Source organism: Bos indicus, chromosome X (genome assembly GCF_029378745.1).
Source record: "Bos indicus isolate NIAB-ARS_2022 breed Sahiwal x Tharparkar chromosome X, NIAB-ARS_B.indTharparkar_mat_pri_1.0, whole genome shotgun sequence".
In the NCBI taxonomy this organism is placed as follows: Eukaryota; Metazoa; Chordata; class Mammalia; order Artiodactyla; family Bovidae; genus Bos; species Bos indicus.
Window position 1 is genome coordinate 79,323,701 of NC_091789.1, and position 72,089 is coordinate 79,395,789.

The window sequence follows — 72,089 nt, forward strand, 5'->3', positions numbered from 1 at the left end:
CAGGAATGCCAAGAACAGTACAACTTTCTGAAAACAAATCATAATTACTGTCTGACTTATGGGTTTTTATTTACATAAGACCTTTCTATACAGTACCAATCCTTCTTCCACTATTTGCTTTAGTTTCAGTGCCTATATTAGATAAAGGTTCATGTTGTAAAATAAGTCAAAAGCACTCTGTAGTTATCATAACCATTCTGTCAGATTATCTAGTGCCAATTGCTTTCTGACACTGCATTTTTTTACATCTTCTTCATCACGTGCCACTGGTTCAGTTGCGAATCATATCCATCACATCATCATCTGTTAATTCTTCTGTTGTGATGTCTGTTAGTTCTTGAATTTCTCCAAGATTCATATCTTGAAACCCTGTAGCCACACCTTCTTGGCCCTATTCACAATCTCTTATGATTTCCTTGATTGACTGTTGCAAATCCTGTGAAGTCATGCACAACATCTAAAGACAATTTTCTCCAGCATAAATTTATTGTTTATGGCTTAGTGGCTTTCATACGTTTTTTTTAGATAACAACTATTGCATCTTCCATGGAGTAATCCTTCCAGATATTCATGATGTTCTCTCTATCAGGGTTCTCTTTCATAGTGGTGACTATCTGTTCCATAATGTACTGTGTGTAATGAGCCTTAAAGTCTGTATGACCTTGTCATCTAGAGGCTAAATTAGAGAAGTTGTGTTTGGGCACAAACATACTACTTTGATTCCTTCAGTGTTGAACTCATAAGGTTCTGGGTGGCCAGGAGCACTGTCTAATATCAAAAGAATTTTAAAGTGTAATCCCTCACTGACAATGTATTTTCTGATTTTGGGGACAAAGAATCAATGTAGGCAATCCAGAAAAAAATGGATTCTCCTGGTCCAGGCCTTTTTATTTTACAACCAAAAGACTGGCAGCTGATGTTTACATTTTCCCCTCCAGGCTCAAGGGTTTAGCAGCTTTAAAGATTAGGGAAATCCTGATTATAAATCCAACTGCATTTGCCCTACTACTTAGAGTTAGCCTATCCCTTCCTGCCTTAAATCCTGGTGATTTCTTCTCTTCCTTACTAATACATGTCTTTTGTGGAATTTGTTTTCCAGATTATGACACTTTTGCCTGCACCCACATAGAAGCTGCACAATTGATGTGAGTAAAAAAAAAAAAAAAAAGTATTTCACAAAATTTCCAGGTTTTCATGACTGCTGATGTAGCCACAGTAACGATTTCACAAATTTCCTTTTATCTTTTTTACAGTGGTCCTTAAGATAAATTATATTGAAATGATAGGTTACTGCATACATCAATCTATGGTATATATTTATCAGTTCAACTTTTTCTCCTGAAGTCATGACCTTTCTCTGTTTCTTGTGAGCACTCCCATTTTCACAAATGGCATTTTGTATGAATTTTATGGTGTTACTCAAGGTTAAAGTATTATACTAAATACAGTGAAAAATACATGAGAAGAACAAGCCATCACTCTTCACTGCACAACAAAACTTACTGGAAGGACAGATTGCTTACACAGAGATGATTAATATCACATGCCATTTTAAGCAGATACATAAAACTTTTGAACTCACCACAACAGCAACAGGAGATAGCTACAAAACTTTTACTGTAGTATATTTTGTACCACAATTAATTTTGTGCAGTTATGATTTAATACTGCTTCTTTATGTTTGCTTACATTTTTCTAGACTGCAAATGGTACTATGTACAGTCAATAAGTATTTTGTGCATAAATTTGAATAATTTTTTTAAACTTTACAATATTATATTGGTTTTGCCATATATCGAAATGAATCTGCCACAGGCATACATGCGTTCCCCATCCCGATCCCTCCTCCCTCCCCCCTCCCCATACCATCCCTCTGGGTCTTCCCATTGCACCAGCCCCAAGCATCCAGTATCGTGCATCAAAACTGGACTGGCGGCTCGTTTCATATATGATATTATACATATTTCAATGCCATTCTCCCAAATCACCCCACCCTCTCCCTCTCCCACAGAGTCCAAAAGACTGTTCTATACATCAGTGTCTCTTTTGCTGTCTCGTATACAGGGTTTATTGTTACCATCTTTCTAAATTCCATATATATGCGTTAGTATACTGTATTGGTGTTTTTCTTTCTGGCTTGCTTCACTCTGTATAATAGGCTCCAGTTTCATCCACCTCATTAGAACTGATTCAAATGTATTCTTTTTAATGGCTGAGTAATACTCCATTGTGTATATGTACCAGAGTTTTCTTATCCATTCATCTGCTGATAGACATCTAGGTTGCTTCCATGTCCTGGCTATTATAAACAGTGCTGCGATGAACATTGGGGTACACATGTCTCTTTCAATTCTGGTTTCCTCAGTGTGTATGCCCAGCAGTGGGATTGCTGGATCATAAGGCAGTTCTATTTCCAGTTTTCTAAGGAATCTCCATACTGTTCTCCATAGAGGCTGTACTAGTTTGCATTCCCACCAACAGTGTAAGAGGGTTCCCTTTTCTCCACACCCTCTCCAGCATTTACTGCTTGTAGACTTTTGGATCCCAGCCACTCTGACCGGCGTGAAATGGAACCTCATAGTGGTTTTGATTTGCATTTCTCTGATAATGAGTGATGATGAGCATCTTTTCATGTGTTTGTTAGCCATCTGTATGTCTTCTTTGGAGAAATGTCTATTTAGTTCTTTGGCAAATTTTTTGATTGGGTCATTTATTTTTCTGAAGTTGAGCTGTAGGAGTTGCTTGTATATTTTTGAGATTAGTTGTTTGTCAGTTGCTTCATTTGCTATTATTTTCTCCCATTCTGAAGGCTGTCTTTTCATCTTGCTAATAGTTTCCTTTGATGTGCAGAAGCTTTTAAGGTTAGTTAGGTCCCATTTGTTTATTTTTGCTTTTATTTCCAATATTCTGGGAGGTGGGTCATAGAGGATCCTGCTGTGATGTATGTCAGAGAGTGTTTTCCCTATGTTCTCCTCTAGGAGTTTTATAGTTTCTGGTCGTACATTTAGATCTTTAATCCATTTTGAGTTTATTTTTGTGTAAGGTGTTAGAAAGTGCTCTAGTTTCATTCTTTTACAAGTGGTTGACCAGTTTTCCCAGCACCACTTGTTAAAGAGGTTGTCTTTTCTCCATTGTATATTCTTGCCTCCTTTGTCAAAGGTAAGGTGTCCATATGTGTGTGGATTTATCTCTGGGCTTTCTATTTTGTTCCATTGATTCATATTTCTGTCTTTGTGCCAGTACCATACTGTCTTGATGACTGTGGCTTTGTAGTAGAGCCTGAAGTCAGGCAGGTTGATTCCTCCAGTTCCATTCTTCTTTCTCAAGATAGCTTTGGCTATTTGAGGTTTTTTGTATTTCCATACAAATTGTGAAATTATTTGTTCTAGCTCTGTGAAGAATACTGTTGGTAGCTTGATAGGGATTGCATTGAATCTATAGGTTGCTTAGGATAGTATACTCATTTTCACTATATTGATTCTTCCAATCCATGAACATGATATATTTCTCCATCTATTCGTGTCCTCTTTGATTTCTTTCACCAGTGTTTTATAGTTTTCTATATATAGGTCTTTAGTTTCTTTAGGTAGATATATACCTTAGTGTTTTATTCTTTTCATTGCAATGGTGAATGGAATTGTTTCCTTAAATTCTCTTTCTGTTTTCTCATTATTAGTGTATAAGAATGCAAGGAATTTCTGTGTGTTGATTTTATATCCTGCAACTTTACTATAATCACTGATTAGTTCTAGTAATTTTCTGGTGGAGTTTTTAGGGTTTTCTATGTAGAGGATCATGTCGTCTACAAACAGTGAGAGTTTTACTTCTTTTCCAATTTGGATTCCTTTTATTTCTTTTTCTGCTCTGATTGCTGTGGCCAAAACTTCCAAAACTCTGTTGAATAGTAGTGGTGAAAGTGGGCACCCTTGTCTTGTTCCTGACTTTAGAGGAAATGCTTTCAATTTTTCACCATTGAGGATAATGGGTTTGTCATATATAGCCTTTACTATGTGAGGTACATTCCTTCTATTCCTGCTTTCTGGAGAGTTTTAATCATAAATGGATGTTGAATTTTGTCAAAGGCTTTCTTTGCATCTATTGAGATAATCATATGGTTTTTATTTTTCAATTTGTTAATGTGGTGTGTTACATTGATTGATTTGTGGATATTGAAGAATCCTTGCATCCCTGGGATAAAACCCACTTGGTCATGGTGTATAATCTTTTTAATGTGTTGTTGAGTTCTGATTGTTAGAATTTTATTAAGGATTTTTGCATCTATGTTCATCAGTGGTCCTGGCCTGTAGTTTTCCTTTTTTGTGGCATCTTTGTCAGGTTTTGGTATTAGAGTGATGGTGGCCTCATAGAATGAGTTTGGAGGTTTACCTTCCTCTGCAATTTTCTGGAACAGTTTGAGCAGGATAGGTGTTAGCTCTTCTCTAAATTTTTGGTAGAATTCAGCTGTGAAGCCGTCTGGACTTGGACTTTTGTTTGCTGGAAGATTTTTGATTACAGTTTCAATTTCCGTGCTTGTGATGGGTCTGTTAAGATTTTCTATTTCTTCCAGGTCCAGTTTTGTAAAGTTGTACTTTTCTAAGAATTTGTCCATTTCTTCCCCGTTGTCCATTTTATTGGCATATAATTGCTGATAGTAGTCTCTTATGATGCTTTGTATTTCTGTGTTGTCTGTTGTGATCTCTTCATTTTCATTTCTAATTTTACTGATTTGATTTATCTCCCTTTGTTTCTTGATGAGTCTGGCTAATGGTTTGTCGATTTTATTTATCCTTTCAAAGAATCAGCTTTTGGCTTTGTTGATTTTTGCTATGGTCTCTTTTGTTTCTTTTGCATTTATTTCTGCCCTAATTTTTAAGAGTTCTTTCCTTCTACTAACCCTGGGGTCCTTCATTTCTTCCTTTTCTAGTTGCTTTAGGTGTAGAGTTAGGTTATTTATTTGACTTTTTTCTTCTTTCTTGAGGTATGCCTGTATTGCTATGAACCTTCCCCTTTGCACTGCTTTTACAGTGTCCCACAGGTTTTGGGTTGTTGTATTTTCATTTTCATTCACTTCTATGCATATTTTGATTTCTTTTTTTATTTCTTCTGTCATTTTTTGGTTATTCAGCAGCGTGTTGTTCAGCCTCCGTATGTTGGAATTTTTAGTGTTTTTTTTTTTTTCTCTCCTGTAATTAAGATCTAATCTTACTGCATTGCGGTCAGAAAAGATGCTTGGAATGATTTCAATTTTTTTGAATTTACCATGGCTAGATTTATGGCCCAGGATGTGATCTATCCTGGAGAAGGTTCTGTGTGTGCTTGTGAAAAAGATGAAATTCATTGTTTTGGGATGAAATGTCCTATAGATATCAATTAGGTCTAACTGGTCTATTGTATCATTTAACGTTTGTGTTTCCTTGTTAATTTTCTGTTTAGTTGGTCTATCCATAGGTGTAAGTGGGGTATTAAAGTCTCCCACTATTATTGTGTTATTGTTAATTTTTCCTTTGATACTTGTTAGCCTTTGTCTTACATATTGTGGTGCTCCCGTGTTGTATGCATATATATTTATAACTGTTGTATCTTCTTCTTGGATTGATCCTTTGATCATCCTTATGGGAATTCCCTTGTGTGTTATTTGCTGTTTTTCCCCTTACTGCTTTTAATATTTGTTCTTTGTGTTTGATCTTTGTTAATTTGATTAATATGTGTCTTGAGGTGTTTCGCCTTGGGTTTATCCTGTTTGGGACTCTCTTGGTTTCTTTGACTTGAGTAATTATTTCCCTCCCCATTTTAGGGAATTTTTCAACTATTATCTCCTCAAGTATTTTCTCATGGTCTTTCTTTTTGTCTTCTTCTTCTGGGACCCCTATGATTCGAATGTTGCAGCATTTAATAATTGTCCTGGAGGTGTCTGAGATTGTCCTCATTTCTTTTAATTCGTTTTTCTTTTTTCCTCTCTGATTCATTTATTTCTACCTTCTAATTCACTAATCCTATCTTCTGCCTCTGTTATTCTACTATTTGTTGCCTCCAGAGTGTTTTTGATCTCATTTATTGCATTATTCATTATATATTGGCTCTATTTTATTTCTTCTAGGTCCTTGTTAAACCTTTCTTGCATCTTCTCAATCCTTGTCTCCAGGCTATTTATCTGTGATTCCATTTTGATTTCAAGATTTTGGATCAATTTCACTATCATTATTCAGAATTCTTTATCAGGTAGATACCCTATCTCTTCCTCTTTTGTTTGGTTTGGTGGGCATTTATCCTGTTCCTTTACTGGCTGTGTATTCCTCTGTCTCTTCATCTTGTTTAAATTTCTGAGTTTGGGGTGGCCTTTCTGTATTCTGGCAGTTTGTGGAGTTCTCTTTATTGTGGCGTTTCCTCACTGTGTGTGGGTTTGTACAGGTGGCTTGTCAAGGTTTCTTGGTTAAGGAAGCTTGTGTTGGTGTTCTGGTGGGTGGAGCTGGATTTCTTCTCTCTGGAGTGCAATGAAGTGTTCAGTAATGAGTTATGAGATCTCTATGGTTTTGGGGTGACTTTGGGCAGCCTGCATCTTGGAGCTCAGGGCTGTGTTCCTGTGTTGCTGGAGAATTTGCTTGGTATGTCTTGCCCTAGAACTTGTTGGCCCTTGTGTGGTGCTTGGTTTCAGTGTAGGTATGGAGGCGTTTGATGAGCTCCTGTCAATTAATGTTCCCTGGAGTCAGGAGTTCCCTGGAGTCAGGGTTTGGACTTTAGCCTCCTGCTTCCAGTTATCAGTCTTATTTTTACAGTAGTCTCAAAACTTCTCCTTCTATACAGCACCATTGATAAAACATCTAGGTTAAAGATGAAAAGTTTCTCCACCGTGAGGGTCACCCAGAGAGGTTCACAGCGTTACATGGAGAGGAGAAGAGGGAGGAGGGAGTTAGAGGTGACCAGAATGAGATGAGATGGAATCATTAGAGGAGAGAGTGGGCTAGCCAGTAATCACTTCCTTATGTGCACTCCACAACTGGACCGCTCAGAGATGTTCATGGAGTTATACAGAGAAGAGAAGAAGGAGGAAGGAGACAGAGGTGGCCAGGAGGATAAAAGGGGGGGATGAAAAGGAGGGAGACAGATCCAGCCAGTAATCAGTTCCCTAAGTGTTCTCCATCGTCTGGAACACACAGAAATTCCCAGAGTTGATTAGAGCAGAGAAGGTTTAGGGAGGAGACACAGGCGACCTGGTGGAGAAAAAGGGGAGTCCAAAGGGGGAGAGAGCAGGCAAGCCAGTAATCTCACTTTATAGTAAAAAATGGGTACTGAAGATTGGGTTCTTAAAGGTACAAAATTGGTAACAAATACTTAAAAGCAAAAATTAAAAATCTAGAGTAGAGTTTGGAATTTCAAAAATACAATGTTAAAGAAAAGAAGAAGAAAAAGAAAGAGAGAAAAAAGTCACAAAAATTATAAAGAAAATATAGTTACAAAATTGATAACAAATACCAAAAAGCATAAATTAAAATCTAGAGTTTGGAATTTCAGATATACAATGTTGAAGAAGAGAAAGAGAGAGAGAGAAGAAAAAAAAAGTCACAAAAATTATTTTTTTAAAAAAAGGTACAAAATTGATAACAAATACCAAAAAGCTAAAATTAAAAATCTAGAGTAGAGTTTGGAATTTCAAAAATACAATGTTAAAGGAAAAAAAGAAAAAACAAGGTCACAAAAATTATAAAATATATATATATATGAAGTTTGTTGGTCTCTGATTTCTGCCCTGTCACAAAGGGGACAGTGGTGGAAACTTTTTTTTGTTTGTTTTTTAGGCTCACTTGTTCACTCATGCTATGGGGAGGGAGGGATGCTTCAAACAAATAACACTGGCATGTGCTCACAGTGCCTCGGCCACACTGGGCCTGCCCCCGCTCACAGCGCGTTTAGCTTCCCTGCCCACACTGCTCAGGCTCTAGGTTGCTCCGCCAGGAACCCTGGGCTGCTTGCACCTCCCAGGTCTAAGCTGCTCAGGTTCAGGCACTTGGGTAGTCCTCAGAGGCGCAGACTCGGTTGGGCCTGCATTTTGTGCCCTTTCCAGGTCCGAGCAGCTCAGGTGATGAGGTGTTTGGCGAGCGTGGTTGCTGCAACTTATCGCCTCCCCACCGCTCGGTTATCTAGGTGTACAACCGACGCACCTTCTCAGGTGGATGTTGACCTTCCAGAACCCCAAGACGTTTTAGTTAGCAAAGAAGCCTGCTTACAGTTTTGTAGATAATGTCTCTGTGGGGCTGCAATTGCCCCCTTCTGGCTCTGGCTGCCTGTCACCGGAGGGGGATGGTCTGCAGCCAGCTATCTCTGTTCAGTCCTTTATTTTGTGCACAGGTCTGGCGGTGTCTTAGGTTAGGTCTGGCTTTTTGCGTGGTAGATATCCCACAGTCTGGTTTGCTAGCCCAAATTATTTCGCTCAGATGGCACTCGGGGTATTCAGGTCAGATCCTTACTCTAAGCGATGCAGCCCACGCTGCACCTCCCTGCCCAGGCCCCACTTGCTAGTGGCGTGTGCAGGTGTCTGCGCTGCTTCTCCGCTGAGGGAGTTACCATAGGGCTCGTAATCTGCAGGTTTTAATTGTTTATTTATTTTTCCTCCCTGTTATGTTGCCCTCTGTGCTTCCAAGGCTCGGCACAGATTCGGCAGTGAGAATGTTTCCTGGTGTTTGGAAACTTCTCTCTTTTTAAGACTCCCTTCCTGGGATGGAGCTCCGTCCCTCCCTCTTTTGTCTCCTTTTTGTCTTTTATATTTTTTCCTACCTCCTTTTGAAGACAATGGGTTGCTTTTCTGGGTGCCTGATGTCCTCTGCCAGCATTCAGAAGTTGTTTTGTGGAATTTACTCGGCATTTAAATGTTCTTTGATGAACTTGTGGGGGAGAAAGTGTTCTCCCCATCCTATTCCTCTGTCATCTTCTGTTTTTTATTGTATCTGTGTATATTTTATTAGTAGAAGACAAAATAGTATTTATATATGTTTTATGCATTCATGATGTACCTTAATTTTTTAATATTTCTAATCTTTGCACTTTGTTATTGATATTTCTGCTGGCAATCTTGATTCCAGCTTCCACTTCATCCAGCCCAGCATTTCACATGATGTACTCTGCATATAAGTTAAATAAGCTGGGTGACAGTATACGGCCTTGACATACTCTTTTCCCAACTTAGAACCAGTCTTCTTTTCCATGTCCAGTTCTAACTGTTGCTTTTTGACCTGCATATAGATTTCTCAGGAGGCAGGTAAGGTGACCTGGTATTCTCATCTCTTTTTTCCACAGCTTGTTGTTGTCCACACAGTCAAAGGCTTTGGCGTAGTTGATAAAACAGAAGTAGATGTTTTGTGGGAACTCTCTTGCTTTTTCTATGATCCAATGGATGTTGGCAATTTGATCTCTGGTTCCTCTGCCTTTTCTAAATCCAACTTGAACATAAGGAAGTGATGGAACTGATACCATGATCTTAGGTTTTTGTTTTTTTTTTTTTTAATATTGAGTTTTAAGCCGGCTTTTTCACTCCTCCTTCACCCTCACTAAGAGGCTTTTTATTTCCTCTTCACTTTCTGCCATTAGAGTGGTATCATCTGCATATCTGGGGCTGTAAACATTTCTCCCAGCAATCTCGATTCCAGCTTGTACTTCATCCAGCCCAGCATTTTGCATGATGTGCTCTGATACAAGTTAAATAAACAGATTGACAATAAACAGCATTGTCATGCTCCTTTCTCAATCCTAAACCAGTTAATTTTTCCATACAGGTTTATAACTGTTTCTTCTTGACCTGCATACAGGTTTCCCAGGAGACAGGTAAGATGGTCTAGTATTCCCATCTCTTTAAGAGTTTTCCACAGTTTGTTATGACCACACCACCAAAGGCTTTTGGTCAATGAAACAATAGCTGTTTTTTCTTGAATTCCCTTTGCTTTCTCTATGATCCAGTGAATGTGGCAATTTGGTCTCTGGTTCCTCTGCCTTTTCTAAACCCAGCTTTAATATCTGGAAGTTCTCAGTTCACATAATGCTGAAGCCTAGCTTAAAGGATTTTGAATATAACCTTACTAGCATGGGGGACCGGAGAAGGCAATGGCACCCCACTCCAGTACTCTTGACTGGAAAATTCCATGGATGGAGGAGCCTGGTAGGCTGCAGACCATGGGGTTGCTAAAAGTCGGACACAACTGAGCAACTTCATTTTCACTTTTCACTTTCATGCATTGGAGAAGGCAATGGCACCCCACTCCAGTACTCTTGCCTGGAAAATTCCATGGATGGAGGAGCCTGGTAGGCTGCAGACCATGGGGTTGCTAAAAGTTGGACACAACTGAGCAACTTCATTTTCACTTTTCACTTTCATGCATTGGAGAAGGAAATGGCAACCCACTCCAGTACTCTTGCCTTGAGAATCCCGAGACAGGGGAGCCTGGTGGGCTGCTGTCTATGGGGTTGCACAGAGTCGGACATGACTGAAGCGACTTGGCAGCAACAGCAGCAGCAGCATAAGCTTATAAGGTTTTGACATTTTGTCAAATGGACCAACCATATAATATTCAGTTCAGTTCAGTTCAGTTCAGTCACTCAGTCGTGTCTGACTCTTTGCGACCCCATGAATTGCAACACGCCAGGCCTCCCTGTCCATCACCAACTCCCGGAGTCTACTCAAACTCACTTCCATCAAGTCGGTGATGCCATCCAGCCATCTCATTCTCTGTCATCCCCTTCTCCTCCTTCCCCCAATCCCTCCCATCATCAGGGTCTTTTCCAATGAGTCAACTCTTTGCATGAGGTTGCCAAAGTATTGGAGTTTCAGCTTCAGCATCAGTCTTTCCAATGAACACCCAGGACTGATCTCCTTTAGGATAGACTGGTTGGATCTCCTTGCAGTCCAAGGGACTCTCAAGAGTCTTTTCCAACACCACAGTTTAAAAGCATCAATTCTTTGGCACTCAGCTTTCTTCACAGTCCAACTCTCACATCCATACATGACCACTGGAAAATATGTATTTTTATATGTAAAATACAAAGCATAGAGGGTAGAACCTGAGGTGACCATTGACACAGTAAGATGATTTTTGTTCCTTTCAGAGGTTCCTAATGGCAGATGACTCAGAAAGCCTCAGTAACTTTCATATCCAGCTCCAAGGATTCTCCCTCTGTAGCTTATCCCTGGGTCTTACCACAGTATGGCTTATGTCTGGCCATTCAACGTAAAGCAATTTTCCACTTGCCACACTGTATATACAGACATACTCATCAGGTAAGTACTCCCTAAAAGTTGAATGTTTTCAGTTGTCCATTTCCCTTAGGAAGTGCAAATAATCATGTATTATATTTCCCCAAAAGAGAAAAGAAATAGGTATAAGTGGTGGGAAATACATTAATGTATTTAATACAAATCTTGGAGTCAAAGTTTCTGAATCCTTGCCTTTGTTCTCTTACTGATTCAGATTTAGAAAAACAAACGTTTTCGAGAAGTTTCCAGAATAAACTTTTACCTTGGTTCAAATCAGGGCCAGACTCACCATAAAGGCTTATTTTTATTTGCAAAGGAGTGACTATATTGGCATTCATACAGAATGGACACCCTTTAAATGAATCCTTTCAATGGATTACCTCAGCAAAAACAATTGCTCTGGGAAAATTCTTTTCCAGAACTTACTACTGTCCTTCCCCTGAACTGAGTGACTGCATATTTGTGATCTAGGTTTCATGTGTGCTGCTGATTCCAACAGATCTGTGAAGGCTCAAGTAGAATCAAAGCAGTCTAAATGATAAAGTGCTAGACTGGACTCTGTTGAGGAACTTCTGCAATAGTGGCCATGGTTCCAGCATAGTAAATCTTTGCTTTGCCATAGTTATCAGGGAAAGGAGGAGAGAGACTGGGTTTTTTTCATTGATTTATCTAAAGCACTTTGGGGAAATCAAGTTGGTCATTGACTGACATGCTGAATCACATTATACCTCCTCTAACCATCACGGTTCATGCACACACATTTTCTCTCTACCACTTATTATTTTAGTATCCTTTAAAACTGAGATATAATAGACATTAATGTTACATTAGATTCAGGTGTACCACAAAATGATTACAAAAATAAGTCTAGTTATCCATCACCATACATAGTTACAAAAATTTGTTCATCTGATAAGAATTAAGACATACGTTTTTTAAATTTCAAATATTTTTTGAAATATGTATTTCAAGTATTATTAGCTGTACTAATCACGCTGTATATTTCATCTCCAGACTTATTTACTTTACTAGAAGTTTAGCTTTTGAACACTCTCACACATCTTACACACCTACAATCACTATCTCTGGCAACTACCAATCCATTCTCTGTATCTATAATTTTGGGTTTTGGTTTTCTTTTTGTTTTGTATTTCACATATAAATGAGATCATATGGTATTAATCTTTCTCAGTCTAACTTATCTCACTTAACATAATGCCTTCAAGACTCATTCCTGTTATTGAAAATGACAGGATAACCTTCTTTTCTATTTTATTATGAGTAATATTCCATATATATATATATATATATATATATATATATATATATATATAATGTATATGCAAAATTCCAACCAAGAACCCTACCTGGTAAGTATTTCCTTCCGAATTGAAGAAGAGATGGAGTTTCCAGAGAAGAAAAAGGTAAAAGAGCTAATCTCTCTTCTCCCTTTGGGCTTCCCTGGTAGCTCAGCTGGTAAAGGATCTGTCTGCAATGTAGGAGACCTGGGTTCAATCCCTAGGTTGGGAAGATCCCATGGAGAAAGGAAAGGCTACCCATTCCAGTATTCTGGCCTGTAGAATTCTATGTAGTCTATGGAATTGCAAAGAGTTTGACACGACTGACCAACTTTCACTTTCATTTCTCCCTTTAAAACTCATAATGCAAAAGATGATCTGCTTGATATTGTTCCACAATTCCTTTAAGCTATCTTCACATATTTTTAATTATTTTTTCTCTTTGATATCTCATTAGGTGATTTTTCACTACTTTGTCTTTGAGTTCACTGATCCTTCTACTTCATTTGATCTGTTGTTGAACCCACTCTATTGCATTTTTTAGTTCTTGTTTTTCTGCTGTGTGACTTCTACATGGCACTTCCTTATATTTGCTCTTTGTTGCAATTATCACTTTGTTGATTCATTCTTCTTTGAAATTTGGTAAACTTCCTCATATTGTTGTTTTTGACTCTTCATCAGCTATATCATTTGTATTTATTTTTAGTTTTTTTAGGTTTTATCTTGTCCTTTAAAAAATATTCCCCTCTTTCATCAATTTCTTTAATTCTGTTTTTGTTTCTGTGCATTAGAATAAATAGCCACCTTTCCTAGTCTTAAAAGAGTGGCCTAATATAGAAGACGAAACATCATTTAACCTTGCCCTAGCTGTGGTTGTCTTTCAAGCCTTTGTGATTGTCCGAGCAGTCTACTTTGTTCTTAGTGGTTCCCAGTAACTGAGAGTATGCCAAGATCTGTCCATGTTCCAACAAGGATGATTTCAGTCAGCACCTAGAATGAGGTTGATTGGCAACTAGAACCTTGGGCAACAGGTTTTAAGTCTGCAAATATACCTCTTACAGGGGAAGACTGGGAGATGGGCATTTCTGTCTGTTCCTCTGTACTGAGCCATCAAGTGATAGCCAGTTAAGAACTATTTCTTTGTGTGCTATCATTGTGACCTGGTGAACACGAGCTCTGCTGGTAACCAGAATAGACTATAGAGGGGTATGTTGTTTGTGTGGCAGTCTCAAAAGCCAGGATGAATTAGGATCAAGATGTCAGAGTAGGAGGACATGCAGCTCACCTCCCCCAACAAACACATCAAAAATACATCCACATGTGGAACAATTCTAAAGAAAAGTTAACTGGAAACTAGCAGAAGGACTCTTATTCAACCAAATCTGCTAGTAATATTTCCAAATAATCGAGTAGGACAGGAAAAAAATGCATTGGGTCAGGACCTTCACCACTGGAAAGGACCTATAAGAAGGAGAAGGTCTACACAGGAGGACCCTTATCCTGGGGAGTGAGAAGGTCAAACCACAATCCAGGCATTCCAGTCCTGGAGTCCTTTACATAAGAGATGGGTTCCCTTGCATGATGGAAAATCTGTTACAACAGATAGAAGAGCTGGACAAGCCTTGACTTTATTTGAAAGAAGTGTGTCCATGCTGGCTGTGGACAATCAGGGCAGAGAGAGCCTTACACTGATGTCTACCACCTCACTGTATTTCCCAATACAAAGGGGTCTACACCCTGGCCTCACTCACTCTATACCACAGCCTGGTGCAAAAATCTGTACAGAGACCCAGTCTAGCTGCAGAGACAGAGACAGACATCCTGAGATATGAACCTGGTGGAACCATAAATATCATCAGCATGCCCACACAGCAGTGGATATAATCACAATGGATATTGTCAGTGTGTGTGCAAAGAGGTGCCATAGGAATAAGCAGCAGTTAAGCACTGAATCTTGGCGGATGGGCCCGGGGAGAGCACTTGATCTAGCTATGCAGAGACAGCCTAGAGGGCTTTAAGTATGGTCTGGATGGGGTGAGAATAACCACTGATGGCACACTCAGAAGTACACGCAGGTTCACCTCCCAGTGACAGTGTCCTAGTTCCTCTCACTCTACACTTAAGGTTAGCACTAGATCTGAGACAAAGCAGCCCTGGGAGAAGTATGCCATAGAAGCAGCTCAGATCCAAGGCAGCAGCAGTACAGTCATTTCAATTACTGCAACCTCAAATCCCCAGTCTGATCCACACCACAGTCCTGCACTAGATCTAGTATGAACACAAAAGAGACAGAGATGCAATCATGGACTACTGACTGGAATCTTGGACAACTCCACAGGCAGTGCAAAAGTCCTCTGTGACTGCATAGGCCTAACTTACTTCAGCAATCACCTTCTTTAGGGAGGAACGTGTAATCAAGGGCAATGGAGCATGGGCAAATCTGACCCTCAGGGCTTCTACTCCAACAACTGGGGAGCAGACCTCTCTCCTGGCAGGGCAAGGACAGCCATGGAGCAGAGAGGAAGCTTTGCCTCATGTTCAGTACAGGTTCCAGATACTACAACACAAACTACAATGATCAAGGGAATAATGGACAGCACACTTTAAGGAAAGATGCAGCTGCTGTCTGTAATGAAACCAACCCTTCAACCAAAATTATTGGAAAAGCACAGTCTACACAGGAACACTACCACATAAAACATCCCTTAATAACCACAGTATATGACTATTTCTCCTAAATTCACAGAAGCAGAGAAAGTTCAGTTCAGTTCGGTTCAATCATTCAGTCGTGTCCGACTCTTTGCGACCCCATGAACTGCAGCATGCCAGGCCTCCATGTCCATCATCAACTCCTGCAATTCACTCAAACTCATGTGCATCGAGTCAGTGATGCCATCCAGCCATCTCATCCTCTGCCGTCCCCTTCTCCTCCTGCCCCCAATCCTTCCCAGCATCAGGGTCTTTTCCAATGAGTTAACTCTTTGCATGAGTTGGCCAAAGTATTGGAGTTTCAGCCTCAACATCAGTCCTTCTGATGAACAGAGAAAGTTAAGTAACATGAAAAGGCAGAGGGACTACTCTCAATTAAAATAACAAGGAAATTCACTGAAAGAACAAATAAGAAAACAGAGTTCACCAACCTACTAGACCTTGAGTTCAAAAAGTGGATTAAAAAGGCTAACTGAATTAAGAAAGAGTATCAATAGAAATGCAGATCATTGTAAAAAAGAACCAGAAACTATAATGATGAACCCCTCAAAAATGGAACCAGAAACTATAAAGATGAACCACTCAGAAATAGAAAATTCAATTGCTGAGATAAAAACCAATCTAGAAGCAATGAACAGCAGGCTAAATGACATGGAAGAATGAGTAAGTGAACTGGAAGATAGAATAATGAAAATCACCCAATCAGAACAGCAGAAAGAAAAAAGTTTTAAAAAAAATTAAAGCAACATACAAAGTCTGTGGGATAATATAAAATGTGCTATCCTAAATATAATGGGGTTCCAGAAGATGTAGATAGAGAAAAGGGTTGAAATGTATTTGAAGAAATTATGACTGAAAACTTCCCAAATAAAGAAGAAAACAGAAATCCAGATATAGGAAACAGAATCCAAAAAAAAGAGGCACTCAAACAGATCCATATCAAACATATCATAATTAACATAGCAAAAGAAAAGACAAAGAGAAAATTCTAAAGGCAGTAAAAGAAAAACAGTCATTAACAAGGACACCCATAAGGCTATTAGCTGATTTCTCTGCAGAAATTTTGCAAGCCAGAAAGAAGTCCTGACAGAGAAAACCTTACAACCTAGGATATTCTGTTCATCAAGATGATATTTTAGAATACAAAGATAAAGAATTTCTCAGACAAGTAAATGCTAAAAGAATTAAGCAATAATAAGCCTGCCCTAAAAGAAATATTAAAGGATATTCTATAAATAAAAAAGAAACGAAAAATGAAAATCACAATAGGAAAGGCAAATACATAGAAAGGATTTATGATCCCTTAAGTAAGCCAGTGCACAGATTTAAAAAACAATAAAAACTTAAAAGTCATTTTAATTACAGTTAAGAGCACAAAGATAAAGATGAAGATGCAAAATAGACGTCAAAATCACAATATGTGGGGAAATGGAGTATAAAAATGTAAATCTTTTTAGATGCATTTGAACTTGAATGAATAACAGATTAAAACAAGTAGATATAGTCATGTGTCAATATACTTGAACTTCATGTTAAGCAGAAATCAAAAATATACAAGAGATTCACAAAAACCAAAAATAAAAGAACTCAAACGCAATAAAAAAAGAAAATCATCAGACCACAAAAGGAATAGCAAAAAGAAGAAATGAACACAGAACTACAAAAACAACTGGAAACAAGAATTAAAATGGCAATAAGTACATGCTTATCGATAATTACTTGAAATATTAAAGGACTAAATGCTCTGATTAAAAGACATAGTGTGGCAGATTGGTAAAATAAATAAGAATCTACAATAAGCGCTCTACAACAGACTCACTTCAGGGCACACAGACTGAAAGTGAGAGGATGGAAAAAAGATATTCCTTAAAAATGGAAATGACAAGAAAATGGGGATAGCAATACACATATCAGACAAAATAGACTTTAAAATCAAGGTCTAAAGAAAGATAAAGAAATGCATTTTATAATGATAAAGGGATTGATACAAGAAGAGGGTATTACGCTCATTAACATATATACACCCAACACAGGAGCGCCTAAACATATTAATATAAAACAAATACTAACAGACATAAAGGGGAAATTGGCAATAATATAATAATAGTAGCAGAATTTAACACCCCAATGACTTCAGTGGAGAGATTGTCCAGACAGAAAATCAGTAAGACAACAAAGGTCCTCAATGACACAACAGTACATTTAAACTTAATTGATAAACACAGGTCACTACATCCAGAAAACAGGATACACATTCTTTTCAAGAATACATGGAACATTCTATAGGATAGATTACCTATTACGTCACAAAACAAGCCTCAAAAAATTTAGGATGATAGATTTTATTTTAAGCATAGTTTCTGGCCATAATGGTATCAAACTATGTACCAATCAAATAAAAAACAAATGGGGGATGAACAAACACAAGCAGACTACATAATATGCTACCTAAAGAAATCAATGGGTCAATGAGAAAATCAAATAGGAAATCAGAAAATACCTCAAGACAAAGAAAAATGTAAACACAACATTATAACACTTAGGGAATGCAGCAAAAGAAGTTCTAAGAGGGCAGTTCATAGTGATATGGGCCTTCCTTGAGCAATGAGAAAAACCTCAAATAAACCCTCTAACTCATTATTGAAAAGAATTAGAATCATAGCAAGCATCCCCCCCCTACAAAAAAAAAAAAAAAAAAAAAACCCCAGTCAGCAAAGGAAAGGAAATAATAAAGGTCAGAGGGGAAACAAATAAAATAGAGATAAAAAAAATAGAAAGATCCATAACATCAATAGCTTTTTTTTTTCTAAGATAAGTAAAATCAACAAACCTTTAACCAAGCTCACTAGGAAAAAAAAAACAGGACCCAAATAAAATTTAAAAATGAAAGAGGAGAAATAACCACTGATGCCAGATATACAGAAAACTTACAAGAGAATACTATGACAAGTTATAAGCCAACAAATAGACAACCTAGAAAAAATAGACAAATGGCTACAAACATAAAGCCTGCCAAAACAAATTCTAGAAGAAACAGATAATTTAAACAGACTAACCACTAGGAAATGAAGCATAATCTATTTAAAAAAAAAAAAGGAAAAAAGAAAAAACTCTTCATGAAAACAAAGTACAAGGAAAAACAGTTTCACTGAAGAATTCTAGAAAACAATTCTACCAAACAAATAAGAATTTATACCTATCTTTCTCAAACTATTTCAAAAACTTGAAGAGGAGGGAACACTCCCAAATTCATTCTATGAAGCCATCATCACCTAGATATCAAAACTAGACAAAGACACTACAAAATTAAGGAAAAGAAAAAAAAATGCAGGCCAATATCCTTGATGAACAACAATGCAAAATTTCCCATCAAAATATTAGTAAACTTAATTCAAGAATACATAAAAAGGATTAAACATACTGGGCAAGTTATATTCCTTCCAGGGTCACAAGAATAGCTCAACAAACACAAATCAATCAATATGATACACCACATTAACAAAAAGAAACAGAAAAACCAAATTAGCATCTCAATCAGTTCAGTTCAGTCACTCAGTCGTGTCTGACTCTTTGTGACCCCATGAATTGCGGCATGCCAGGCCTCCCTGTCCATCACCAACTCCCGGAGTTCACTCAAAATCACGTCCATCGAGTCAGTGATGCCATCCAGCCATCTCAGCCTCTGTCGGCCCCTTCTCCTCCTGCCCCCAATCCTTCCCAGCGTCAGAGTCATTTCCAGTGAGTCAACTCTTTGCATGAGGTGGCCAAAGTACTGCAGTTTCAGCTTTAGCATCATTCCTTCCAAAAAAATCCCAGGGCTGATCTCCTTTAGAATGGACTGGTTGGATCTCCTTGCAGTCCAAGGGACTCTCAAGAGTCTTCTCCAACACCACAGTTCAAAAGCATCAATTCTTTGGCACTCAGCTTTCTTCACAGTCCAACTCTCACATCCATACATGACCACAGGAAAAACCATAGCCTTGACTAGTCAGACCTTTGTTGGCAAAGTAATGTCTCTGGTTTTGAATATGCTATCTATGTTGGTCATAACTTTCCTTCCAAGGAGTAAGCATCTTTTAATTTCATGGCTACAATCACCATCTGCAGTGATTTTGGAGCCCCCCAAAAATAAAGTCTGATGCTATTTCCACTGTTTCCCCATCTATTTCCCATGAAGTGATGGGACCAGATGCCATAATCTTCATTTCTGAATGTTGAGCTTTAAGCAAACTTTTTCACTCTCGTCTTTCACTTTCATCAAGAGGCTTTTGAGTTCCTCTTCACTTTCTGCCATAAGGGTGGTGTCATCTGCATATCTGAGGTTATTGAGATTTCTCCCGGCAATCTTGATTCCAGCTTGTGCTTCTTCCAGCCCAGCATTTCTCATTATGTATTCTGCATAGAAGTTAAATAAGCAGGGTGACAATATACAGCCTTGACGTACTGCTTTTCCTATTTGGAACCAGTCTGTTGTTGCATGTCCAGTTCTAACTGTTGCTTCCTGACCTGCATATAGGTTTCTCAAGAAGCAGGTCAGGTGGTCTGGTATTCCCATCTCTTTCAGAATTTTCCACAGTTTATTGTGATCCACACAGTCAAAGGCTTTGGCATAGTCAATAAAGCAGAAATAGATGTTTTTCTGGAACTCTCTTGCTTTTTCCATGATCCAGCGGATGTTGGCAATTTGATCTCTGGTTCCTCTGCCTTTTCTAATACCAGCTTAAACATCTGGAAGTTCTCAATTTGATTTAAATGTGTCTATTGAGATCTGGAAGCATCTCAATAGACACAGAAAAAGCAAATTTTCACCAAAGTGAAAAATAAACACAATTAGACTTTAAAGTTTTTCCTCTTATAGTCTCACCTTGTCTCACTGAGTATATATCTCAGATTTTAACATGATTCTTTCAAAATCTGGAAGATTCCACACACTCAATTGGGTGGCAGAAATTCGTTTTCACAAAGAAAGGTGAATTATCTTACTCTCTGACATCTTTCATTTCAGTTCAGTCTCTCAGTCGTGTCTTTGAGACCCCATGAACCACAGCATGCCAGGCCTCCCTGTCCATCACCAACTCCCAGAGTCCACCCAAACCCATCTCCATCGAGTTGGTGATGCCATCCAACTATCTTATCCTTTGTCGTCCCCTTCTTCTCCTGCCCTCAATCTTTCCCAGCATCAGGGTCTTTTCAAGGGAGTCAGCTCTTCACATCAGGTGGTCAAAGTATTGGAGTTTCAGCTTCAACATCAGCCCTTCCAATGAACACCCAGGACTGATCTCCTTTAGGATGGACTGGTTGAATCTCCTTGCAGTCCAAGGGACTCTCAAGAGTCTTCTCCAACACCACAGTTCAACAGCATCAATTCTTTGGTGCTCAGCTTTCTTTATAGTCCAACTCTCACACCCATACATGACTACTGGAAAAACCATAGTCTTGACTAGACGGACCGTTGTTGCCAAAGTAGTGTCTCTGCTTTTTAATATGCTGCTTGAAAAGACTCATTTGAAAAGACCCTGATGCTGGGAAAGATTGAGGGCAAGAGGAGAAGGGGACAACAGAGGGTAAGATGGATGGATGGCATCACCAACTCAACGGGCATGGGTTTGGGTGTACTCCAGGAGTTGGTGATGGACAGGGAGGCCTGGTGTGCTGTGGTTCATGGGGTCGCAAAGATTCAGACATGACTAAGCGACTGAACTGAACTGAACTGTTCCTTGAAAGAAAAGCTGTGACAAACCTAGGCAGTATATTGAAAAGCAGAGACATCACTTTGCAGACAATGGTCCATCAAGTCAAAGATATGGTAGTAGGACCATAAAGAAGGCTGAACACTAAAGAATTGATGTCTTCAAGCTGTGGTGCTGGAGAAGACTCTTGAGAGTCCCTTGGACAGCAAAAAGATCAAAACAATCAATCCTGAAGGAAATCAACCCTGAATATTCATTGAAAGGACTGATGCTAAAACTGAAGTTCCAATACTTTGGCCACCTGATGCGAAGAGCTGACTCACTGGAAACTCTTTCCCTGTTGCTGGAAAAGATTGGGCATAGGAGGAGAAGGTGGTGACAGAGAATGAAAGGGTTGGATGGCATCATCAGCTCAATGGACATGAGTTTGGGCAAACTCCAGAAGATAGTGAAGGACAGGAAAGCCTGGAGTACTACAGTCCATGGGGTTGACTGAAAGATTGAACAACAACTAAGTAAATAAATATATATTCTCCAAAGAGGACATACAGATTGTCAAGACACCCATGAAAATATGTTCAACACCTCTATTAGAAAAATGCAAATCAAAACTACAATGAGATGTCACCTCATACCAGCCAGAGTGGCTCTCATCAAAAAATCCACAAACAATAAATACTGGAGAGAGTGTGGAGAGAGGGAACCCTCCTAAACTGTTAGTGGGAATGTAAATTGGTACAGTCACTGCAAAAACAATATGGAGGTTCCTTAAAAAAACTAAGCTTAAAGCCACAATAACACCCTGCAATCCCATCCTGTTCATATATCCAGATAAAAACATGACCCAAAAGGAAACATGCACCCCATTTTTCATCATAGCACTGTTTACAATAGACAAAACATGGAAGCAACCTAAATGTCCATCAACAGAGGAATGGATAAAGAAGATGTGGTACATATATAAATGGAATATTACTCAGCCATTAAACATAATGAAATTATCCCATTTTCAGCAACATGGATGGGCCTAAAGAGCGTCATACTGAGTGAAGTAACTCAGACAGAGAAGGAGAAATACCATATGTCATTCTTTATCTGTGGAATCTAGAAAGATATGATACAAATGATATGATACTTACAAAACGGAAAGAGACTCATAGACTTAGACAACACATTTACGGTTGCCAGAGGGATGGGATAGTCAGGGAGTTTGGGATGGACATGTACACACTGAAATATTTAAAATGGTTAACAAACAAAGACCTATTTGTACAGCACATGGAACTCTGCCCAATGTTATATGGCAGCCTGGACGGAAGTGGGGTTTGATAGAGAATGCAAGCTGTATATGTATGGCTGAGTCCCTTTGCTGTTCACCTGAAACTATCACAATGTTGTTAACCGGCTATGCCCCAATGCAAGATAAAAAGTTTAAAATAAAAAAAAAAAAAGATTAAAACAACAACAAAAAATAAGTGGTAGACCAGGAATGTAAGGCTGTATACTTAATTCTTATTTTACCCTGATTCACATTATAATCTTCCTTCTTTAGTTTAATCAGACTTTTAATGCAAAGTTGTAATTTAGAATTATTATGAAGATGGGCTTTGGATTTAGACCTGGATTTGAATCTCAGCTCTACCATTTACTAGCTGTCTGACCTTAAGCATTTTACTTAAATTTTCTGATCTTTCATTTCTTGCCTTCCATAAAATAAGCTTAAAAACAACAACTAGGGATTTATGTGAAAAATAAATTTGTATGCTGAATATTACAGGCTTTGTACACAGTATATACTCAGTTCATTATCCCCTTTCCTCAAAGGAATATACATATTGGCCATGACAATTAACCTCTAGATATTTAGCCTGTGTGTTTCACCACTCTTACTCTCACTATTACCACTGAAACTACTCAACTGGACCCATCCTTTGTTACCCAGGCTAATAACACCTCAAATTCATGTTTATACTTGTGTTCAAACTGAAGAACTTTTCTTGCCTCCTCCCAAACTTCACTTACACATCTCTGTGTTCTGTGAATGATAATGGCTATTAATATGTTACTCTTCTAAAGTTCAACATTTATTTGTGTTTTACTAGGATCACTTGAGAGTCCCTTGGACTGCAAGGAGATCCAACCAGTCCATTCTAAAGGAGATCAGTCTTGGGTGTTCTTTGGAAAGAATGATGCTAAAGTTGAAACTCCAGTAGTTTGGCCACCTCATACGAATAGTTGACTCATTGGAAAAGACTCTGATGCTGGGAGGGATTGGGGGCAGGAGGAAAAGGGGACGACGGAGGATGAGATGGCTGGATGGCATCACCGACTAGATGGATGTGAGTTTGAGTAAACTCCGGGAGTCAGTGATGGACAGGGAGGCCTGGCGTGCTGCAATTCATGGGGCCATAAAGAGTCGGACACGACTGAGTGACAGAATTGAACTGAACTGAGGATCACCTTGGAGAAGGAAATGGCAACCCACTCCAGTGTTCTTGCCTGGAGAATCCCAGGGACGGGGAAGCCTGGTGGGCTGCCATCTATGGGGTCGCACAGAGTTGGACATGACTGAAATGACTTAGAAGCAGCAGCAACAGGACCACCTAAATACTTATTATCTAATTCCAAGGATAGCATTTATTTTTGTCTGCCCAGGACCATGAAGTCACAGAACAAAACAGTTATAAGTTAAATGAAAAAAAGTATAAAAATTAGAACCTTGAATTCTAGTAAAATTAGCTTTCAAAAATTTCAGATGCCTCAGAGTGTTTGGGTTTCTTTCTTTTTGAGAACAAATAAAACACTCCTTTTACCCAAGTGTAAAGAAATAGAGAAAAAAAAAATCTAATCAACAAATAAAAAAAAAAAAAAAGAGGTCAGTCTCAAATCTCTGAGACAATTAGCAAACCCTGCATTAAGTGGTACTCTTGCAGCTTCATCAAATAGTGACTTTGGTTCTCCTATGATTTCCACATCTCCAGGGGTAGCATTAGTAGCCTCCTTTCTCTCGTTGTCATTGCCAGACCAAAAATCTCTCTTTATTATGTACCACAATTGTTGTCCTTTGAGATAAATGCCACATGGCTCTACCATCCTCTCCTTCCATTTTGATGCTATCTGTTGCTCACTGCTCTTTACCTTTCATGAAGGCCCTATATCTAAGCTACTTTTCCACTTTAAGTCTTCATGTCATCTAGAGAGATTTTCATGTCCATGTAAATAATCCAACTACTATCTTAGCCCCCTTTCATGGATCACAGCCTTGTTGCAGTGAAGGGGCTTGCATAATTCAATGAAGCCATGACTCATGCCAGGCAGGGAAACCAAGATGGACAGGTCATAATGAAGAGTTCTGACAAAACTTGGTCCACTGGAGGAGGTAATGGAAAAACACTCCAGTATTCTTGCCTGAAGAAACCTATAAACAGTATGAAAAGGCAAAAAGGTATGACACCATAAGATGAACACCCCAGGTTGAAAGATATCAAATATGCTACTGGGGGAGGAGCAGAAGGCAATTATTAATAACTCCAGAGAGAATGAAGTGTCTGGGCCAAAGCGGAAATGATACTCAGTTGTGGATGTGTTGGGTGGTGAAATTAAAGTTTGATGCTGTAAAGAACAATATTGCATAGGAACCTAGAATGTTAGGCCCGTGAATCAAGGTAAATTGGATGTGGCCAAGCAGGACATGACAAGAGTGAACACTGACATTTTAGGAATCAGTGAACTAAAATGGAAGGGCATGGTTGAATTTAATTCAGATGACCATTATATCTACTACTGTGGCCAAGAATCCCTGAGAAGAAATGCAGTAGCCCTCATAGTCAACAAAACAGTTTGAAATTCAGTACTTGGTTGCAGTCTCAAAAACAACAGAATGATCTGGACATGTTTCCAAGGCAAATCATTCAACAACACATTTATCCAAGTCTATGCTCCAACTACTAATGCTGAAGAAGCTGAAGTTGACCGGATCTATGAAGACCTACAATACCTTCTAGACTAAACACCAAAAACAGATGTCCCTTTTCATCATAAAGGATTGAAATGCAAGAGTAGGAAGTCAAGTGATACCTGGAATAACAGGCAAGTTTGGCCTAGGAGTACAAAATGAAACAGGGAAAAGGCTAACAGAGTTTTGTCAAGAGAACACATTAGTCATAGCAAACATCCTCTTCAAACAACACAAGAGACAACTGTATACATGGACATCACCAGATGGTCAACACCAAAATCAGATTGCATCTATTCTTTGCAGCTGAAGATGAAGAAGCTGTATACAGTCAGCAAAAACAAGACCTGGAGCTGACTGTGGCTTAGATCATGAGCCCCTTGTTGCAAAATTCAGCCTTAAATGGAATAAAATGGGGAAAACCACTAGGCTATTCAGGTATGCTATAGATCAAATCTCATATGATTGTGGAGGTGAGGAATAGATTCAAGGGATTAGATCTGGTAGACCAAGTGCCTGAAGAACTATGGATGGAGGTTTGTAACACTGTACAGGAAGCAGTGACCAAAACCATGCCAAAGAAAAAGAAATGCAAGAAGGCAAAGTGGTTGTCTGAGGGGGCCTTGCAAATAGCTCTGAGAAGAAAAGAAGCAAATGTCAAGGGATAAAGGGAAAGATATATCCAATTGAATGTATAGTTCTAGAGAAGAGCAAGGAGAGATAAGAAGGTCTTCTTAAATGAACAATACAAAGAAATAGAGGGATAAAGTAGAATGGGAAAGACTAAAGAGCTCTTCTAGAAATTCTACCAACCTTGAGGATGACAAAAAGTTAATACCAGGGCTGCTTGCTATCCGGGGCCATTTTTCTTAGAAACTGTCTTTGGATTGTTTGTCTACAGTTTATCTTTAAAATTCATGTGCTACTTAGCAGCTTCCCTAGGAGTTTCTCTGAGGAGCAGATAAAAGAAGAAAAAATGAAAAGGGGAAAAGGGGGAAAGGGACCTTCTCAAAGTACAAAATTATAGTGTTGGCTTATTTTCTTCACTGTCACTTCAGCTGCACCTTTGGGAATGGTTACAGGTGTCAAGCAAAGTTACCAAAGGGTTAAGCACTATGCTTCAAGAAGACTGAAGCACACCCAGCTTACCTAGCATCTCCAGGGAAACAGCTTCTAAGTTAGTCATGATCTCTGATCATTACAACAGCACTATGAGGTAGATGTTATTGTATATCTTCATTTTAAAAATAAAGAAGCTATAATCCAATTTGCCAAAACCCATGTAAGTACTAAGTGAAAAATTTGAGGTTTAAACTTTAGTCTAATTCTAAGGTGAATGTTCTTCCAACTGTGCTTTTTTGTCTTTCACTTAGTGGTTAATTAACCAATGCAACTGCTCAGCAAATAGCATTTTTTCAAGCTAAGTGATCTGCTCTGGCTGGTTATTCCTCTCAGAAGAAAAGTAATTGTTCCTTTCTGCAATACAGCAGAAATACCCTTTGTGCTAAATACTTCCTTCACCAGGTCAATAAAACCCCCTTTCCATAAGCTATTGCCTAAGCCTTGGGAATGCTTCTGCTACAGTGAATTTCTCACCACAGAGGCATTCCTTGCAAAGGGACTTGACGTATAGACAGTGCCTATAACTCATTTTGCAAGAAAATGCATACACTATTAACATTTTTTATGGCATAAATTCCACAGAATAAAACAACATTTTAAATTTCTTGGAAACACTTGGTAGTTCCGTTATTTGTGGAGACCTGAACAGTGAATGAGAGGGGAATTGAGAGAATATTTATGCTTTTTTACTTTCACAGTTCTCTGCTCTGTTGCTGTGCTTGTGTGTCACTATGCCTTGTCCTTTGACCACTAAATGGAGGAAGGAGCATGTTTCCACAATCAGAACTATTCAGACGCTTTCCTCTTGAAGCACAAACTTGCAGCTATTTTTGGTTCCTCTTTGAGGCAAATAGTGGACAAACATGAACTATTTACTCAAGGGGGAGGGATTCCAGGAACAAACTTTGGAGAGAGTGAAAACAAGTATACAGGCATTACACATTTATAAAGGCCTTCATACATGTCTCATAAAGTTGCCTCCTGGGAAAAGTATAACTAGCTGGTTTCTAGAAACCTAGCCTTCAGTATCTTCCTATCTTTCTTTCCCTACAGCCCCAGCTGCTCAGTGACATTTAGAAGCAACCTCCAACTCACTACTCACTTCAGAAGGTACATATTCAATGATAATTTGGATTACTTGCTGAGATAGCAGCCAGTATTTAGCTTCAAAAACCCAGGAGCACTCTGAGAGATACCCCTTCTGAGAGATGCTTCCCTATCAGCTCCAGGGCCAGAGGGGAGGAAAGTTTATATTTTATTGGTCTTACAACCTGAATGATAGTGAAAGTATGTTATTCACAGTCTCAAAGGTGGGCTTGCTCTTGGGCACTGTTGAGAAATGGCTGACTCCTGGAATAAAAGGGAGGGAGACTGTCACAGAAGAGGGAATCACACCCCCCTCCCCCCAGAATGAGAGCAAGGCAATCAACAAGTGCATGTTCAAAATATACCTCAAAGGTCTGGGATTTGGAAGTATTCACAGTGAGTGTCTAAGTGTTCAAGCTATCATGCACTAACTATGTGACTTAGGCAGGTTATTTAACTTTTCTGAACCTCAGTTTTTCTATCTGGAAAATAATATCTACCTTGCAGGGTTGTTTTAAGGAGTTGTTATAAGTTTAAGTATGATATATGGCAATCCTTATCATTCTGTTTAATACATGGTAATTATTTCCCCTTGTATATATGGGCATATTAATTTAACTTGTTTAGGAGCCACTAAGGTACAGTTGCTAGATTATGAAGTTTAAAGTAATATATGTCTGTCTTTGAAATCCACCCCACCCTTTTGGGATCATTCAGACTCCCAAAATCAAATCTCAGTTGCACCCCTCTCAAACCTTGCATTGATCAACTTTAAGAATGTAATTGTACCTGCCCCACAGAATGGTTGATAAATAGGATTAAATGTGAAGTGTTACTGCAGCATTGGGAGCATAATAGGTACTCAGTAAATAATAATCTCCCCTCCTCTCTTATTCCTAGAAGACTAGCCTGGGCTCTTGCAAAAGTCATTAGATAATCTATACACTCTGAAAAAAAATGTTTTTTTTTTTTTTTATTCTTTCTGTGTAAAAATATTCCAGAGAATTTAAGTCATTTCAGGTCACTCTCCTTACTTATGTATTCCATCATCCATGTTTTAAGTATCTACAGTGTACTACCCTTCTTTCAGGGATCAGGACCATCAACCATTTGACTACTACAGTAGATTGCTAACATTTATCAGTTAAAATGCACACTCCTTAATCAACCATTCTTGAGATCCTATGGCTATGGTTATTACACATAGTTTTTGTGTTTTTTGTTTTTGTTTTTGTTTTCTAAAACAGACTCCATTTCAAGTATTGCATCCTATGTCCTATGTCCTCATAAATCACTGAAAATGCCTGGCAATTATAATATTTTGCTTTTCAAAATATATCTCTTACCTCTGCCACTCATACCCAAAAGCAGCACAGAAGTTATTTATTAAGCCATGTGACAGAAAAGTGAAGTTGCTCAGTCATGTCCGACTCTTTGTCGATCCCATGGACTGTGGTCTACCAGGCTTTTCTGTCCATGGGATTTTCCAGGCAAGAGTACTGGAGTTGGTTGCCATTTCCTTCTCCAGTTATTAAGCCATAGGACCTGATAATTGATTCATAAATTGTGATCACTGTATCTAGAATTCTTTGCAGTATGTACAAATGTGGCACTTCCTTCCTCATTCTTTCACACAGCAAGAATTTATTGAACACTCACTGTCTGCCAGGTAAATGATGCCAGAAGGGTAAATATGTTATATAGAAGAACATACATAGATGTATATATAATATGACAGAAAAATAGACTTATATAAAACTATGCTATGGCAGCCAAAGACAGAAAACAACCAGCCAATTCTACCTGAGGGTAGTAAGGAAGTCTTAACTAGAGAAAGTGATGGTTGAACTTGGACTTAAATGATCCTTAAATATATAAGTGATAAACAGCTACTGTTTTTCTGAGTAGATATTGTTGAGGTGTTAGATTGGGAGGTATTCTCTTCTATTACTGATTTCCGTTTTGTGAGCTCATATACTATATTTCTGTATTTCTAGAAAGCAACATAAAAAAATTTCCCCATGATAACAAGCATATCCTCAAATATTTTTCCTTGAAGTGGAACTTAAAATATCTATTTTTTGTCATCAGGTAGTTAAAATTTTACTGTTATTAGTGACCATTGTTTTCAGATATCATTACTGGCTCACAAAACATGATGTTAAAAAGAAACATATAACATACATACCCACATATAGCCACACACATAATGTGTATGTCTATGAGCAAGTGTACATATCACACACACACACAACACACACACACATACCATTTAGAAAAAGCTCTGCATGCAGAAATGAAATTAGTAACCAGCATTTCATGAGTATAATATTCGATTTAAAGCCTAAAAAAGAATGTAATTATCATTAAATGCTGGTTTGAGTTTCTAAAAATCAGCTAAAAATTATGTTTACAAAAGCAGTATTGATGCTTTTCAACTCTGACTTTATTAAAAATATTAATTTTGTTTCATTTTAACTCATCTTCTGTTAATTCAATAACGTGAAGCTTGTTCTCATTTACTCCTTTATTTCCCACTATAGTCTCTGTCCCAGTTCACTGCCTAACAAAAGCATATCATTTGACATAGGGACAGGCAAGAGAGAGTGAATAGCTCATTGAAAATCTATCTCAGCTTGCAGGAACAGCTAATCCTCAGGCATGCCCTGCTTTAGGGGGAGGTGTGTCAAGCACTCCAAATATTAAGACTTAAACATAGAGCCAAAAATGACCCAGAAAAAAAAAAAAGCCATGAACCAAAACGTAACTGCAAGTGTTTTTGCAAGAAACAAGCAGGTGAATTAGGAGTGGAAGAAAAAGTCTTCATGACCAAACAGACACCACCATTGGTTTTGCAGCTCTCATCTCTCTTCTTGAGATAAATTTAGGAGTAAATTTGAAGACATTGATCAGAAACTAGATAATTTCTTGTCAGTGTTCAAGAGAGAAGTACCTTCTCCAATTGGCAGAGAGAGCCAATAGGAAAGGTGAGAAAGGCTCTGAAAGAACATTCAGCTCTGGCTTAACCAAGATGGGATTTGTCATTATCTTCAAGACCTGGCCAGTTTACAGTTCACATCTGTTAGGGAACAGGCAGCTATACATTTTCTACATAAATTCCAACTGGCCACTGCTTATTTGCATCCCCTCCTTCAAATCCAGCCATACCAGGTCCTCTGAGGCTAGTTGACCAGTAGCTGAGAAGAGACTTTTTCTCTATCAATGCATAATTGGTCATTGATGAACAAACAAGCAGTCACTCAGACTACTTGAGTCTACCTAGGAAAAAATTTCCTGACCATCTTTCCAGATGTTCATGTCAGTCACCACAATCTCCATATAATTTACAAGGTATTAAATGTCAAATAATGAATCTTTTCAGTTAGCATCTTGGCAGATGATAATAGCAGCACAGTTTATGTGAGAAGCCAGCACAGCCAGCACAGACTCCCACTAAAAGTGCAAACAGAAAACTGTGAGCACTGGCCCCAGATCCTCCTAGAAAAAGGCTGCCATTATACTCCATTACAGTTAAAGCTATGTATGCACTTCCTGGATGGCATCCAATCACATAGCACTTTTCCCTCTGTTACTTTTTTTCACTCTTTTTTAATAAAAACATGCCCTCTTAATGGCTAGGCAGCGGTTTCCAGTAAAGAAATAAACTGAAAATCAACCAGGGGAATGTGTGCTGAAAGTAATTAGAGATTTTTTAAAATGACCATTAACAAGATAATTCTTTGTAGTCAACTTTATGTGCTATGTGGCATGCCATATGGATCAAAGACTCCAGTCTAATACATAATTCAGAAGTGCCAGAAAGTACAAATTAAATGAGGGGAAACTGCAAAGGAAAGGTGGAGTCATTTATTTAAGACTTGAATATAGCTTACAAATTTTAAACATGTTCAAGATTTGTCTCCTTTCTTTGAGTTCTTCCTTGAATACTTGGAAAGATATTTTGGAACACATAGGTTCTGCACAAACTCAAAAGAAGCAAAAGATAGAGTAATGAAAGGAGTCTCTTTAGGAAATTAGTTATGTACTTTTCCAATTATATTCTAAAATAAAGATGATTTGCTCTTCAATGTTCAAATTTGGAAGAAAGTCAACATAAAGCAATTGGAAAAGATGTTGAGCTTTAGGGAAAAGAGAAGGTTCAAGGAATAAATGAAGAGACAGTATAAGAGCAAGATCCTTGAAGTCAAGCAGACCTGGTTTCCTATCCCAGATCTACCACCTTGATTCATTCAATAATTATTACTTGAATGTCTACTATGTGCTAGATATTGTACTGATAAAAGCAACATGATTGCTGCCCTCATGGAACTTACATTATATGAAGAGTAATGTAGACAGGCACTGAACGAACTAATTAAAAAGAACATCAGTGAATTCTATGAAGAAAATTATAATAGGGTAAACCGACAGGAGTATCTGCAAATCTACTATAGATTGGATGATCAGGGAAGGCCTCTCTGAAGAGGTAACATTTGAACCTGAATGATGAGAAGGAGCCAGCATGTGAAGACCTAGTTAAAAAGTATTTTAAGCAGAGGGAAAAGCAAAGACAAAGGGTCTAAGACAAAAATGAGTTTCACTTATTAAATAATAGAAAGAAGATCAATGTATTTGGAGTTCAAGTATGAAGGATAGAGTAGAAAGATGAGGGTGGGCAATAGATATGAGCTTCATCTGGAGAGGGGCTACCACGGTTAGGTGCTGTATTTCATAAAGACTCATTTGTTATCTATGAGACTTTGGGGAAGTTCCTTATCTCTCTATCTCAGCTCCCTCACTCGTAAAAGAGAGGGATGATAAGAGCATTTACCTCAGAAGATTATTATGAAGATAAAAAGAGATATTTGTAAAGCATCCTAAGGGATTTGATTTAGGTCATACCAGAATAGTCCAGTGGTTTCCCCCACTTTCTTCAATTTAAGTCTGAATATGGCAATAAGGACTTCATGATCTGAGCCACAGTCAGCTCCTGGTCTTGTTTTTGTTGACTGTATAGAGCTTCCCCATCTTTGGCTGAAAAGAATATAATCAATCTGATTTCAGTATTGACTATCTAGTGATGTCCATGTGTAGAGTCGTCCTTTGTGTTGTTGGAAGAAGGTGTTTTCTATGACTGCTGTGTTTTCATGGCAAAACTCTGTCAGCCTTGGCCCTGCTTCATTATGTACTCCAAGGCCAAACTTCCTTGTTACTCCAAATATCTCTTAACTTCCCATTTTTGCATTCCAGTCCTCTACGATGAAAAGGACATCTTTTGGGGGTGTTAGTTCTAGAAGGTCTTGTAGGCCTTCAGATGGGTCCAGGGGATTATATCTGATAGACAGAGTGCCTGAAGAACTATGGGAAAAGGTTCATAGCATTGTACAGGAGGTGGTGAAAAAAAAACATCCCCAAGAAAAAGAAATGCAAAAAGGCAAAATGGCTATCTGAGGAGGCTTTACAAATAGCTGGGAAAAGAAGAGAAGCAAAAGGTAAAGGAGAAAAAGAAAGATATATCCATCTGAATGCAGAATTCCGAAGAATAGCAAGGAGAGATAAGAAAGTCTTCCTCAGTGATCAATGCAAAGAAATAGAGGAGAACAATAGAATGGGAAAGACTAGAGATCTCTTCAAGAAAACTAGACATACCAAAGGAATATTTCTTACAAGATGAGCACAATAAAGGACAGAAATATTATGGACCTAAAAGAAGCTGAAGATATTAAGAAGAGGTGGCAAGCATACACAGAACTATACAAAATAGATCTTCATGACCCAGATAACCATGATGGTGTCATCACTCACCTAGAGCCAGACATCCTGAATGCAAAGTCAAGTGGGCCTTTAGAAACATCAATACAAACAAAGCTGGTGGAGGTGATGGAATTCCAATTGAACTATTTCAAATCCTAAAAGATGACGCTGTGAAAGTGCTGCACTCAATATTAAAGCAAACTTGGAAAACTCAGCAGTGGCCACAGGACTGGAACAAGTCAGTTTTCATTCCAGTCACAAAGAAAGACAATGCCAATGTTCAAACTACTGCACAATTGAACCCATCTCACACACTAGCAAAGTAATGCTCAAAATTCTCCAAGCTAGGTTTCAACAATACTTGAACTGAGAACTTCCAGTTGTTCAAGTTGGATTTAGAAAAGGCAGAGGAACCAGAGATAAAATTGCCATCATCTATTTTATCATAGAAAAAGCACAAGATTCCAAGAAAGCATCTACTTCTGCTTCATGACTATGCTAAAGCCTTTGACTGTATTCAGTTCAGTTCAGCTGCTCAGTCGTGTCCGACTCTTTGTGACCCCATGGACTGCAGCATGCCAGGCTTCCTTGTCCATCACCAACTCCTGGAGCTTACTCAAACTCATGTCCGTCAAATTGGAGGTGCCATCCAAACATCTCATCCTCTGTTGTCCCCTTCTCCTCCTGCCTTCAACCTTTCCCAGCATCAGGGTCTTTTCCAATGAGTCAGTTCTTCACATCCAGTGGCCAAAGTATTGGAGTTTCAGCTTCAACTCACTCCTTCCAATCAATATTCAGGACTTTTGACTTTGTGGATCACAGAAAACTGGGGAAAATTCTTAAAGTGATGGGAATACCAGACCACCTTACCTCCCTCCTGAGAAATCTGTATGCAGGTCAAGAAGCAACAGTTAGAACCAGACATAGACTAGTTCAAAATTGGGAAAGGAGTATGTCAAAGCTTTACCTTATCACCCTGATTACTTAATATATGCAGAATATGTCATGCAAAATGCTGGGCTGAATGAAGCATAAGCTGGAATTAAGATTGCTGGGAGAAATATGAATAACCTCAGATTATTCATATTTCTCCCAGCAATCTTAATCAGATATACAGATGATACCATCCTTCTGGAAGAAAGTGAAGAACTAAAGAGTCTCTTGATTAAAATGAAAGAGAAGAGTGAAAAAGTTGGCTTAAAATTAACTGATGTATAGAACAGTCTTATGGACTCTGTGGGAGAGGGAGAGGGTGGGAAGATTTGGGAGAATGGCATTGAAACATGTAGAATATCATGTAAGAAACGAGTTGCCAGTCCAGGTTCGATGCACAATACTGGATGCTTGGGGCTGGTGCACTGGGACGACACAGAGGGATGGTGTGGGGAGGGAGGAGGGAAGAGGGTTCAGGATGGGGAACACATGTATGCCTGCGGCAGATTCATTTTGATATTTGGCAAAACTAATACAATTATGTAAAGTTTTAAAAATAAAATAAAATTTAAAAAAAATCTGAAAAAAATGAATGAATAATAGTAAAAAAAGAAAAAAAATTCAACATTTAAAGAAAGAAGATAATGGCATCTGGTCCCATCACTACATGACAAATAGATGGAGAAACAGTGGAAACAGTGACAGACTTTATTTTCTTGGGCTCCAAAATTACTGTGGACTGTGACATGAAATTAAAAGATGCTTGCTCCTTGAAGAAAACCAATGACCCATCTAGACAGCATACTAAAAAGCAGAGACATTACTTTGCTGAAAGAGGTCCATATAGTCAAACCTATGGTTTTTCCAGTTGTCATGTATGGATGTGAGCTGGACATCCATAAGAAAGCTGAGCACTGAAGAACTGATGCTTTTGAACTGTGGTGTTGGAAAAGACTCTTGAGAGTCCCTTGGACTGCAAGGAGATCCAACCAGTGAATCTTAAAGGAAATAAATCCTGAATATTGATTGGAAGGACTGAAGCTGAAGCTTCAATACTTTGGGCACCTGATGCAAAGAGCTGACTCATTAGAAAAGACCCTGATGCTGGAAAAGGTTAAAGGCAGGAGGAGAAGGGGATGACAGAGGACAAGATGGTTGGATGGCATCACCAACTAGATGGGCATGAGTTTGAGCAAGCTCTGGGATTTGGTGATGGACAGGGAAGCCTGGCATGCTGCAGTCCATGTGATCACAAAGAGGCAGACACAACTGAGAGACTGAACTTACAAAGCATAGTGTCTGGCACATAGTAAACATTTGATACTTAGTTATTATATATTAAAACAAGTTTCTGGAGAGGGTGTGGAGAAAAGGGAACCCTCTTACACTGTTGGTGGGAATGCAAACTAGTACAGCCACTATGGAGAACAGTGTGGAGATTCCTTAAAAAACTGGAAATAGAACTTATGATCCAGCAATCCCACTGCTAGGCATACACACTGAGGAAACCAGAAGGGAAAGAGACACGTGTACCCCAATGTTCATCGCAGCACTGTTTACAATAGCCAGGACATGGAAGCAACCTAGATGCCCATCAGCAGATGAATGGATAAGAAAGCTGTGGTACATATACACAATGGAGTATTACTCAGCCATTAAAAAGAATGCGTTTGAATCAGTTCTAATGAGGTGGATGAAACTGGAACCTATTATACAGAGTGAAGTAAGCCAGAAAGAAAAACACCAATACAGTATACTAATGCATATATATGGAATTTAGAAAGATGGTAACAATAACCCTGTGTACGAGACAGCAAAAGAGACACTGATGTATAGATCAGTCTTATGGACTCTGTGGGAGAGGGAGAGGGTGGGGAGATTTGGGAGAATGGCATTGAAACATGTATAATATCATGTATGAAACGAGTTGCCAGTCCAGGTTCGATGCATGATACTGGATGCTTGGGGCTGGTGCACTGGGACGACCCAGAAGGAGGGTATGGGGAGGGAGGAGGGAGGAGGGTTCAGGATGGGGAGCATGGGTATACCTGTGGCGGATTCATTTCAATGTTGGGCAAAACTAATACAATATTGTAAAGTTTAAAAATAAAATAAAATTAAAAAAAAAAAAGTTTCTCGTCTGCTGATTTTAACTAGCCTGTATAAATACGTAAGTCCTGGTTCTGCCTTTTATTGGCTGTATGACTTTGGGCATGTTAAGATTATGTGTGCTACTTCCTGACACTTATTGAGCATTTGAAATATGTCCATTAATATTGCTATTGTTATTATTTAAACTCATTCTGGCCTCACAGGGGAGTGGTGGTGGTTTATTCACTAAGTAGTGTCTGACTCTTGGGACCCCATGGACTGTAGCCCGCCAGGCTCCTCTGTCCATGTATTTCTCCAGGTGAGAATACTGTAATGGGTTGCCATTTCCTTCTCCAGGGGATCTTTCCCATCCAGGAATCGAACCCAAGTCTCCTGTATTGCAGGCAGAGTCTTTGCTGACTTGCTATGAGGGAACCCCTAAAGTGAAAGTGAAAGTTGCTCAGTCGTGTCTGACTCTTTGCCACTCCATGGACTATATAGTCCATGGAATTCTCCAGGCCAAAATACTGGAGTGGGTAGCCTTTCCCTTCTCCAGGGGATCTTCCCAGCCCAGAGGTCGAACCCAGGTCTCCCACATTGCAGGTGGGTTCTTTACCAGTTTTCCTGAAGAGAATGGTAGAGAGAGAGGGAGTCAGAGGAAGTGGCAGAAACAGAGAGAAAACAAGTGAGCCTCTTGCTCTAGGATGAAGCCTGAGGGAGAGGAGGCTGAGGCCATAACATTATCAGCTTTGATGACTGAAAGTTGCCTATGCCTGGGTTTTCAGTAGCCTTTTGAGGTCTTTGGCTTGGGCAAGAGCATAAACAGCTAAAGGTAGACAGACTAACCACAGAATTTGGACAATTCAGGGCTGCATAACCCCTTTAAAAACAAACATTAGTGATATAATGTTTTAAAGTCAGAACTTTTTTGCACTTCTTTAATTGCATTGCTATATATTGCAAAAATTTAATTAAAATAATTGATTTAGAGAGAGGCATCCTTTTCTTTGTAATGTTTATGATCTCTAACGTTTTAATCCAGTACTGCTGTGGAGCCCAAAATTTGGTTTCAGGCATGTGTTCTCCTTTACTTCACTTTATTCTCTCCATAACACTTATTATAATCTGTCATATTACTTTTTAGCTTTTTTTTGTTTTTAGCTCTCCATGCTCTGAGTCTAGAACATAAGATTTGAAATGCCTTTTTGTCTGTTATTTTCACCACTGCATTCTTAGTGTCTAGAAGAATGTTTGGCACATGGTTGGTGTTCAAGGAATTTGTTGAAAAAGTAAATGAATGAATTATGAGTTGCTCCCCCAGCCAAACTTTCCCAAGAACCTCAAACTGCCTTGAATCAAGACTAGTCCAGAAGTCCCATAATCTCAACTGAGGAAGACGATGAACTTGAGTGAGGAAGGTAAAAAGCTGAGCAGACAGTTTATCCTAGACTATCAGCGGGAGCAATGAAGGCTCTTTGTAACAAGCTTTTCATCTTTTAGGGCAGAGCTCCACCATGATAAGAAGGAATACAAGGGATGCACAAGTCATCCCAATCTTAGGGCTTGCCTGGTTTCCCGCACTGACACATTTTAGGCTTCACACTGGCTCTACTCCTCTACCCTCCTGGATTCAGTACCTCTCTGGGTGTTTGGGACAGAAAAGCTTTATTCCCAGACACTCAGACAGAGAAAGAAGTGAAGCAGTGGGAAGTATATAGCTATTCAAAACTCTGAATACAGGCAAATTTTTACTCAGTCATCTGTGCTTTGGCTTCTTCATTGAAACAAACTGTTTCATATTTTAAGAACCACTTCACCAATTCCACCAGGATCAGGAGACATTTGAGGGAAATAATCCAAGTATATATGAGATGAGAGCATGTGTTCCTAGTCACCAGTGGGCAATTTTGGAAGAAAAGACTGTCTGGAAGAAGGCGCTGTATATTTTAGACTCAGTAGTACACAGGGTAGTGTCAAGAGAGTGGGAAAAGAGAGTGGCAGTACAGAGGCCTTACCATGAGATGAGGGAGGCTGAAGTTCATGAGATGATTTACCATTTGCAAGGACAGTCATCTCTCCCCATCCCAACCCTGCTTCAGTCATTTGAATTACCCAGACTCCTTTTATAAGATGCAAACACCAGAGTGAGAATTAAAAGCAGTGGGTAGAGGTGTCTTAATGCAAATCTGTTCAATGTCACTGTCTTGGCAGACATTTATGTCATTTATGTATTGGTTTTGGTCCACAAAGAAGTACTATTTCTGTAAGAGGTGGGGAGAGATGTTAAAGGGCCACAAGAAACATAGGTAAAGATTTTGGTAAATAATAGCAAATATAAACTGCAGGGCTTTGGGGGTACAGACAGAGATGGAAGATGGTTAATAAGGATGTGAAACCAATGGTATATCCCCATTTCTTCTGAGGATCTGGCTTAGAAGGTCACTAATGACAAAGTTCTTATAATTTTAAACATAGCCTAGCGTTGACCATACTGGTCATGATGTTAGAAAAGGCAGTGTTTGCTGTCATCACGTGGGGAACCAATATACAATGTGCTTTATGAAATGCTGACACTGCTTTCCCTGAGAGTTAGAAGGCATAAGGATGACTAGGAATTCCCTGTGCTTCTATCCTGTGACCACCACTTGTTTTAGTTATTGATCAGTCAGCCACCTCTTTCCAAAATCATCTCACTGTTGTTAGATGACTTTTCTCCCTGACTTTCCGCAGGCCTCCCAGTCATCCTAGGGTATTTCAGGAAATCTGAAAAGTCAGATTCAAGCATCAACTTGGCAATAAACTGCAATTAAATCAAAGCCAAGTTGGACAAATCAGCTTAACCTTTCAGTTTGATCCCTGAAAAGTCACCCAGGGATTTTCCTTTTGCAACTGTACATTAGTCTTCAGACAACTTCAAAAACAAAGTATTGGAATTGATTTGAGATCAAATATCCTTTAATAAGGTCTTTTCTGAAGGATGTAGGGAAGATAAAAGAAAATTGTCTCTGGATGCCCACAGATAAAGGCAAGGTTCAGGGGTCCCTTTTCTCCATATTCTTGCCAACATTTGTTGTTTCTTGTCTTTTTAATAATAGCCATTCTGACAGATGTGAGGCGGTATCTCATTTTACTTGCATATCCCTGATGATTAGTGATGCTGAGCATCTTTTCATGTGATATGCCTGTTGACCATCTTCCTTGGAAAAATGTCTATTCAGGTCTTCTGCATACCTGAAACTAATATAACATTGTATATCAATTATAGTTGACTAAAATGGGCAAGTTGAATAAATATTTGACCGAAGTATAACTGCTAGATAATCCAAATGTATTTTATTACATTTAATAAGCACTTAAAATCCAAGTTGTAGCTACAGTTGAATGATTGCTTTTGCTTTTAAATGTAAAATAAAAGGTAATTTTATATTTAGCTTACATTACATTTTGTTTGGTTACATTGTTAATATGACAAAAAATTTATCATTAGCAAGCTATATTAACTATAAAATTTGAAATTAAAATAAATTGAAATATGGAAAAGTGAACAAAACTAAATATGGAAATTATACAGTAAGAAATTGGTTTATTGATATATGTCAACTTGGTTAATATATTCTATTAAATGGTTTGGTGTAATAATCCTAAAATTTCATAATTTTGAGAGTAAAGGGCACAAACAAAAGTTCACATATAGTTTATATTTATAAGAAACAGAAGATAAAGAATACTAAAAGAAACAAAAATATTATTCATACTTTGATAACTAATTTGATCTTACAATATAACCTAACAACCAAACTTTACCTAACTTAACCTAATTTCATCTAACTTAATCTAATGTCTTACATATTCTATCTATAACTTGTTTTCATGAGACAATATAATGCCTGATTATTTTTAGGAATTTAGATCGTGAAGAAAAAGTAATACCATTTTAAGAATTCTGTTTTATTATTTTTCTATTGTTTTAGCCTTTTTTTCAATCAGTTCCTAGTCCAGGCACAGATTTAGCGGTTTTTAAGAGTTACATTATGCTCATGAATTTTTATCTTAAAATTTTAGTATTTTTAATCTACATATATGTGGGATTCCCTGGTGGCTCAGATGGTAAAGCGTCTGCCTGCAATGCAGAAGACCCGGGTTCGATCCCTGGGTCGGGAAGATCCCCTGGAGAAGGAAATGGCAACCCACTCCAGTATTCTTGCCTAGAGAATTCCATGGATGGAGGAGCCTGGTGGGCTACAGTCCATGGGATCACAAAGAGTCAGACACGACTGAGTAACTTCACATATCTGAAAGACAAAGGTTAATAAGAGTTTTAACAATTAGCTTATTGCTTTAAAAGTTTTAATTTTTTGCCAATATTTTATGGTTTTTAATCTTTTTTAAATCACTCCCTGGTGCAAGTTCAGCAACTTACAAAATGTGTTGTTTCTGAAATTTTTACTTAAGAAGTCTTAGCATTTTAAAATTATCACATTTCTAAATAATTTTAAAAATTGATTAAAACATACTTTACGAATATTTTGGTTTTGTTTTGCAGTGCTTTAATTATGTGTGTATTTTTCTGTAGTATGTATGCAGGATATTTATTTTCACTACTTCTTACCTGAGCATAAATCTTTCAAGCTATACCATGCTCAGAAGTTTTAAGGTTTTAATATTCTTAAATCTATACTTCATTCAATCAATGGTAAGAGATTCTAAAGATGTTTTTGCTGCTTTTGTTGTTTAAATTAGTTACAAAAAGTTTCTTTGTATATACTTTAAAATATTGATTTTAATTGCTCCTGAAGTAGATGCCAGTTTAGTAACTTCCTAGTTGCATTTTAATTCAAAGCATCTTAAGAAAGTTATAGTATCTTTTAAGTCTTAAAAATGCTCAGAAAAGAAAAGTTCTAAGTTTTGTGTGTGTGTGTGTTGTTGTTGTTATTGTTTTCTAAGGAGTTATTTTGCTTTTATTTTTTTCCAATTAGGTCCTGACTTGGGCACAAATGTACTGGATTTCTACTTGTACTCTAAAATTTTATACAAATAATACAGTAATTTAAAATTTACATATACTCAAATAATAAATAAAATATTAATGCAAGTGTTAGGAATATTTTTGTGGTTTTTATTGTTTTACAGGTTTTCTTTTTGTGTGTGTTTGTTTGTTTGCATTGGTTTAGTTTGGTTTATGTATTTTTTTTTTCAATATGCTCCAAACCTGGGCACAAATTCAGCAGCTCTCTGGCTACATTGTGCTCCAAAATTAATATGAAAGCATAAGTAATTTACAGATCTCTGCTCCCTCCCTCAAAAAATGATTGATGCAAGTTTTAAGAAAGTTTTTTGTTTTATTATTATATTTTTGTTATACTTTTGTCCCTTTTTTTTTTCAATTTGCTTCTGACCTGGGCACAAATGCAGAAGCTTTATGGTTGCACTGTGCTTCAAAATTTCACATATGGAATATTTATAAAAATTAGTCTCCCAAAAGAAAAATAATTGAAAATTCTTAGAGAAAATGTTAATTTCTCTTAGTTTTTTATGAACATTTGCTGTTTTATGTGATTTTCCATTTTGCCCTGTTTTGGGCACATATTTAGCAGCTTTCTGGATTTGACATTTCATATAAGAAATTTAATATAGTATAAAAAAGGAAAAGTTTTTAAAAGCTGACACTGCTGGTAACTGCAAATATGTAAATCCAGAAATTTTCCATTTCTTCCCAGCAATATTTATACAAACACAATTTATGTTTCTGCTTTTAAAATATATACAATACATTTTACTAACTTTTTTAAATTTGATACTTTTTTATTAATAATGTTAAACTAAAGTATGTTCTTGTACTAAAATAAACTCAATGACAATTCAAAAAGCAAAAAAAGACTAGTATATATCAGTAGTAACACAAAAGGTTGTTTAAAAAAAAAATACCTGAATTTGTTCTATATTTATAGGCCCAAACTAATTACCAAATATTGGAATGGAAATATATTTTTTCAAAGTTTTTAAGTAAACTCTATATCACTGAAGTCAAGGCTACTGTTGACTTATATAATGTGGTACAATGAATTTCCAACCCAGAAGAAGAGTTTGGCAATTCCTTCTGGCTGTTGTAATTAGATGTGACCTATAATTATCGAACAAAACAATATATGTATTACAATAAACATTCAAATAAATGTATCTGACTATATTCAGTACATTAATCTATTCTCAATATCATTAGCTTCAAATTTTTTATTCAAAGCATAGGAAAATCATAGAAGAAACTATATCTGGACCTAAAGGGACTTCTTGTACCTAGAAGGTGGATTCTAGCATTAATTCACCACCATTATGTGTTGTTTGATCGCTAGCTTCCTCTTGAATAGCTGGAAGGGAAGGCTTTGTGGTCAGAGGTGTTTCAGTCTTAAACAGAGACTCCATCTTGATATGGGTATTGATATAGAAGGACTTCTGAAAGGACTCAAGGGTGAAGTAATAGATGAAAGGGTCAAAGCAACAGTTTAGAGTTGCAAGGCACAAGGTGATTGGATACATAATCTTTGCAAATCTTTCCAACAAGCAATTGGTAATGGCTTGGGAGCGCACCAGGGCATACAGGAAGAGAACAGAGTTATAGGGTACAAAGCATACCACAAAGACTGCCATATGCACTGTGATCATCTTCAGCACTTTTTTCTTATTAGTCCCAATTTGAGACAATGTAGCAGGCTTACGGAGGGTTTTTAGCACCACAGAAGAGCAAGAGACATTCAGTATCAAAGGAATGATAAAACCAACAACTTCAATAAATATGGTTATCTTGGACAGATATGTCTTCCATACACGTTTGGAGAAGCCCTCAAAGCAGGTGGTGGTTGCATTGTTGACATTAGTGGTGGAGAATAAAGAGGCTGAAATACCACCACTGAGGACTAGGATCCAGACTCCAGCACACACAATGGCAGAATTCCTCCTGGTCCTAATGGTACGGGATCGGAAGGGATAGACAATGGCCAGGAAACGATCCACGCTAATACAGGTAAGGAAGAGCATGCTCCCATAGATGTTGGTTAGGAATGCAGTCCCAGAGATCTTGCAGAGGGTATCACCAAAAGGCCAGTGGCGGTTGAAATTGTAAAATATTTTGAAAGGTAGAGTGCAGACAAAGAGCAAATCAGAGAGGGCCAGATTGGTGATGAAAATAGCTGTCTCACTTCTCATTTTCATGCGGAAGCAGAAGACGAACAGAGATGCACTGTTGGTTATCAAACCCAGGATGAATACAACACTGTAGACAGCACCATTCAGATTATACTTGAAGGAATCATCAACAATGCAAGTATTATTGGCAGTAGCATTGCCCAACCTGGGTCTGAGGTTTGAATTTAAATCTTGGAATTGGAAGTCAATGAATCTTCTGTCACCCATGGACTTTTATTCAGGAGGCCTGCAGACTGCAGGGTTCAGCACTCTGAGACTAAAGGCTGGTAGGAAATGTTTTCCTCCTATGGGAAATAAGATTAAATGAGTCATCAGATCTACCTTCCATCCATTTTTGTGGAGTAAAAGATATTCTGTTCACACAGACTGGAAATAACATGCACATTCAGTTCAGTTTAACAAGTACCTTTTGAATACCTACCATATGTTAAATGGTACTACAAGAGTATCTTGCGGGAACAGGAGGGACCACACTCAAGACAGTAAGCAAAATACTGTAGCATTGCAATTCACAGGAATAAGGTATTTGTTCCTTGGGAGCCCTAGGCTAGCAGGGGTAGGGATACGGAGGCTCTGATAGTTAAAACAATGCTAATACTTGGAAATTTGTATAATTTTTTAACTTCTAAAACATGTTTTATTTGATTCCCACAAGAACACCATAAGATAGGCAAGGCAGGAATTTAACACCATGTTGCAGAAGCAGAAACTGAGGCTTATATAATTTAGAAATACAATAATGTCAGAATTGGAAGAACATGTAAATGGCATAGTAAGAACCAGAATTCAGGTGTTCTTTTTAAATTCCTAACCAGAGGATTATTAAGCTTCTCTAAATTAAATTGTCTACTCTCTGGTATTACTAAACTTCATTGTTGAGTATTAGTTCTACTGCACAAGACTAAAGGTGGATATGGGACCTCCAGGAAAACCTCTTTTAAAAGTTACAACTAAACTCCTGAATTAAAATGTTGATTCACCTTTTCTTCTAAAATACAGGTTCAGAGAACAGGAATTCCTCAGTGCATTAAAACTTCTGGCTGAAACTTTTTTCACTCCATTACAATGCCTTTATATAGAGAGAATTCAAATGACAATCACAGTGTTTCTCTCCTTTAGATTGTGGTCCTTATCAAGGTTCTTTCATGCCATACCCTGAGCCTTGGATATTGTCCTACTCCCTCTCCCACTGCCCATTCCATGAGTTACATTCATGCTTTTAGCTTTTAAAATGGGCCAGGTCAATAAAGCCTTTTCTGGCTAAATACAAATGAATTGAGTTGAACAGCCATTCTTGTACGTGTGGAGGTCACTGACTAATTATCTTTGTTGGATATCTGAACCAATATCGTTCAAAGGTACATATAGAAATCTTACTAACATGCTCCTAGGTCAACAGCTGCCATTGGAAGGCTGTCTTCTGAATGCTCTATAATGCACTATGAATGAGTTGTAGCTGAATGAATTCTTTTCAATGAAGAGGATATGGAGTGAAAGTGGTCTTTGTTCCTGACATACCCAGTAATGAGTTTGCACATGATTATATTTTAAAATGTGAAAGCCATTTCTCTGAATTGATTCCTCCTTATGTAACTCTTTCTTTCCAACTCCTGGAACAGGTCACAGGGCCTCATATATAACAGAAAAGGGAGTGGCAGGAGGAACCTGCCAGAGATATAGAGGTCTTAAGTCACTTCAACCAGTGTTTGGCCTGAAGGAAGAGACCATGATTTGAGAGAGTAAAAAAAAAAAAAAAAAAACATTCACTCACTGTAGTGCCTAGAATGAGAGCTGACTTTGGAGAAAACAGAGTGCAAAGGAAGTGTTGGCATTTTTAATAGCTAAAGTTTAAAGTTAAAATTGGAAGTGTGCTGTTTCTGAATTCTCATTTCATGAGCTTTATGGTGTGTCTTCCCTGAGTCTGACACTTCTGTAAGATCATATTCCTTCTTGGCCATTTCATCTCATATGAAATGGCTCAACTCAAAAGCCAGCTCAACTTTTGCCAGAAGTGACCTTGATATATGAAAGCAGGGTATAGTAAGAATCTTGACAAAGTAAGGTCCAGGAGGAAAAAAAAGCCAGACAAGGAAGAAATAAAAATAGATGGGGAGAGCAGAAGAGAAGATAGCATAGAAAGTAGCAGAGAAAGAAAAATAGAATTGAGAGAAAAGGAAGAATAAAACACACAAAAAAGAAGACCTTGCTGGAGAGAGGTCACTATTTCCATCTAATTTGTATTAAGGGCTAGGAAGATAATTCCTCTAATTCCATCCTCTCTACCTTGCTTCATCTGACTTCTTCCATTTTCCTCAGAAAAAAAAACAGTACACAACGACTGCTTAAGGTCAATGAATCTAATCTGAAAAAGAAAAACAAAAAGCCAGGAAAATCTCAGTCAATGTGGTTCAAACCTCACTTTGAGAGCTGTAAATCTAAATTTCTACAGATTGCTTCACCAAGGGGGTGGCAGAAATGAAAACAATGGCAACTTCTCAACTGCTTAAACCACATTACATACTATTTTACACCCAGCATGCTACCCATTAGTCTGGAAGTTTTATTTTATTTTTTTTTATTGCTGAAAGAAATCAAAATAGTCAAAAATATCCCTCTAATATAATCACATAATCTAAAGAAATTATGGGACTGAAAAAGCCCTAATATTAAAATCAATCCTCATTCACTATGATCTGCTTGTATTTGCCTTCTACAATAAGTACTGTCAATAAATTTTATTTGGAAAATGTTTTCATAATAGAAGACTTTCCATATTTGCTCAGAGTCCCTCCAGTCTGCCCACTGGTGATCCCCTTACAGAGTATACTTCTAGTTCACTGGCTCTGTATTATTATGTACTTCCCAAAATGGCATGTTTCAAATAGCTGAGCTTTGCTCCCCAGTTTTCTATTCAGTTTTATATCTCTCAGAACATATATACTATATCCACAGCAAACAGTCTGCAAATGCCTGGCACTTCTGTTCTTCTGCTTTACATAACCAAATTCTGTGGGAGAGAAAGGACCAAAGACAATAAAGCATTAGAGTTCCAATCCTGAAGAGAGAGCATGGGAAAACTGTCACTAAGGCCCTATTCACAGCTTTCCCTTGCTCAAACACACAGCACCTTTTGCTGTCTGGCAGAGAGGGTGTGGTGCTGGGATTTAACACAGCACTGGAAGCAAGGAGTTCTATTTCTGATTCAGACATTGGTTAGCTCTGTAACTTGGCTATACAGTTTCTCTTCCTTGTATAAACATTACCTCTGAGCCTCACAGCTGAGGCTAGGAAGATTCAATAGGGTTTGTGAGTAGCTTTATGAGCTTGCCCAGCATTCAGTCCTAACCACAAAGAAATATTACAGGAGTTTCTTCATTCCCCTTCATCTAGCACAGCTGGACACCTATGTCTCTGTCTTTCTTGGTATGCTGAACTTCATATTAGTAACACATCTTCCTCCTAAGACGTCCTAACACTCTACTTCAGAAATCTTCCCTTGAATTTCAACCTTAACTACACATTTTTATCATAACAGGAAAATCCAGGAGTGTGTACCAAAAAGAATATCTTCCCACTGAGCTATGGTTAAAAAAACTCAGAGAGGCATTTGACTCTTAAAACTAATTCTGAAGAAAAAAATCAATGAAAAAGAGAAACAAGATCTCTTTTCTGACTGGCTTTCCTTTCTTTCTGCTGAAATAAACAGTGTTTTTTTAACCACTAGATTTTCCTAAATGGCTAACATATTGTATACTGAATGGAGGCAAAGGGCCAACACTTGACCTTCAGATGAGATGAAGAAGAAACAAAAATTAGACTGACACAGTTAATTATATCTTTGACTGCAAGTAGCATTAGACTATTATCTTGTGAGGACCTTTACAGCCAATTATTCTAAATTAATCACCTAGGGGTTCAGAGTGCTGAGTGGATGTATTTTCAGTGACAACAAGCAGGAAGCAAGTCACCTGGAGGTTAGCCAAAAAGAAATCTGACCTTCATGAATTTTTTAACTTTGACCTACACATATGGAGCCAGTTCAGACAGTTCACAGTAGTGTTCACAATGTTTTTCCTTTATAAAAAATTTCTAATGATAACGAAATATAACATGCTTGGGGTCTTTGGGGCTACTGGAGGAAGTAGAGTTAGCCCTTTTTTCCTGTAAAGATGAATATCTAAATCACTTTACTAAGTGCTAAATTTTCAGATGATATATTGAAAACAAGGGTCTAATTTCTGGCATATTCCCAGTAGCCCAGAAAGGCTGACTTGCTTTTGTTCCTTACAGAAGACAATCCAAAATTCAAGGAGACAAGGCCTTAAAGGAAGAGAATACTCAATTTTCCTTACTTGGCTCCCTTTTTAATGAGCTTGGGTCAGATCAGAGTGCTTCTGATCCCCAGAGTCATTTCCTCTTTCTACTCTGGTCGAAGCTTAGGAACACTGCCACAATAGTTTTCAGAGGAAGCTGAAACTTATTGGGTCTTTGTCTATAAATATTTAGCAGTGACACAAACTAAAAAATACAAAAATGTTGCAAAAATATAGATTAAAACTATCCCACTGGAGTAATAGGGAATATATCCAGATTGCCATTCCTCAGATGAGTGGCTGCTAACAGAGAAGACTCCTTAAGGAAATCTTCTAGGCCAAGTCACAAGCACAGGTCACAATCAAACACATGGTTCCAATTGATGTTTCTGTGCACTGGTTACTGTTTCATAATAGTTTTCAAAACACAATCTAGCCATATAAAATTACATATGGAGGAAACCATTGGTAAATGTTTCACTCCATAACTGACCTGGGAAATTCATCTATATCAGGTCTTATCTCAAACAAGCCTCTCTCTGTGTCAAATGTTTAGATTAATAAGCCTCATTTATTTTTTATCCTTATTTATTGTTTATTTAAGAAATATCCTTTTGAAGAAATCTCTTTATGTTAAATTTGGTTCACACTAAGATTGTTATGACTGTTTTGTCCTCCTGCTTTATTTGAAATGAGCAGGACATTGACATATATCCTAATCTGAGCAGTTCTATCCTTAGTGATTAACTTAATTTTTTTTCACCAAAAAATTATTCTAGTCTCTCACTAACCCTTCATCTGAAAACACAGTCTAACATTTGAAAAACAATGTGATATAGTGCTCAACATGATGGGGTCAAAGACCTCATCATTCCTACTAAAGCAGAATTTTCCTTATCAGTAAGATATAGAGTAAGACAACTGTAGATAAATTGTTCAACCTAATATTATGAAATTGTCTAGAGTCTTGAAACTTAATATCTGATCTTAGCAGAAGCCCCAGACATTTTGAGGAAATTTTTAGGTATTCTTAAAAGAACCTATTTCCAAATCCTATGAGGTTCATAAATGCCAGCTAGGAATCTGAATTTATTTCTCATATTTGAACAAGTAAATTAGTTACCAATTTGCATATCAATTCATCTGATATACTTGAATACTGATCCTGATAATGTGAACAAAAGTCATGCCTCCCATTGCTAAAGGTATATACCAGTGGCAGAGAAGGCTTAAACCAAAGAATCAATATTTTTCCACCCCAAATCTGCCTGGATTACAATAAACAAATGAAACTCTTCCATACATTCTGGATTTTTTAAATCGTATAATCTGTAATAAACTGGAAACACTGGCTAGAAAAAAAGTTGGAGAATAAAATTAAGAATTTTAGAGAGAGTTATTACCAGGACAGTGGTACTCACCACATTAGTTCAAACCAAATTCTGGCACTAATTTTATCCAAGACTTGGTTGATCAATGAACTTTCTGGAGGTACTGTGGTTAGAGATTTCCTCCAATGGATGCTGTGAAATAGAAATGATCACAATAGCATGTCATGGAGAGAATTTTTCAATAAAATGTATACTAAAATCATAAGGTAAAAAAAATGATTATATGATATGCTGCTGCTGCTAAGTCGCTTCAGTCGTGTCTGACTCTGTGCAACCCCATAGATGGCAGCCCACCAGGCTCCGCCATCCCCGGGATTCTCCAGGCAAGAACACTGGAGTGGGTTGCCATTTCCTTCTCCAATGCATGAAAATGAAAAGTGAAAGTGAAGTCTCTCAGTCGTTCTGACTCTTTGCAATGCCATGGACTACAGCCTACTGGGCTCCTCTGTCCATGGGATTTTCCAGGCAAGAGTACTGGAGTGGGTTGCCATTGCCTTCTCCAATTATATGACATAAATCAGAGTAAATGAGAGCCAACATATTTAAAAATGGTATATAAATGCTTTTGGTTTCATTATTACAGAGTTGCTGATAACATTTTATTTTCGAAACTTGTTACTTCTATGTCATATTTTATTAGTTATATTAACACACACAATGTCCATGAGTTTATGTAACTTATAATCATTTAAGGATAACTAGTGACAAAAGGCATAAAATACTTCTTCCACTTTATAAGGTAATTGTTTTTGTTGTTGTTATTCAGTCACTAAGATGTGTCTGACTCTTTGTGACACCATGGACTACAGCATGCCGGGCTCCCCTGTCCTTCACTATTTTCTGGAGTTTACTCAGATTACTTTATATTAAAAATAATTGAACAAAGGAGATTCCTTTATTTTGATTGAAGTTGTATTGGTTCTTTGGGTTTTGTTGTTGTTGTTTTTCTCCTTTCTTTTTCCCTGGCAATGACTATTACTATTGAGCAGAAGCCTTCATAGGGGAAGAGAAAAGAAGACTGGAACAACATGTGGATACCTTACTGCCTTGTCTCTAACCTGCATCCCTAGTCCAGCTGGATTTCTTCCTTCTCTGAACTGTAGTCATATGAGCAAATCTTCAATTACTGGATATTAGCATACTGACAGTCACCACTGCCTCTACTAGAATGTCCTAGGCCAACCTAATATAGCTTGTCTGTAACATCTTCAAATCACAATTCTACCTAAAATAACTGTATAGAACCAGAAATATTCTGCAATAGTATTCTTACAAGTAGCACTTACTACCTGTAAAGTGGCAAACTTATACTATCATCACATTTCACTCCCTTCTGAAGGTGGCCTAAACAAAACAAAGTAGACTGCTATGCTTGAACTCTCCGGAAATAAATTTTCTCTAATCTAAAGGAATCAAAACTTAAAAATAAAATCATGAGACAATTTTAAATATATTTGAGATCACCTTAACATTAAGGAGAATTGATTTTCACACTCCTCCAGAGACCAGTATTCCTGGAAAGAAATTAATATTATTTTATTGGTTTATCTTAAAGAAAGAACCATTAACATTTCTTTTATGGTTTTCACAATTGACACAGATTATAAATAAAAAACTTCTTTTTGTTTAGAATCAAAGAAAACTAAGAAATTCAAATACCTAGAAGTTTTCATATTTGGTATTAATTCAATGTAGCCACATCCAGCCCCATCACTAGCTAACTGTGTGAGACCAAGTCACAGTCCCCTTCTGGTCCTCGGTTTCTCATTTTCCTCCATCTTTGCCTTGATTATTAGCAGCCTTCAACTGGCGTCATGGCAGTGTGACTTTACTGGCTATTCCCTCCTATCAGTTGTTTTCACCTGCTCCCATTTGTCACCGCAAAAAAAAAAAAACAATTTAATCCCTCAAAGTCTGAGATAAGGGGAATTAATTTTTATTAGACTCAGTAAAACTACTGCTAATTTATTTTATTTTTAATTGAGGTATAATTGACATGTTATTAGTTTAAAGTATATATTATAATGATGATTTGATTGATATTTGTATGCATTGTGAAATGATCATCAAGCTAAGTCTAGTCAACATCCATTACTATATATAGTTTAGATTTAACACCAGAAGTAAATATTATTAATTTTTATCAGAACCTAAGAATCACAGATCAAGCTGGCATTTATATAGTAAAGTCTCCCTGATACCCTCATTTTCCTCCCCTTCTTTCCTCATGCTCATATCAGCTCTAATTGTCTAGGTCTTAATCCTTGACCTATTCTACCTGTTCCCCAGTCACCTCTCTCCTCAAAATATAATGGTAGGTGAATTCCTATTAAGCTACCAATTTTTAGTACTAATATTCAGAAGTACATTAAGCTTTCTCCTCTCCCTTAAAAAGGCCAAGAGTACACAATGACCATATAGACAGAAAAAAGGCAACTACACAATTTATCTTTGACCACACCACAGTAAGGGCAACAATTTTCATTACAGTTTCTGTCAGATGGAATTGAATAAATTAAGCTTTAGCTAAACTTAGCCTATCTCTGTAAGTCATATTCCTAGTCCTCTTTTTAACTTTTGTGAAAGGCTGGTCTGCTTGTTCCAATAAGGTTTTCAATTGCATCTCCGATTAGCAGGAGATGCTTTAGAGTATAGCAGCCATCAAGTGTATTAGCTGAACTCATCTTTTTCAGCAAGAGCACATTTCATCTGTGACAAGGCAAAATAATTTACAGTCTATGTCGATGAGATATGTTATTTGAAATTCTGTTCTGAAAAATAAATGTTTCAAAGCCACTGAATAATTTGGAGCTTAGGTTATTATTGCTGTCTTCTTCATATTAGCTAAGGAAAAAGAAAGTTGGTATAATTTGGTAAGGTGGCAAAGTGAACAACCCAACTAAGCTCTGAAATATTCTAATCTTAGAATTTGCCTGGTCCTTTCCATAGTGGAATAATAAATTACAGTGCTCAATTTCCTAAAACAAAGTAACTAAAATACAATATCAATTCAACAAAATCATGTAAGTAAAAAGAAAAATCTTAAAAATATTCAGGATATACAAGAAGAGAATTTTAAATGTCACATTATTGCATTTGTTTGGAAAATGGTAATTAATTTCACATATAAGAGCAAATTCAATTTATGCCAGAATTAGTTTCCATTAAACTATTTCTTCCTTTATGGATTATTCATGAATTATTTAATAAAGCAAATGTCACATTCTCCACAAATCAATTAGTCATCAAAGGCATGCTGCTGTATAGTTTTACTAGAAGAAACCTCATCATAATAGAAGCCACATTAGCTCACAATCAATTGCAAACCAAAGAAATATAAAGCTAGCCAAAGAAATTTATAAATTGCTTTACTCTGTGATTTTAAATCAGCTTTTTAGGACAACTGTGTTAACATGAAAAAGCCTGAAAATATTGTATATCTTCCACTAAAACAGTATTATTGCCAAAACAATAGAAATCCTCTTTTGTAACCATTCAACATGAAGATCCCTGTTCAGCACTTCAGAGTTGAAATCTAATTTCTTTCCCCAAACCCTCAAAGCCTCAGTGCTTCCACTGAAGTTTGTTACGCCATCCCCCACCCCCAAACGCCCGAATCAAATCTTTCTCAAAGAGACTTACCCCAAGAAAGAGTGTGCTAGATGACAGAGTGTGCTCATGCCTGTAGACAATTAGGTAATAAACATGTAAACGGGAAACTCGCACTTTAGAAGTGCATATTTTGATCTATTACTATTTTTTACAGGGAAAGTTTATCCCAGCCCAAAGTAGCAGACTCTGGCTGCTGAAGCTTCTTACAGCAAACTGCTCCTTCTGAAAATGTGAGCTTATTTACATTTATCTCTTTCCTTTTGTTAAAGAACGGCCCTCTCGAATGCTGTAGCTGGCATGCCTTTACAACCGAGACACAAGAAAAGGCCCAAAGTCCGGGCCTGAGCGGAGGGCCTGGGGAACTCTTGGGGGTCTCAATAGGAAATGCTTTTCATTGGATAAGAAGGCATTATTAGGAGCCAAGATCCCGCCCAATCCTCTGTGCTCCACGGTTCCCTCAGTCACCAATCACTGGACTGAAGAAGTTTTTCCTTAAAGAGCATTGCCCAGGAAAAGCAGTTTTCACAGTCAAGAACTGGCGGCTTAAGTGCCACTTCACAATATAAAATAATGTCTTCTCTGGGCAATAAATCCTCTGAGAAAGCCTGTGTGCCTGTCTTTGCTGCAGGACTGCTATCTTCCCCCATCCCTTACAATTCTAATGAGGAGGATTAGACGAAACTCCAGACTGGGAGGAGTGTTTCACTTTTGAGCAGCCCATATTTGTTCCAACTTGTTTAAAATAATTGCAATAATAATATTAATAATAATATGGACAGAGAAAGGCAAAGTGATTGGTACCATAAATACACTCCTATGCAAAATACACTCCTACCTATGCAAAATTAAATCTCCTACCACCACAACAAAATGAAATTTAATACTATACTCACTTACTTAAACCAGTGAAGTGCCCTCAGATGGAGATGTGCTGGGGTCCCAGAGCTTTAGTACCCACCTTCCATGTACTAGAGAGTGTTCTGTGGCAAAAGGAGGGTCTACACTTTGCTTAAATAACTTCCTGGAAGGACATCTAGTTACCATGAGATTTTTTAGAGTTTTGCTAAAAACCAAATAAATAGTACAGATGCAATTTGTTTATAATAGGAACTTATCTTCAACTGAATACCTACTTCCCCCTGGGCAAGTTCTTTTCCCATAGGTTTACCACCTTGGTTGCTCACACTGTTTTTTTTTTTTTTTTTTCCCTCCCTCTCTTTCATTTGAATTTGTTGCAGAAATTCATTCACCCATCTGTAACTTCTCTCTAATTCTTCCCCTCTGTCAGCTCCCTTCATCCTTCTCTCCTCTGTCTCCACTCACTGCCAATGCTACCACCAGCAGCCACCCCTCCCCCTTCTCTGGAATGAAACTCTTGGGCCAGGGATAAGATGCTTTCTTACTCTGGGCAGAGTGGTGTTCCTGGAGAACTGAGGGATTCTCTGACTGCTTTAAAACTTTGGTCTATATAATTAAGCTTCCTCACAAATAAGGCATGCTTCATCTTTATTAATTCTCCCTCTTTCTATAGCTCTATTGTGACTTTTCACTAAGAGTCAAGATGAGCAAGCAAGTGTGAAGGTGATACTAACCTTATTATTTGTGACTGATTCTAAAAAGCACTTTCTCTGTTGTTTTCCTTCTCCCCCACTCCCAGTCTCTGCTCCTTCTGTTCCCCTCTCCACTTATCTCAGGTATGTCTATTTCTGTCAGTTGCAGAATTGGTTATGTCTCCACAAATGGTCATTCACCCACTCTGAGCCTGGATCAGTCCTTGGCATATTTATCAAACTACAAGAGAAAGACATAGTCACTGTCCTGCAGTGCCTCACAGTCTAGCTGGGGACACAAGACACATGAAAGGGTGAGATACCAAAGGAAATTTCAAAAAAAAATATTAAACCCATTATATGGAGAGTAAGTTCTGTAATGGATCAGAGGATGGAGATGACATCCCATTGATAAGGCCAGAAGGGCTTCCCAGAAGAAGTGGAATTCAAACTGGACTTTGATAGAAAATTAGTGTTTAAATAAGCCAAGAAAACAAGGAAAAATCTTTTCAGGGGGCCAGATAATAAGTGATCAGATGCAGTAGGTGTAGAATGAGATGAGGGGAAAATGAAACTGGTTTGTGAAGAGGAGAAAAAAAGTATGATAAGAGCTTTTTTGCCAGAGGGCTCAATTGTAGCAACTCAGTGAACCACAATGATTAAAGTCAAATTTTAGTCATAGAAAGTAAAAGTGAAAGTGCAAGTCACTCAGTCGTGTCCAACTCTTTGCAACCCCATGGACTATATAGTCCATGGAATTCCCCAGGCCAGAATACTGGAGTGGGTAGCCCTTCCCTTCTCCAGGGGATCTTCCCAACCCAGGGATCAAACCCAGGTCTCCTGCATTGCAGGCGGATTCTTTACCAACTGAGCCACAAGGAAATTTTAGTCATGGTCACTGTCTATTTGTCTGTATGATCAGCTCATTGTCTTTCTCCTCGTTGGATCAATATTCCTCAGTCTTTCAACTCATCTGCCTTCATTTCTCCTTAAGGTACCCAAGTACCTTTCTGATTAATCTCACAAATGACTCCTAGATTATTTACCATTTCACTGGGTCACATGGCCTTCTTGCATCACTCCTTCTCTGAACTCTAGCCTAACTGACCTACTTCAGCTTCCTAGAATGATATATTATCCTTCACACCATATCCCTTTCCACACATTAGTCCCCTTGCCTGTAACACTCTCCCTTTCTCTAGCTTCCCCTTCACCAAGGTAATTCCTACTCCTCCTTTGGAATTTATGACAGTAATCATGTCTTCAGGGAACCTTTCCTTATCCCTAGTTCAGGTTACATACACTTATTATATGTTCTTACAGCATTATGGATCTTTGGTTCAGTGTATTCATCACAGGTATAAGTTTATAAGATGTGGCAATTTTTTTTTACTTATATGATAAGTTGATTGTCAGTCTCTCCCAACTGCAAACTCTAAGATGATAGGGTCTATATCTGCTTAATTCAAAATTAATATTAATAATGTTCTCAAAAACTCTTAAGTAGAGTAGCAACATTTCTTTTATTTTATTTTGTCTTATTTTACTCATTAGCTGAAAACCTGTGTCATTTCATCCTTTACAAACAAGTCCACATCAAGGTGTCATTTTACAACAAAGGGTACAAACATATAAATAAAAAGTCCTATTAACAAGAAAGTATTAAAGCTTATCCACTACCATCTCCTTTGGCTTGCATCTCAAAATCCTCACTGTGAACATTCTGGTTCTGCTTTCTCTAATATTTGTAAGGTGGAAGGGAGAAAATTAAAGCTTTCCAAGGTGTTTTCCAAACAACCAGTTTATAGCCCACACAACTTAACCCAAAATGTCCTTTTAAAAATGCCTTCATTGAGTTGCTGATGTCTTTGCTACTGGGAGGTAAGGGATGAATATGCAGCTGAAAAAAGTGCTTTCAGAACTACCTGGGAGGGTGTAAATTTCATTTTAACTGAATAGAGAGTGACAAAATATGACAAACTTCCAACTGGGAATTTACACACTAGGGAAAGAACAGTCAGATGCTTAAGATCTAAACATCTCAAACCCAAATCCCCTTTTTTTTTTCTGCCAACAATATCAAACGACTGGTTGAATTCATCCCAAATTCTAAGACTCAAAACTATGCTAGTTTCCTTAGAAACAGTACAGATGTAACCAAAGGATTTTTACTATGCCTATGGCTTAGGGTCCCACTAACAATTTTGATGACTCTTAAGTTCTCTAAATGAACAAAGTGCCTTTATAAACCTGGGCAGTGTTCCAAGAAGAGAGGTCATTTAATTACTTATTTTGCATTACTTAACAAATGCCTTGAAACCTTTAATAAAACAAAGGCAAGATCCTGAATCTTACAGACTTTCTTCTTAATACAGTCTTTTTTGCTTCAGTGGGAGGAAAGGACCACTGGTTAAGTTCCAAACCAGTTCCTAACACTGGACACTACATGACTGAAAAAGCAGAAAATATTTCTTTCAGTCATAGTCCCTAGAAGATTTTTTAGCTCATCCTTCACACTGGAGCACCATGACCTCTTACCACTTGCTCTGGCAACTAGGATTTCCTTCTCATTTAACTGAAAAGGCTTAGATGATAGCAAGGTTCCATTGCTATAGGCAGGATTGATGGTTGAAGAAAAGGAACGTTTTAACCAGTGAGCTTTGTAAAGCACCCAGAAGCCTTGAATACTCAGTATGGGTTAGAAAAACGTCAGGGTAATAATAATAATGATAATAACAATAGAAAACTATTCTTGAACATTACTATACCCCTGGTAATATTCTAAGTGCTTTTCCCATATTCATTTACCTAATTACATAATCTGCACAACAATGCCATGTTGCAGTTACAGTTATTATTCTTCCTTTATACTTAAAAATTAGGTGCAGAAAGGTTAAGAGACTTACCCAAAGCCATACATCTAGTAATTCTTCCAGTAATTCTGCCAATTTTCAGGCTAATAATCATAATCACATATTTTTTTGATAGAGCACTTACAACTCTGCTCCAAATATATTGTTCATGAGCAAGCATAAGGATGTATGTTTTGTAATGCAAATTGATCACCAAAAGCTGACAAATTCCACTAATAGAATGTATGGTTTTTTAATCTTTCTAAGGTTTAAAATTTTCTTTTTAAAATTCATTTATTTTTAATAGGAGGATAATTGTTTTACAATATTGGTTTCTGTCATATATCAACATGCATCAGCCATAGGTATATATATATATATATATATATATATATATATCCCCTCCCTCTTGAACCTCCTTCCCATGTCTCACCCCATCCCACCCTCTAGGTTGTCATTCACAGAGCACCGGGTTTGAACACCCCAAGTCATATAGCAAATTCCCACTGGCTATCTATTTTACATATGGTAATATATATGCTTCAGTGCTTCTTTTTAATGATGTACCCATTACTTTTTAATGGTATTGATGAACCTACTCACAGGTTTAAAAATTTATGGATCTAGATCTGCCAGTATGAGACCTTAAAGGAGGGAGGTGGGAGGAAGGTTGAGAATGGGGGGCACATGTATACCCATGGTCGATTCATGTTAATGTATGGCAAAAACCACTACAATACTGTAAAGTAATTAGCCTCCAATTAAAATAAATTAATTAATTTTTAAAAATCACAGGCTAACTCAAAGGCATAAGGAAAAAATTGACTTACCTAAGACAAAAAAGCTAACAAATAGCAAAGCCAAATTAAAATACAAGTTTTTTTTTTTTTTTTTCCAGTCACTCAATGGTGTCCAACTCTTTAGGACCCCATAGATCGTAGCACACCAGGCCTCCCTGTCCATCACCAACTCCCGGAGTTCACTCAGACTCACGTCCATCGAGTCAGTATGTTAGAGTAAATCTGAAGTAGATTTGATAAATTAATCTAAATATTGGAAACCCAGGAACAACCACTAAGAAAACTCTCAAAAATACTGCAAAACTATTTAAAACAATTGGGAAAGATATACTAGAAAATAGCCATTCAAAACAAAGAGAAATAGTAAATAAGGAACACAAGACAAACATATTCATGAGCTGTAAGAAAACAAAAAGCAAAATAGTATCAAAATTCAACTGTAACAATAATAACATTAAGTAGAATAGATTAAACAATCCAACCATAAGGCAAAGAAAAGATTATTATAAAACTGTATTTAAAAATAAGATCCAACAATATGCTGTCTATAAAGCATACACTTTACATCAAAAACATAAAGAGCTTGATGGTAGCTTAGGTTGTTTCTATATCATGGAAATTGTAAGTAATGTTGCTATGAACATTAAGGTGTACGTATCTTTTCAAATTAGTGTTTTTGTTTTCTTTAGATATTGTTAAATCATATGAGGTAGAATTGCTGGATTATATGGGAGTTATAATTTTAGTTTTTTGAAGACCCTTCATACTGTTTTCCATGGTGGCTGCACCAATTTTCATTCTCACTAATTGTGCATTAGGATTCCCTTTTCACCACATCCTTGACAACATTTGTTATTTGTAGCCTTTTTAATGATACTCATTCTAAGAAGTGTGAGGTGATGGCTCATTGTGGGTTTGTTTGTTTGTTTAATTTATTTATTTTTCATTGAAGGATAATTGCTTTACAGAATTTTGCTGTTTTCTGTCAAACCTCAACATGAATCAGCCATAGGTATACATATATCACCTCCTTTTGAAGTTCTCTCCCATGTCCCTCCCCATCCCGCCCCTCTAGGTTGATACTGAGCCCCTGTTTGAGTTTCCTGAACCATACAGCAAATTCCCATTGGCTATCTATTTTACATATGGTTATGTAAGTTTCCATGTTATTCTTCCCATACATCTCACCCTCTCCTCCCCTCTCCCCATGTCCATAAGTCTATTCTCTATGTCTGCTTCTCCACTGTTGCCCTGTAAGTAAATTCTTCAGTACCATTTTTCTAGATTCTGTATATAAGTGTTAGAATACAGTATTTATCTTTCTCTTTCTGACTCACTTCACTCTGAATAATAGGTTCTAGGTTCATCCACCTCAGTATGGAGATTCCTTAAAAAAAAAAAAAAAAAAACTAGGAATAAAACCACCATATGACCCAGCAACCCCACTTCTAGGCATAAACCCTGAGGAAACCAAAATTGAAAGAGACACATGTATCCCATTGTTCATTGCAGCACTATTTACAATAGCTAGAACATGGAAGGAATGATGCTAAAGCTGAAACTCCAGTACTTTGGCTACCTCATGTGAAGAGTTGTCTCATTGGAAAAGACTTCGATGCTGGGAGGGATTGGGGGCAAGAGGAGATGGGGACGACAAAGGATGACATGGCTGGATGGCATCACTGACTTGATGGATGTGAGTTTGAGTGAACTCGGAGTTGGTGATGGACAGGGAGGCCTGGCGTGCTGCGATTCATGGGGTCACAAAGAGTCGGACACAACTGAGCGACTGAACTGAACTGAACTGAGAACATGGAAGCAACCTAGATGTTCATTGACAGATGAGTGGATAAAGAAGTTGTGGTATATATACACAATTGAAAATTACTCAGCCATAAAAAGGAATACATTTGAGTCATTGTGGTTTTGATTTGTGTTTCTCTGATGATTAGTGATGTTGAATATACTTTCATGTGCCCATGGCCAACAGTATGTCTTCTTCTGAAAAATTACTATTTAGATCTTTTGCCTATTTTTTAATTGGGTTGTTTGTTTGGGTTTATTTTTTTTATATTGTTTTGTGAGCTGATTATATATGTTAACCCCTTTTTTGTCACATGATTTGCAAACATCTTTTCTCATTCAGTATGTTGCCTTTCAGTATTGTTGATAATTTCCTTTGCTGTGCAAAAACTTTTAAGTTTAATTAGGTCCCATTTGTTCATTTTTGCTTTTGTTTCCTTTGTCTAAGGAGACAGATGCAAAAAAAAGTACTGCTATGACTTATATAAAAGTGTTCTGCCTATGTTCCCTTCTAGGAGTTTTATGGCTTCGAGTCTCACATTAAGGTTTTATTCCACTTTTTAATTTTCTATGTGGTGTCAGAGAATGTTCTAATTTCATTTTTTTTAACATGTAACTGTCCACTTTTCCCAGTATCACTTAATGAACAAATTATCTTTTCTCCATTATATGTTCTTACCTCCTTCACAACATACCAAAACCTACATGATACAACAAAAGTTGTTCTCAGAAAGAAATTTATAGCTGAAAATAACTGTATTTTTTGTAAATCTCAAAGTACTGTTCTATCTTTTAACATTAAGGAACTTAAAATAAAAGGCAATCTAAACCCAAAGTAACCACAAGGAAGAAAATAAAAATCACTAGAGCAAACATTAATGAATTCAGTAATAGAAAAATAATATTGGAAAATCAATGAAACCAAAAGTTAGTTCTTTGACTAGATCTACAAAACTGACAAACCTGCAGCTAGACTGACCAAGAAAAAAATATATAGGATGCAAGTTACTAAAATTGGGAATGAAATAGCAAACATTACTGCTGACCTTACAGAAATAAAAAGTATTATAAGGAACAATATGAATAATTGTATACTAACAAATTTGATGACATAAATGAAATGGACAAGTTCCTAGAAACATACAAACTACCAAAATTGATTCAAAATAATGGAAAATGTGAGAAGTATAATAACAGAGTGAATCAGTATTTCTAAACCTTTCAACAAAGAAAATTACAGGAGTAGATAGCTTCACTGTTGAATTTTGCCAATCATTTAGGGAAGAATTAACACCCATTTTCCACAAACATTCCTTAAGAATAGAAGAAAAACACTCCATAATTTATTTTATGAGGCCAATAATACCCTGACACTAAACAGAAATAAGGATCACAGGAAAAGGAATCTACAGACCACTATCCATCGAGTCGGAGATGCCATCCAGCCATCTCATCCTCTGTCGTCCCCTTCTCCTCCTGCCCCCAATCCTTCCCAGCATCAGGGTCTTTTCCAATGAATCAACGCTTCGCATGAGGTGGCCAAAGTACTGCAGTTTCAACTTCAGCATCAGTCCCTCCAATGAACACCTAGGACTGATCTGCTTTAGGATGGACTGGTTGGATCTCCTTGCAGTCAAAGGGACTCTCAAGAGTCTTCTCCAACACCACAGTTAAAAAGCATCAATTCTTCAGCACTCAGCTTTCTTGATAGTCCAATTCTCACATCCATTCATGACCACTGGAAAAACCATAGCCTTGGCTAGACATGAGTTTGAGTGAACTCTGGGAGTTGGTGATGGACAAGGAGGCCTGGCATGCTGTGATTCATGGGGTGCCAAACAGTCGGACACGACTGAGCGACTGAACTGAACCGATCCTTCTTGAATACACATGCAAAAACCTTTCAAAAATACTAGTGAATCTAATCTAGCAACATATAAAGAGGATTTATATATCACAACCAAGTAGAACTTGCCCCAGGAATATAAAGTTGTTTCAATATATTTGAAAATATTTGAATATTTTCAATATTTGAAAAATCAAATTAATTTATCATTTAAATAGAAAAAAGGACAAACCACATGATCATCTCAACGTATGTTACAAAAGCATTTTACAAAATACAATACCCTTTCAAAGTAAAATCACTGAAAAAACTAGGATAGAAGGGAAACTCTTTAACATGATAAAGGACAGCTATGTAAAACCTGTTAACATCATACTCAATGGTGAAAGAATAAAAATTTTCTCACTAAGATTAGAAACAAATCAAAGATGCTAGATTTTTGCCACTTTTATTAAATATAATACTGGAAATTCTAACCAGAGCACTTAGACAAGAAAAACAAACCAAAGGCATCCAAATTGGAAAGGAAGAAGTAAAACTGTCTCTGTTCACAGATGATGTGATGTTATATATAAAAAAAATCCCAAGGAGTCCAAAATATAGGTATTAAATATAGTAAATAAGGTCAGCAAGGTTGCAGAATATACAGTCAATATACAAAATCAGTTGAGTTGTTATACACCAGTAATGAACAATATGAAAAAGAAATGAAAATAATCCCATTTATAATACCAACAAAATCAATAAAACACTTGAGAATAAATATAACAGAAATGCAAGACTTACATACTGATAAATATATTTGTATATTATTATAAATATATATGATAGTATGTAAATAATGGAAAGAGAGTTATGTTTATGGTTTGGATGACAATATTTTTAGGATAGTAATATTCCTCAAATTGAGCTATAGATTCAAAGCATTTTCTATCAAAATTCCAGTTGGCCTCTTTGCAGAAAATGATAAATAAAAATCATATGAAAACGCAAGGTACTCAAAATAGCCAAAATAATCTTTTAAAAAATAACAAAATTTGCAGACTCATATTTAACCAATTTTAAAGCTTAATACAGAGCTAGATTAAATCAATATTATGTGGTATTGGCATAAGAATAGACAGACACATAGATCAATAAAATAGAAGAGAGAATCCAGAAATAAACTCACATCATTATGTCAATTGATATTTTGCAAGGGCACTAAGACAATTAAATGGAGAAAGAATTTGTTTTCACATATGGTAATAGGCCAATTGGATATAAGGATGGCTCTCAAAAGAATGGCTTTGGACTTCTACCTCACACCAAACACAATGCAAAAATTAACCTAAAGTGAGCCACCTACCTAAAATTAAGAGTAAAGTTAGAAAACTCTTAGAAAAATAAGCGTAAATCTTCAAGATGAGGGGTTAGCCAAAGATATATTAGCTAAAATATAAAACTCAAGACCTATAACAGATTGAGAATTTCAGTCCAGTTCAGTCATCCAGTCATGCCTGACTCTTTGTGACGCCATGGTCTGCAGCATGCCAGGCTTCCCTGCCAGTCACCAACTCCCAGAGCTTGCTTAAACTCATGTTCATTGAGTCGGTGATGCCATCGAACCATCTCATCCTCTGTTGTCCACTTGTCCTCCTGCCTTCAGTCTTTCCCAGCATCAGGGTCTTTTCCAGTGAGTCAGTTCTTTGCATCAGGTGGCCAAAGTATTGGAGCTTCAGCAGCTCTCCTGCCAATGAATATTCAGGACTGGTTTCCTTTAGGATTGACTGGTTTGATCTCCTTGCAGACCAAGGGACTCTCAAGAGTCTTCTCCAACAACACAGTTCAAAAGCATCAATTCTTCAGTGCTCAGTCTTCTTTATAGTCAAACAATCACATTCATACATGACTACTGGAAAAACCATAGATAGCCTGGACTAGATGGACATTTGTTGGCAAAGTAATATCTCTGCTTTTTATTATGCTGTCTAGGTTGGTCATAACTTTTCTTCCAAGGAGCAAGTGTCTTTTAATTTCATGGCTGCAGTCACCATCTGCACAGATTTTGCAGCCCCCCAAAATAAAGTCTGTCACTGTTTCCATTGTTTCCCATCTATTTGCCATGGAGTGATGAGACCAGATGCCATGATCTTAGTTTTATGAATGTTGAGTTTTAAGCCAACGTATTCATGCTCCTCTTTCACTTGCATCAAGAGGCTTTTTAGTTCTTCTTCACTTTCTGCTATAAGGGTGGTGTCATCTACATATCTGAGGTTATTGATATTTCTCCCAGTAATCTTAATTCCAGCTTGTGCTTCATCCAGCCTGGCGTTTTGCATAATGTATTCTGCACATAAATTAAATAAGCAGGGTGACAATATACAGCCTTGACATACTCCTTTCCCAGTTTTGAACCAGTCTGTTGTTTCATGTCCAGTTCTAACTGTTGCTCTTGACCTGTATACAGATTTCTCAGGAGGCAGATCAGGTGGTCTGGTATTCCCATCTCTTTAAGCAGTTTCCAGTTTGTTGTGATCTATACAGTCAAAGGCTTTGGCATAGTCAATAAAGCAGAAGTAGATATTTTTCTGGAACTCTTGTTTTTTTGATGATCCAATGGATTTTGGCAATTCACAATTTGAGAATTTGCACTTACTCAAAATCAGAACCTTTGATAAAAAAAAAATCTACAGAATAAGAGAAAATATTTCCTGATTATATATCTCATGTGAGGTTAGTATGAAGAGAACAGAATGAACTCTTATAATTCAAGAGGAAACAAGACAAACAGCTCAATTTAAAAACTGGGCAAATTATAGGAATAGATGTTCATCCAAAGAAGATAACTAAATGGCCAATAAGCACATGAAAATGTGCTCACATCACTATTTATGCAAGTCAAACCCATAATGAGATATCACCTTACAACTGTTAGGATGGCTCTTATGAGAAGAAAAAAAAAATATTGGACAGGATGTAGAGAAATTGCAACACTTGCACAAATTTCGTAGGAATGTAAAATGATGCAGCCAGTATGGGATACAGTATGGAAGTTCTTTATAATGCTTAAAAAAGAACTATCATTGTTGTTAGGGATCCCCTGGTGGCTCAGACAGTAAAGAATCCACCTGCAATGTGGGAGACCTGGGTTCAATCCCAGGTTTGGGAAGATCCCCTGGAGGAAGACATGGGAACCCACTCCAGTATTGTTGCCTGGAGAATCCCCATGGACAGAGGAGCCTGGCGGGCTACAATCCGTGGGGACTCAAAGAGTTGGACACTACTGAGCAACTAAACACATCATTGTTGTTTTTCAGTCCCTCAGATGTATCCAAATCTCTGAAACCCCATGGACCTCAGGCTTCCTTGCCCCTCAACACTTACTGGATTTTCCTCAAACTCATGTCCATTGAGTCAGTGATGCCATCCAACCATCTCATCCTCTGTCATTCCCTTCTCCTCCTGCCTTCAATATTTCCCAGAATCAGGGTCTTTTTCAATGAGTCAGCTCTTCCCATTAGGTGGCCAAAGTATTGGAGCTTCAGCTTCAGCATCAGTCCTTCCAATGAATATTCAGGATTTATTTCCTTTAGGATTGATTGGTTTTATCTCCTTGCAGTCCAAGGGCCTCTCCAGCACCACAGTCTTCTCCAGCCCCACAGTTCAAAGGCATCAATTCCTTGACGCTTAGCCTTTTTTATTGTCCAGCTCTCAAATCCATACGAGGCTACTGTAAAAATCAAAGGTTTGACTATACGGACCTTTGTTGGTAAAGTAATGTCTCTGCATTTTAATGTTTTGTCTAGGTTTGTCATTGCCTTTATTCCAAGGAGCAAGTGTCTTTTAATCTAATGGCTGCAGTCACCATCCACAGTAATTTTGGAGCCCAAGAAAATAAAGTCTGTCACTGTTCCATTGTTTCTCATCTATTTGACATGAAGCGATGGGACCAGCTGCTGTGATCTTTGCTTTTTTAATATTAAGGGTTTTTTTTTATTTATTTATTTTAATTGGAGGCTAATTACTTTACAATATTGTATTGGTTTTGCCATACATTGACATGAATTCACCACGGGTGTACATGTGTTCCCCATCCTGAACCCCCCTCCCACATCCCTCCCCATCCCACACCTCTGGGTCATCCCAGTGAACCAGCCCCAAGAATTCTGTATCATGTTTCAAACCTGGACTGGCGATTCATTTCCCATATGATAATACACATGTTTTGAAGCCATTCTTCCAAATAATCCCACCCTTGCCCTCTCCCACGGAGTCCGTAAGACTGTTCTATACATCCGTGTATCTTTTGCTGTCTCGCATACAGGGTTATCATCACCATCTTTCTAAATTCGATATATATGTATTAGTACACTGTATTGGTGTTTTTCTTTCTGGCTTACTTCACTCTTAAAGCCAAAAGCTGGATCTTTGAAAGGATAAATAAAATTGATAAACCATTAGCCAGACTCATCAAGAAACAAAGGGAGAAAAATCAAATCAATAAAATTAGAAACGAAAATGGAGAGATCACAAAAGACAACACAGAAATACAAAGGATCATAAGAGACTATTATCAACAATTATATGCCAATAAAATGGACAACGAGGAAGAAATGGACAAATTCTTAGAAAAGTACAACTTTCCAAAACTCAACCAGGAAGAAATAGAAAACCTTAACAGATCCATCACAAGCACGGAAATTGAAACTGTAATCAAAAATCTTCCAGCAAACAAAAGCCCAGGTCCAGACGCCTTCACAGCTGAATTCTACCAAAAATTTAGAGAAGAGCTAACACCTATCCTGCTCAAATTCTTCCATAAAATTGCAGAGGAAGGTAAACTTCCAAACTCATTCTATGAGGCCACCATCACCCTAATACCAAAACCTGACAAAGATCCCACAAAAAAAGAAAACGACAGGCCAATATCACTGATGAACATAGATGCAAAAATCCTAAACAAAATTCTAGCAATCAGAATCCAACAACACATTAAAAAGATCATACACCATGACCAAGTGGGCTTTATCCCAGGGATGCAAGGATTCTTCAATATCCACAAATCAATCAATGTAATACACCACATTAACAAATTGAAAAACAAAAACCATATGATTATCTCAATAGATGCAGAGAAAGCCTTTGACAAAATTCAACACCTATTTACGATAAAAACTCTCCAGAAAGCAGGAATAGAAGGAACATACCTCAACATAATAAAAGCTATATATGACAAACCCACAGCAAACATTATCCTCAATGGTGAAAAACTGAAAGCATTTCCTCTAAAGTCAGGAACAAGACAAGGGTGCCCACTTTCACCATTACTATTCAACATAGTTTTGGAAGTTTTGGCCACAGCAATCAGAGCAGAAAAAGAAATAAAAGGAATCCAAATTGGAAAAGAAGAAGTAAAACTCACTATTTGCAGATGACATGATCCTCTACATAGAAAACCCTAAAGACTCCACCAGAAAATTACTAGAACTAATGAATGATTATAGTAAAGTGGCAGGATATAAAATCAACACAGAGAAATCCCTTGCATTCCTATACACTAATAATGAGAAAACAGAAAGAGAAATTAAGGAAACAATTCCATTCACCATTGCAACGAAAAGAATAAAATACTTAGGAATATATCTACCTAAAGAAACTAAAGACCTATATATAGAAAACTATAAAACACTGGTGAAAGAAATCAAAGTGGACACTAATAGATGGAGAAATATATCATGTTCATGGATTGGAAGAATCAATATAGTGAAAATGAGTATACGACCCAAAGCAATTTATAGATTCAATGCAATCCCTATCAAGCTACCAACAGTATTCTTCACAGAGCTAGAACAAATAATTTCACAATTTGTATGGAAATAGAAAAAACCTCGAATAGCCAAAGCGATCTTGAGAAAGAAAAATGGAACTGGAGGAATCAACCTGCCTGACTTCAGGCTCTACTACAAAGCCACAGTTATCAAGACAGTGTGGTACTGGCACAAAGACAGAAATATAGATCAATGGAACAAAATAGAAAGCCCAGAGATAAATCCACGCACATATGGACACCTTATCTTTGACAAAGGAGGCAAGAATATACAATGGATTAAAGACAATCTCTTTAACAAGTGGTGCTGGGAAATCTGGTCAACCACCTGTAAAAGAATGAAACTAGAACACTTTCTAACACCATATACAAAAATAAACTCAAAATGGATTAAAGATCTCAACGTAAGACCAGAAACTATAAAACTCCTAGAGGAGAACATAGGCAAAACACTCTCTGACATACATCACAGCAGGATCCTCTATGACCCACCTCCCAGAATATTGGAAATAAAAGCAAAAATAAACAAATGGGACCTAATTAAACTTAAAAGCTTCTGCACATCAAAGGAAACTATTAGCAAGGTGAAAAGACAGCCTTCAGAATGGGAGAAAATAATAGCAAATGAAGCAACTGACAAACAACTAATCTCAAAAATATACAAGCAACTCCTACAGCTCAACTCCAGAAAAATAAATGACCCAATCAAAAAATGGGCCAAAGATCTAAATAGACATTTCTCCAAAGAAGACATACAGATGGCTAACAAACACATGAAAAGATGCTCAACATAATAGGCTCCACTTTCATCCACCTCATTAGAACTGATTTAAAATATTTGCTTTACATTTACTTATATTTTTACATTTACATATATTTTTACATATATGTGGTACATATACCACAGCTTTCTTATCCATTCGTTTGCTAATGAGCACCTAGGTTACTTTCATGTCCTGGCTAGTATAAACAGTGCTGCGATGAACATTGGAGTACACGTGTCTCTTTTAATTCTGGTTTCCTCGGTGTGTATGCCCAGCAGTGGGATTGCTGGATCGTATGGCAATTCTATTTCCAGTTTTTTAAGGAATCTCCACACTGTTCTCCATAGTGGCTGTACTAGTTTGCATTCCCACCAACAGAGTAAAAGGGTTCCCTTTTCTCCACACCCTCTCCAGCATTTATTGCTTGTAGACTTTTGGATCACAGCCATTCTGACTGGCGTGAAATGGTACCTCATTGTGGTTTTGATTTGCATTTCTCTGATAATGAGTGATTTTGAGCATATTTTCATGTGTTAGCCATCTGTATGTCTTCTTTGGAGAAATGTCTGTTTAGTTCTTTGGCCCATTTTTAGATTGGGTCATATATTTTTCTGGAATTGAGCTGCAGGAGTTGATTCTATATATTTGAGATTAGTTCTTTGTCAGTTGCTTCATTTGCTATTATTTTCTCCCATTTTGAAGGCTGTCTTTTCACCTTGCTTATAGTTTCCTTTGTTGTGCAGAAGCTTTTAATTTTAATTAGGTCCCATTTGTTTATTTTTGCTTTTATTTCCAATATTCTGGGAGGTGGGTCATAGGGGATCCTGCTGTGATATATGTCGGAGAATGTTTTGCCTATGTTCTCCTCTAGGAGTTTTATAGTTTCAGGTCTTTGTTTAAATCTTTAATCCATTTTGAGTTTATTTTTGTGTATGGTGTTAGCAAGTGTTCTAGTTTCATTCTTTTACAAGTGGTTGACCAGTTTTCCCAGCACCATTTGTTAAAGAGATTGTCTTTTCTCCACTGTATATTCTTGCCTCCTTTGTCAAAGATAAGGTGTCCATAGGTGTGTGGATTTATCTCTGGGCTTTCTATTTTATTTTATTGATCAATATTTCTGTCTTTGTGCCAGTACCATACTGTCTTGATGACTGTGGCTTTGTAGTAGAGCCTGAAGTCAGGCAGGTTGATTCCTCCCGTTTCATTCTTCTTTCTCAAGACTGCTTTGGCTATTCGAAGTTTTTTGTATTTCCATACAAATTGTGAAATTGTTTGCTCTAGTTCTGTGAGAAATACCATTGGTAGCTTGATAGGGATTGCACTGAATCTATTGATTGCTTTGGGTAGTATACTTATTTTCAGTATATTGATTCTTCCAATCCATGAGCATGGTATATTTCTGCATTTATTAGTGTCCTCTTTGATTTCTTTGACTAGTGTTTTATAGCTTTCTATATATAGGTATTTTGTTTCTTTAGGTAGATATATTCCTAAGTATTTTATTCTTTTCATTGCAATGGTGAATGGAATTGTTTCCTTAATTTCTCTTTATGTTTTCTCATTATTTGTGTATAGTAATGCAAGGGATTTCTGTGTGTTGATTTTATATCCTGCAAATTTACTATATTCATTGATTAGCTCTAGTAATTTTCTGGTGGAATCTTTCAGGTTTCTATGTAGAGGATCAAGTCATCTGCAAAAGTGAGAATTTTACTTCTTCTTTTCCAATTTGGATTCCTTTTATTTATCTGCTCTGATTGCTGTGGCCAAAACTATGTTGAATAGTAGTGGTGAGAGTGGGCATCCTTGTCTTGTTCCTGACTTTAGGGGAAATGCTTTCAATTTTTCACCACTGAGGATAATGTTTCCTATGGGTTTGTCATGCTGTTGCTGCTGCTGCTGCTGCTGCTAAGTTGCTTCAGTCGGGTCTGACTCTGTGCGACCACATAGACTGCAGCCCACCAGGCTCCCCCATCCCTGGGACTCTCCAAGCAAGAACAATGGAGTGGGTTTCCTTTTCCTTCTCCAGTGCATGAAAATGAAAAGTGAAAGTGAAGTCGATCAGTCGTGTCTGACTCTTCGGGACCCCATGGACTGTAGCCTACCAGATTCCTCCGTCCATGGGGTTTCCAGACAAGAGTACTGGAGTGGGTTATCATTTCCTTCTCCAGTGGGTTTGTCATATATAGCTTTTATTATGTTTAGTTATGTTCCTTCTATTCCTGCTTTCTGCGGGGGTTTATCATAAATGGATGTTGAATTTTGTCAAATTTTTGTCAAATTTGCATCTATTGAGATAATCATATGATTTTATTTTTCAACTTGTTAATGTGGTGTATTGCATTGATTAATTTGTGGATATTGAAGAATCCTTGCATCCCTGGGATAAAGCCCACTTGGTCATGATGTATGATCTTTTAAATATGTTGTTAGATTCTGATTGCTAGAATTCTGTTAAGGATTTTTGCATCTATGTTCATCAGTGATATTGGCCTGTAGTTTTCTTTTTTTGTGGCATCTTTGTCAGATTTTGGTATTAGGGTGATGGTGGCCTCATACAATGAGTTTGGAAGTTCACTTTCCTCTGAAATTTTCTGCAAGACTTTGAGTAGGATAGGTGTTAGCTCTTCTTTCAATTTTTGGTAGAATTCAGCTGTGAAGCCATCTGGTCCTGGGCTTTTGTTTGCTGGAAGATTTCTGATTACTGTTTCAGTTTCTGTGCTTGTGATGGGTCCCTTAAGATTTTCTACTTCTTCCTGGTTCAGTTATGAAAAGTTGCACTTTTCTAAGAATTTGTGCATTTCTTCCAAGTTGTCCATTTTATTGGCATATAATTGTTGATAGTAGTCTCTTATGATCCTTTGTATTTCTGTGTTGTCCATTGTGATCTCACCATTTTAATTTATAATTTTATAGATTTGATTTTTCTCCCTTTGTTTCTTGATGAGTCTGGCTAATGGTTTGTCAATTTTATTTATCCTCTCAAAGAACCAGCTTTTGGCTTTGTTGATTTTTGCTATGGTCCCTTTTGTTTCTTTCCCACTTATTTCTGCCCTAATTTTTAAGATTTCTTTCATTCAGCTAAACCTGGAGTTCTTCAGTTCTTCCTCTTATACTTGCTTTAGGTGTCAATTCATTTCAGTTGCTCAGTCATGTCTGACTCTTTGCGACCCTATGAATTGCAGCACGCCAGGCCGCCCTGTCCATCACCAACTCCCGGCGTTCACTCAGACTCACGTCCATCGAGTCAGTGATGCCATCCAGCCATCTCATCCTCTGTCGTCCCCTTCTCCTCCTGCCCCCAATCCCTCCCAGCATCAGAGTCTTTTCCAATGAGTCAACTCTTCGCATGAGGTAGCCAAAGTACTGGAGTGAGTATCAGCTTTAGCATTATTCTTTCCAAAGAAATCCCAGGGCTGATCTCCTTCAGAATGGACTGGTTGGATCTCCTTGCAGCCCACGGGACCCTGCAGAGTCTTCTCCAAAACCACAGTTCAAAAGCATCAATTCTTTGGCACTCAGCTTTCTTCACAGTCCAATTCTCACATCCACACATGACCACTGGAAAAAAAGTAGCCTTGACTAGACGGACCTTTGTTGGCAAAGTAATGTCTCTGCTTTCAATATGCTATCTAGGTTGGTCATAACTTTTCGCCCAAGGAGTAAGCATCTTTTAATTCCATGGCTGAAGTCACCATTTGCACTGATTATGCAGACCCAAAAAATAAAGTCTGGCACTGTTTCCAGTTTCCCCATCTATTTCCCATGAAGTGATGGGACCACATGCCATGATCTTCGTTTTCTGAATGTTGAGCTTTAAGCCAACTTTTTCACTCTCGTCTTTCACTTTCATCAAGAGGCTTTTTAGTTCCTCTTCACTTTCTGCCATAAGGGTGGTGTCATCTGCATATCTGAGGTTATTGAGAATTCTCCTGGCAATATTTATTCCAGCTTGTGCTTTTTCCAGCCCAGCATTTCTCATGATGTACTCTGCATAGAAGTTAAATAAGCAGGGTGACAATATATAGCCTTGACTTACTCCTTTTCCTTTTTGGAACCAGTCTGTTGTTCCATGTCCAGTTCTAACTGTTGCTTCCTGACCTGCATATAGGTTTCTCAAGAGGCAGGTCAGGTGGTCTGCTATTCCCATCTCTTTCAGAATTTTCCACTTTATTGTGATCCACACAGTCAAAGGCTTTGGCATAGTCAATAAAGCAGAAATACGTGTTTTTCTGGAACTCTCTTGCTTTTTCCATGATCCAGCGCATGTTGGCA

General features: G+C 37.6%; 1 protein-coding gene and 1 non-coding gene across 2 annotated transcripts; one reads left to right on the forward strand and one right to left on the reverse strand.

The window, feature by feature from the left end:
* Positions 1-39,736: 39,736 nt before the first annotated feature.
* LPAR4 (lysophosphatidic acid receptor 4) lies at positions 39,737-52,938 on the reverse strand. The gene is made up of 4 exons (XM_070783601.1): positions 52,421-52,938; positions 50,243-50,292; positions 48,809-48,910; positions 39,737-43,358 (listed from the first exon to the last, which is right to left on the reverse strand). Exon 4 carries the CDS (start codon positions 43,279-43,281, stop codon positions 42,169-42,171), a length of 1,113 nt encoding a protein of 370 aa, XP_070639702.1. The 5' UTR covers positions 43,282-43,358; positions 48,809-48,910; positions 50,243-50,292; positions 52,421-52,938; the 3' UTR covers positions 39,737-42,168.
* On the forward strand, positions 39,964-40,035 carry TRNAC-GCA (transfer RNA cysteine (anticodon GCA)). The gene has a single exon. It is a non-coding gene; the product is annotated as a tRNA-Cys (tRNA).
* Positions 52,939-72,089: the final 19,151 nt, after the last annotated feature.

Bases quoted from the DNA above. Each gene is read 5' to 3' on its own strand.
- LPAR4 (XM_070783601.1), bottom strand. From the start codon at position 43,281: ATGGGTGACAGAAGATTCATTGACTTCCAATTCCAAGATTTAAATTCA.